Raw genomic sequence first — 58741 nt, 5'->3', positions numbered from 1 at the left:
AATAATTTTCAGGCATTGAACCTGGAATATTTAGTGCAAAACCTAATCCCAGTAGAGACACTACCAAGTTTGTCACTGTATTCAGTCTCATAGCTGTAAGTGGATATATGTGCAAAAGAACATGAAGCAGTACACATGTTTTTTTGCTTAAGCTAAAAAGAGTGTCTCTTAATCCACTGCCCCCCGCATATGCTGGTTAGGTATGTTTTGAAGGAAGAGTAGCTGGTTTAAGATCAAGTGCTGATAGCTCTGCTCAGGACCAGTTTGAGGCCAGATGAAACCAGCTACCAAGCTGCTTCACAACATACCTGTGACGAGTGGGGCGGAGCCGAGGGACGTGGAACGAGGAGTGAGGCCGGTGGAGTGATTGGAGATGAGCTACACCTGCGACCCACCACCGGTCTCGAGTCCCACGTAGGAGATGGAAGGATATTAAACTGGAGCGACGACAGTGAAGGATGAGAGAGGACCAGGCCTGGGCCTTAGTTTACGGATTGCTTTTTATTTGCGTGCATCAGTCGTCCGTGAGGGGCTGATGCGCTGTTTTGTGTTTATTTTGAATTATTAAAAATTATTTTGGATTGTACGCCGGTTCCCGCCTCCTTCCCGATGATTATGGAGATTATATTATTACAATACCTAACCAGCATACACTGTTTTCTTTTTTTCACCAGGGTTTGTGTCCAGTCAACCAGCTAAACCTGACAATTCGTTGGTTATTTCGCCCCGCTGTTTCACAGGTCTGAGGACAGGTGACAGAAGTTGGTCACCTCTTGGTGCAATACCATCTATCAAAGACCTCCATGATTGGGGATGTTTGAGAGCATTTAATCCAAAGTAAGGTTAAATATGTGTCTTTTAACCTCAGTGAGGATGGTTTATGAATAAAAATGAAAAAGTTAGCAACTCTTCCACTTAACTTAAAGATGATATTGCCCACAGTGCTCTTAGTCTTATGGGAAAAATAGAGAGAGAAGTGGATGAGTAGATTTATGTATGTGTTATCTCCGTATGTCTATGACACATACCCAAGAGAGCCAGAAGGAGATTGCTGCTTATGCAAGACAGTGATTCAGTCTCATGCGGATCTCGTCTCATTACGTTATATTCATACATTGTCATGTAAAAAATGTGTTTGTGCTGTATAGCCACAGCTGTTTCGCCGTGTAATCAGATGAGGCTTGGTTGACAAGTAACAATGAGATGCTGAGATCTTTATAGCGTCGTATCTGTGATCCTGAGCTTCCTCTGCTGGTGTCTGCCAGACGAGGCACATCTGCTGCTGAGAGCTGCGAGATGCAGACATCTGTCTGCAATCAAGAGCTGAAACAGCCAGCCATATCGTGTGTGTGTGTGTGTCCTGACTGGAGAAGTGATGCTAGAGTCTGAAAACTGTATTTTATAAATGTCATCAGATGTCAAAGGATTTGTTTATTATGGTCCAGTCACATGTGTGAAGTTTCTGCTTCATATTAGGCCATAAACATTAAATTCTGAAGTAAAAATGCATGGCAAGTGTGCAGTCCTGTTGTATTGTCAATACTCCAGCACTTAAGGGGGTGATATAGTTGCTACTTAACTTATTTATTCAGGTAGCTAGTTAAAACATCTATAGCTAAATGTTTATAGGTAGCATTCTTACCAAAAATCCCTTTAAAATGTTTCTCCACCATGAAGGGGTTGATCTGACAGAGAAAAGTGTCCCTATAAGAAGACATTTTATGGTAAATTTCAACTTTATTGCCCTTTCATGCAACAGTGGAAGTATAATGAATTTTCATTGTTATGAACTGCATTCTGGGACATTTCTGACATGACATACATGTAGCTAGAAGCATTAGCATTTACTTTAATAGAATGCTTTAAGGAATGAATCCTAAAGCTTGGAAACAAGTTAGCATAAGCACTTCTGTTCAGTTTTTGGAATGTGTTTGTTTAAATGCTTATAATATGGTCTGTGGTTGAAAACAAGATCTGCCACATTCCAACTTGTATATTTTTAATAAAGAATGAAAGAGTTGTTCAGAAGCTAAGTTGTGGTAAGTCATGCGACCTAAGTGTAATTCATAAAAGTTATGTTTATTTATGATTATTTTCATGAATGAACCTGTAGAAATTAATTAACTTTTGTTGGCCACATATCTGCAACAATCCAATGGAAATTGGATAATTGGAATTAGCCTATTATTCCAAAGTCAATGGAAATATGTAATTTTAGGATGATGCTAACTTCCAGGTTGGATGATGCTAACTTCCATCACTGCAGTTCTTTATATAGCATCAGATCAGGTAATTAATTTCCCATGATCCCAGCAGTTTCAGTTCATTGTTAATATTTGATTAACAGTTTGTGTTCATAGCAGTTGTTTGTGTTATATTCAGGAAATGGTGTGTTTTTAATTGACCCTTCACAAAGACCCCCACCCCCTTAGTTACTGTTGCTTGTGTCCGACAATGCTCTCACACCACTCACATGTTTTCACACAAGTGAAAAATACTTTGTGGAGCAAAGAGAAAATTGACACACTGACAACACACTGACAGGCGAGACAAAGCAAGGTTACTTTTGGTATGAAACAAAGTATCAGCTTTCAAGTTTTGTCATTTTGTAAGAAACTCAGACAATATATGCCGTTTTTTGTGGCTCTTTAGTATAGTCGTGACAGATTGGTGCTTAGGTTCAAGCAGCATGTGAAGCGTTCATCTCAAAGACTTGCGTCACGCGTAACCTCTTCCCGAGTCCAAACACTGTTAGTCGCCACGAGAAAACAACAAACGGTGCTAATATACACTCACAATGTGATATAATACTACAACAAAAAAAATTTAATTCTACCATTTAACTCCATACCCAAATCCCAAAAAGCCAGACAATGAAAATATAAATAAATGATTATAAAATGATTTGTGTTTGGGATACTAAGAGCACGGAGGCTGTATTGTACACCATAAGTTTGAAAACATTTGGCTTAAATGTTTAGTATGAATGAACAGTGCTCATAAATGGCTGTTGAGATTGAGTGAAATGGGTTGACGAGTCACGTCACTACTTAAAATTGTGATACTAATTATAGCATGAAATAAACATGAATGAAACATCAGAAGGTTCTTGTTCACACCGCCGAAAGATGTCAGTACAGACCATTTTTCAAGTTCAAGTCCACCAAAATTAATCTACTCTCCTGTCTGGTTTGTTAGACCAAAATGGCAGATTTGGGCATTATGATTGGTCAGACTGAATGTCAATCAAACTTCCTGGAAAGGGTCAGTTGACTTGCGTGTTTTTTTGCTTATATTTTATTTGTTGTCATTTTATTTGACACACTTTTAATTACTTTTAATGGATGAGAATCCCATTTGTTTTTATGGCTTAATGGTTGTTTGATTGATTTGATGAAACTGACTCGACACGGAATGTTCTGGGATATGCTGCTATTTAATTCCTTTTTACACCTACATAAACACAAAAAGTGTTTATGTAGAGTGTTCTCGTGAGACAGATTCAGAGCTGTGACTTAATGAAGGACAGTAGACTCTTGATTTATTTTCATTTCTGTTACGTAACGCAATAGATTTGTCAGAGGCGGCGAGAGAAACAATAGAGGACGGAGGAGATTCTTTGGGTGTCCACTTTGATCAGGGGACACCTGTCCGTCTCTTTTTCTCTTTCGTCAGCATTGTTTTTCCCTCTTCAAAGGTTCAGATGTGGACTTCTAAAGAGCTGTTTGTTTATCAAAGATCTGCATTGATGCTCTTCCCTTTGGCTTTGATGAGTCACACAAACAAACCTCATGCTGCTGACAATTAAAGCCATGTTGTTCCTTTGTTTATGCGCAATATGTTTCTCCACGGTCACCAACCTCCAGTCTCATTAGCGGAGGAATATTCAAATAGAGGTGAAAGAGGTTATTTCTGCTTAGACCAGTATAAAGATCTAGGCTTGCTGGTTCTGATTTTAAAATCTCAAGCCAGTGTTTAGTCTAGTTTGCCATTCCCTTACCTGTCGGTCTGCTTTCTTTCTTCCTTAGCATGTGACACTCTGTATGAAGTGAGCCATTAGACATAATAACACAATTACACCTCAGCTGCCTGGAGAAAAAACAGGCCCATTTGGGCTCTTATTGTATAAGCAGACCTTTGATATTTACAGATAAAGTCAGTCTTACATGAACAGCAGTCAGATACAGTGAGATCTATGCTTTTTAAAACAAGGTTTGAGAATGTCAGACCTCACAAATCCAATCTCAAAATACAATACAAACAGAATAGGGTTGCGTCTGTGACATCTGTTTGCACTAATGACAATTTAGTATGGTTAGTGTCATCCCTGTCATGATGTCATTTCCTGCAGCTCTAGAGTGATAAATCACACGACATTTATATCTCTGTCACGACTGTGCAGGGATGAACCCAAGCGCAGACAGAATGCACTACACACAAGGTTTATTGATTGACAAAGAGGGGGAAACAATGACTAGGGAATAGACAAAACCTTAACAAGTCTTTGACTGGACTAAAAACAAACAGTATAACAAAAAAGACTCTTTACTTAGGTAAACACACGAAAGAAATACAATCCACAGGTCTTTCAATGTGTAACAATGAACCACACCAGACAGCGAACACAAGGGGATTGAATTAGGGAGACTAATGATAACATAACAGGTGACACAGGTAAAGCAATAATGACAATACAGGATAACAAGGGGGCGGGGACAAGAGAACGAGACAACACAAGCACATGACCCAAAGACAAGACCATGTGCTTGCACACAAAACACGGGCCTGTCATGATTCTGCCTCAAGACCAGAGAAAATCAAGAACACGAGGGCTGAATCATGACAATCTCAGGCGATTAACTAAAAACCACTGGACTGGACAACAGTGTTATTTTGTAATTTACATTTATATTGTATTTTAAATTAGGTTTTTTCTTTTTTTTTTTTTTTTTTTTGGTGCTCTTTTGTTTTATTAGGCTTATGTTAGTACTTATTTCAGTTTGTTGCAAACATTTCTGATTTTCATTTTTAGTTGTTGTAACAGTGAAATCAGTGTAATTCATTTGTTTATGAAGATTATTTTCATGAATGAAACCTGTAAAGATCATTAACCTTTGTTGGCCACAGAGCGTATTTTCTGCAATAATCCAAAAGTCAACAATAATAATAATAATAATGAAAAATGCAGTTCTCTATTATAGCATCAGATAAGTAAATGTATTTTTTCAGTTTTCATTTTAAATAGTTGAATTTTTTGTAATTTATGGTGTACTTTTATTTTATTAGGCTTTTTAATAATTATTTTAGTACGTTATTTCAGTTAGTTGCCAGCGTTTCTGATTTTCATTTTTAGTTGTGGTAACGCTTAAGTCATGCAACCTCAGTGTAATTCATTAAAGTCATGTTTTTTTATGAAAATGATTAAAAAAATCGTCACAAACTTTTTTTGGTCACAGAGCTTTTTTTATGCAATAATCCAAAAGTCAATGGAAAAACATTTATTTTTTATGTCTGATATTTAGACATTTTAATTCAGCGGAAAAAAAATAAATAAATAATTTTAGTTAACAATAATAAAGGTGGCAGATTTCATTGAGAATATGTCCAGGCTTTTACTGTCATTAAAATGAATGACAATGCTAACAGATCACTTTCTTCAGGTGTTAAAACCTCCTTCTCCAGTCTGAATCTTTAAAATATGTGATACTTATTACTAAGATCTTCTGAATCCCTGAACATGTTGCATATTGACTAAGTGGCAGTATTGACACCTGTTGAGTATGTGCGCCTCTCATGTGAAGTTACACGCCTTTCATCAATTGCCATCTTTTTAGGTGAATTGTAAATAAATCCGAACCAGAAGGGAATCAGCACCTCATTAGCCAGGAAGCTGTGATGCTGTGAAGCTGCATCTCTTTTGCTGGTGTCCTGGTTGCAGACAGAGCTGTGGGACTGCGTCCAGGTCATGTATTGGTGGCCAGCTTCTTTTCTGCTAGATTTTCTTCAATCTGTGGCTCCATCTGCATTCTCAGCTCAAGTATTCCCAAAACCGATTGCTGCTAACAAAGCCACCGAATGGCTGCACTGCCAAATAGCAAATTGTTTTTGGCACAACATTTTTTGATCATGAACATTTTTGAAAAATTTAAGGGCATCTGTAAGACATTGAGGTAATCATCTGTGTTTTCAACTCACATGTTTATCTGGCATCAATCCTGTAAATTAACGTTCCCAAACTCTTATGCAACTTATGGGACTCGGTTGTCCTCAATTGCCTTGGAAACAATCTCCATGGGATAGATTAATTAATAAATGACACTTGGTAAACCCTGATTGGAGGAAAAGCTTGATTAAAAAGAATTAATTAAAAATGTGTTTCTGGAATAAATACCATATGCTGTAATAATGAATATTCTGAAAAGCAACCAAATTATATATTTTTATTTGACAGATTATTCTCTACAATCCTGAGGCCTAAAACCACAAGAAGGGCAGCCAAGTAAAAGGACAGAGATGCCCGCCACCGTACCCAATGCATGTGTTTCTGACACGTAAGTCAGTTCATGTCCAAACATTCACATTGCCTTTAGACAAAAATGTTTGTTTGCATGCTTTTTCTTTCATGTAAAGTGAAAATAGGAATCAGGGTTAATTTCTTCTGCAGTTTAACATTACGAACAAAACCCTTTTCTGGAGGAGAGCAACCCAGTTAGCTAAAACCTGCTTATAGAATCAGCTCTGAGTGTTGATTCAGAGGGGAATAAACTCAGTTGGGGTGACACATGGTGCCCCACATAGATGGCCACTATTGATATTATTTTGGGGAAAGATGTAAAACAAAACTTGGTCATTTAATTTAATGAAGTCAGTATTCCTCAAAGGAAATGGTTCCCAAATGGATCTGCAGTACCTACACCTAAGAGCGAAGCAAGGAAAATTATTAGGCCAATATTAAATATTAACACACAATCGTTAGCTACTGGGACAGAGACAGAGCATAAGGCTGATTTGGCCTGCCAAATGACTATGTTAAAAATTAAAGCAAGACACCAGGTCTAAATATACATGGCGCTTATTATTATCATCATTATCCAGTTCAGGCTGTCGTGCAAGTCCTGTTTATTTTTTCTAGGTCTGCATTTATAATTGATGACTTTCAACAATCTAAACAATGAACTGAAATGTACTGCAGTTACTTTGCCTTGAGGAGATATTTGCAAAACTGACATGTATCACATGAAAGCTATCAGACGGCAAACTTGTCCACTTCTGAAATTCAGAATTAAACTGAGAATGACTTTTACAGTACATTACAGTTCAATTTCAACCAATTTTTCACCAAAAACAAAACTTTGTCAAGTAAAACTTTCATTTGTAGCTTTACAGGTTTAAAAAATATCTGAAATGTATAGGTTTATCTGCTTTACACACAGGGACAAGGATGGAATTAAAGAAACTATTAAAGATTGAATTGTTTTATTTTTAATACAGCCAAAATAATCGACTTTGAATTTGGCCCAATCCTGTAGGTTAGGGGTCTAATATAGTGTAATATGAAGCATATGAATTACTTTCACTTTTATATCATAATCATCCATCTAAAAACATGAAAGTTATGGAGCATTAAGAGTAACCAGAGAGAAAAAAACAAAGCACTTGCTCATATTTTGCTCCATAATCTCTACCTCCCCCAACAGCTGTACCATTTCCAAGTGGCAATAAAACCCACCAGCATCACTCAGTGTAATCCCAACAGAGGGATCCATAACAGCCCCACGCACCCTGATGTCAGTAAATGTACCACAGTGCTCTCTTTGGCATCGCCTGCCAGGTCATTTACTGCAAATTGAGTAGATGTACCTCACTGACAGGGCATGTTACCTTTTTTATTAAAAAGTATTTTCTGCATTCCTCTTCTTCCTTTGTCTGTCTGTGCTTTTCCTTGCTCTTTTTATCTTTTGCTGATTTACTGTCATTCATCTTCTGCCTTTTGAAGAGTGCGTCCTCTTCAGCTACAGAGTTGGGATAACTCGGGTGACTCCCGTGGCTGTGAATAGATAGTGTTGTGTTTCTAGGAGATGACTGAGATCAGGTAATCTGTGGATAGTGTGTACAGCGTTTGCCCTACCTGCCTGCTCTGTAGCTCACATCCTGGGGGATGAACCATGAACTCCTGATGACCCCATATATGCACATCCTGTACAGTGATAGACACCCTGACAATTGTAGAATGCATCATATAGCTGTACCTTATTGGCCACTACAATGCAAACAAATAATTTTTCTCAGTATTTTTGTCTTGTTTTCCAGTACAAATATCTTAACATTCTCAAGTCAAGACAAATTTACTTGAGGGAATAAAAAAAAAAAGGTTTATCATATAGTCTTGTTTCTGGACTATATGTACTTTATGACTGGACTATATGACTAAATGTATCAAAATGAAGTTAGTTTAAGTTTAAACAAGTAAAAAATTGTGGTAGGAAAATAACTTAATTTCCAAGGAAATGCCATTGGCAGATAAGTGTGTTTTAAGCTAAACTCACAAAAATTTTTTTTTAATTTTTTTTTTTACAGAAAACAGACACGTATCCTGGAAAACTAAAGATAAAAATACTAAGTTGTATGATTGATTGATTGCAGTTTAGCGAATTATTAGAGGAGACCTTTTTATGATGGGCTATTTGCTGATTTTTTATATTTAACTGTGCACCCCCCCCCCTTCATTTAATTTTGATTACTTTTAATATTTTCAGTGTTTATTCTTCTCATACTGTGTCACATACAATCATAGTTTAAGACATTAAATGGATATCAGTATTTCATACTATACATTATAATGTTAACATTAGTTAATGCTATATAAACTAATATGAACATTTTTATTGACATCAACAAAGGTGAAAAAATTAGCAATGTTAATAAATGAGACCTTGTTATAAAGTGTTAATAATAACAGCTATTTAGAGATTATCAGTCAAAACATAATAATGTCTGTCTTATCCAGTCACTTTTCTGTATTGGTTGCATTTGTATTGGATGTTGTTTCTTCTTACTAATACCACCTAATCTAACTGAAGCCCTGTAATCCACTTAAAATGAGGTTATGAGTGTGCTGCTGGATCCGTGAGGATGCTTTTATGAGAATGAGTTTCTGGCTTCATGCACTACTGCTACCTATGCATCTAACATTGAGGACCTCACATATTCAAAGTGCTAACACATGCGCACACACCAGCACACACAATCACACAGTTCTTCAAATACGCCCGAGTGTAAATCCTCATATTTGCTGAGATCAAAGTCAGTAAATGCAGCTCACCTCCCCATCCAGACAGCGAACACTGCATATCTTTTCATAACATAGAAATCATAACCTTAGGGAGCAATCTAACCTGCAAAAAAAAACGTACTAAAAATATATTTATATTGTCACGGAAGATTTATTTCCTCTTTGCCATTTGACAATAGACACCTTTTTAAGAACTGAGATATTTGCTTTATAGTGTCAATATTTGAACGTTAAAAAATCTATCTAAACGTAATTCTCTCTCTCTCTCTCTGAGTTATATGGCCTTTACAAATGTTCTCAAAATGTCAGCCCAAAGAGTTATATATAATTGATTATTATATGCCTTTTATTTTTGAAACTTTTTAGTTGGACACATAATTTCCATAATCATAATTTAATAAATGCTATTACTCTCAGTAACATAATGTTCTCATAATTTAACTGTGTGTATATGTTCCTGTCTGTCTCAATGTCTGTCTGTCTGTCTGTCAATCTGTAAACATTTAGCAATAATTGTGCCTGGCTGGGGCTATATACATACAATAAGATGCCAAATTCTACAGAAACCTACAGCTGCTTAATAGGTTGAAGATCATTATCACAAAATGTCAACTTGTTTACAGGGAAGAGTATCTTTATTTTTGAGGCAATAATAGCAGTTTGTTGTATTAAACTAAAACTGTATTTGAAGAGTTCATCTATCTATTGTTCATATATCTATCTATCTGATAAAACTCTAACTTGTCATTCAACGCTATGAGCTCGTGATGCCTAGCAGCGCGTACAGTATCTATTGTGCGGCGCGCGCTCCTTGTATGGAGCCACACGCGTGATGGAGATCGCGCGCAGATGGGTGGGGGGGCGTGTGGAAACTGATCCGCCACAGACTCTCTTAACGTACTGTCAAAGCGGAGAGACACGGAAACGCCCTGTCAGTCTCCACATCTCTGGAGAAACATCTGAACTGATTCAACAGGGCACAGGCTGAAGTAGCTGGAGGGACCAGAAACATCTGAGATTTGATTTTGGAAGTATAGAGGCGCTCATGGCGCCAGCTCGGCTGCTTTAGGAGGGTCACTTCAGTGGATTTTAGTGGGAGAAACTCGTCTGTTGTTGGATGTCAGTCAGAAGAATGGATGCGTTCAGATTGTCCGCTGCTATTCTTCTAGTTCTGTCTTTATTCAGCTGTGGAAGCGCTATACAGTTTCCCGACTCCCATCTGTAAGTAGGCAGTGCAAAACTTGCTATTATTGTTATGATTTCTGAGTTGTTTCACTTCTTACTATCAGCATTTTTGTTGGCTATAATTGCAAAAGCCTTTTACGTTTTTGTATTCCAAGAGCGGAAGATAGACCAGTACTTTTCAAGCCAGAAGTTGTGTTTACACAGGGACGTTACGCGCGTTCCGTGTCCGCTTTTTTGGAGACAGTTGTTTGGAGATGCACATGCGTCAGAGCGATGGTTTTCAGCGTTGCATCGCGTTTCAGTGGCGGTTTGTTAAGTTCTTTTTTTTTATCGATTTGACACTTTTCTCCAATGCAATATAGCCTACTTGTTCTAAAAACAGTTAGCACAGCCATACAGACTTTGTTTTTGGTTTTTTTAAGCTGGTGAAAGTAACAGTGTTCTAATAATTTTGGGCACCACTGAATGTGTGTTGTTACATTAATTATCCTGAATTATGTATCTTGCTTTTCATTTACATCTGGAAGTGAATTTCATTGCATTTTATCTAGACTACATATTTGCTGCACTTGCATAGGAGGTTTGAATCCATGCTTAATAATCTCCCGTCTCAACATGTCCACAGGCCTCTTTCTTAGAGGCTGGTGATGCTGTTCTGGACCACTATGTCAACATTGCTGCTGTTCAATTTGAAAATAATCTTGATTTTCCACCTGAATGATCTCAAACTTAAATTCTGAAGCAGTTGTGGTAAATGTCTAAATGCTTAGGAAAAAGCTTTTTTTGTGTGTGTGTGTGTCGAGTGTATGATTAACCAAATAAGTTGTCAGTTTAGAGCCAATCAAAAATACACTATGATCATTTGATAGAATGAAAAATTACAGAGTTTTGTTTGTTGCGTTTGGACAAATGGTGCATAAAAGTTTTGAATTTGTGTAAAAGTATTTATCCTCCCCCATACATTTTAAGTATTAGTTGGTTGTATTACAGTATTTTACTGTAAAGTATAAATGTGGTATTGCAATGTAGGTTTGTACAGTACAGTGCTGCTAAAACTACTAAAGACATTTAGTGGAGATAAAATACAGGCAATATGTGATGAACATGTGACCTATTTCTTTTTGGCATGTTTCGTCTCTGACATCCTATTCGTGAATAAATAATTTATTTGAGTCAGATCTTTTAAATGAATCACGTTGATCCAACCAACCCCTCCAATAGATAAATAAATAATAATTACTTTAAGTATATGACTGATCCAATTCTCAAATCAAACTCAAGGACAAATGGAATAGCCTATATATATATATATATCTCAAAACTTTTACCAACTTGATATTTTTCTGTACTGCAGAAGAAAGTCATACAAGTTTAAAAAGACATGTGGGTAATAAAGTAATGCCGGAATTTGTGAGCTGTCCCTTTAAATCTTTCATATTATTTTTGTTATAAACTGTAAACTATGTAATCTTTTAACAAATTAATTCACAACATGTTATGTGGTTTTATAACACCAGCCAGGCTGCTAGTGCAGACAAGTGGTCATCAAAACCAGATGTGCCACCTGTGTCCTGTGAGTTATTTTTAGTTGAGCAGAGCCTCTTACAGGTGTAGAGTTGCTCGACCGTGCTCTCCATCCTGTCGCTGGCGTTAAACTACTGTACACTTGTTGGGTTTTAGTGTGTTTCACAACATCTTTAAACTGATATAGTTCCTCTCTATGACAGATTGGACACAAGAACAGCTCAAGGCATAGAAACAATCATCTGTCAAACGCGAGCAATCAGATTCCACTCTTTGCTTGAGATTGTTTGGGGTTGAGACAGAATTTGGTAATATGTAAATCACAGTCTGATGTCCTTAGGCCTTTGTCTACTCTGTGTTGTGAGTTTGTACCTGATCTAACAAGTTAAAATTGACTTGAAATCAAAATCTGGTCTATTTACTTGGTCTTGTTGAATGATTTGTTGGTTTACATTGTTCTAAATAGACAAAATAGTCATATTAATAGTCTTTAGTTAAAATGTAATAACTTGTTTTGTTTCTAAAATGACTTTCCTTTTTAGCAGGCATCACAAATTCTGGCGCATTCTTGTATTTAACACCCATTTGCTTTCATGCAACAACCAAAACCCAACAGATAAACAGATGTTCCTTCCTGCTTATATCATATTTCTCTGAGAAATGTCACATTACATAAGTGATTTTTTCTTCCCTTTTCCTCCTGATCTGAATGACTACATCTTTGTGCCCAAACTCTAACCTCCTAATGCCAGAGCCTGTCTGCTTCTGACTGCACTCTCCTCCCCAATCTCCCTCGTCCCTTCTTAGTGTCTTGTGGCTTTTGCTGTGCTGTGAGGCAAATGATTAATGTCCTCAGATCTGAGGCTGATGTCACCCGTTCCATCCGGAAAGCTTCTCGAGAGAAGCACAAAGCAGGTAGCGCCTCTATGCACTTTTGCCATTATTTAGATGTTATGAACTGTCATCTTTGCTTCTGTAATGGTTAGGGACCTGTCGTCCTCCTTTTAATGAGCTCTCATGGCTTTCATGATAATAAACAGACTTTTAGCTGTGAACTTATACACTTTGCATGGCTTATTTTGAACTGAATTCATCTGCTTAATATTTTTATGCCAAAAAAATGGCATTATTTACACTTCCCTTCAAAAGTTTGGAGTTAGTGAGATGTTTTAATATTTCTAAAATAAGTCTTTTATGCTCATCAAAGTAGGGCTGCAACTAACGATTATTTTGATAATCGATTAATCTGTCGATTATTTTTACGATTAATCGATTAATCGGTTTATGTACTTATATTTTAGTTTTTTCCATTTTTTCCCCAAGTAAATTATTAATAAAGGGTCTTTATCATTCAGCATAGATTTTTAAGAGATTTTAACCATTCTGCATTGTCATATCCTCATCAAAAATATACCTGGAGTTGTTTTATTATGTTAGTAATCCTTTGTCGAACTCTTCTGCAATCAAAACACTGATCCATACTCTAGCAAAATCACAAGGAGATTTCAAATATTGTTTTCACCATGGCAGTCCTTAGAGCTCCTAAAGTAGTTTAACATCCCAAACAAAGCTTAAGGAATCTTTGAGAACATATTTTTCACGAAGTATAAGGATAAAACAGAATAAAATTGCAGTGCATTGTATTTAATTATTTACTGGGAAAAAGCTTTATAGCTTATGCTGTGAAATTGTAAACAATCCTTCGAAAAAAAAGTGCCAATGGCATGAAACCTGAATGGAACTCACAATTTAAAGTAAAATCCATCAGAAGGTTGTCCAGAAAAAAAAAATTGGGACACACACAAAAAACCTGCTGTGTGAAAAAGAGCAGTGAATACTTAGAGAAGAAGTGCATTTTAAATATACTCAAACATTTACCTCTCTCATTCAGTCATAATTAGGCTGCAAGTCTGAATTATGAACTGGTAAACGACAAACTGATCACATAACATGATTGTAAAGCTTTAAATGTTAACTGTTAAAAAGCAATGTTATCAGCTTTTACGACTAAACATTTGCAAACAACCTTGTACTGGAGAATCTGCACAAATAAAATTCTTAGGGGCCGTTCACATATCGCACCTAAAAACGCGTGGAAAACGCTAGTCGCGCCGCTTTCTCCTTCTTTCCAAAGCGCTCGGGCAGAAGCGCCCCTGAGGCGTCTGCCTTTGCTAAGCAACCATGACGTGCTCTCTCCATGACGTGCCCTCTCCATGAAGACCCGGAAATTTCAGCAAAGGATAAATGGATGCGGTGTGGACGCGCCTGGAAAAACGGGGGCATCGCACCGCGTGCGTGTCGCGACCGCGTCGCTTCCATTATGAGAGTGCATACTGCGCGCCTACATAGGAAATAACGAACTTGAGCACGCAAAAGACACGATATGTAAACGGCCCCTTAACAATTCAGTAGTGCAGAGTTTACAGGTTACTCTTCATTTTAAAGGCTCAAAGTTAAAGTACTCCCACTTCCCGCTGAATGCTGCAGAGACGCTGTTCGGGAAGCACGTGACAAAACGAGGCCAGCTATTGGCTATTCGCTACTTCACCTGCTGTACTGGCTGAGTAAAACCTCCGGTGGCTCATTACTGCCACACTTTGGTCACCGCAGATTTGAAATATGCACTAAATGAGCCGCTTATGGCAAATAAAATTTATTTAGCGACGAATCGATTATTAAATTAGTTGACAACTATTTTAATAATCGATTTTAATCGATTAAATCGATTCGTTGTTTCAGCTCTACATCAAAGCTGCATTATCTGCTCCAAAATATTGTAAAATCAGCATCATTGTGAAATACCATTACAACTGAAAAAGAACTGTTTTCTATATTCATATATTTTCCCATAAAATTAACATTTCTGATGGCAAAGCTGAATTTTCAACATTATTTATCCAGTCTTCAGTGTCACATGATTCTTTAGAAATGATTCTAATATGCTAGTTTGATGCTCAAAAAACATTACTTGTTATCAATGTAAAAAAGAAAAGTTCAGAATACAAAAAATATAATTGCATTTACAGTAATGTTTGATCAAGATAATGCAGGAGACAGGGTGAAGTAAACATCAGAGATGCTTTGCCACAAGCTGCAACCGTAGGAACTATACTAACTATGGTGATGTAGATCTTCTGAGATGTTATTCCTCGGAGCATCCACGTTGTTGGAACCCTTGCGCATCATCAGCAGGGATCTCAGGGTCTCAGGTATTTCTGAACTCTGAACCCCTTAACCTGAACACCTCGCCTGAGTGGGGCAGCGAAGACTGGCTAGCCTTCACCTGCAGAAGGGTTCCAACTGTGGGCTCTCTTCAGTCACAGCCATCTTGAGCTGGACTCAACTGCTGCAGCTATATCCCTGGTGGCTTTTTTCAGCGGTTTAGACTCCAGGCCAATTCGCTAGAGGAAATAGCGCACCGATTTTGCAGGGAACCCACGGCAACCGACTTCGATAGGGTAGCTGGTTGTATCCCACCCTTTTACAGCAGCTTCGTCAACCAGATCCTGGTACTTTGCTTTTTTCAGTTGGTAGGATGTGGCTTACCTCTCTTCCCAGGACACCGTAAGCTCAGCAATTATGATGGTTTTTGTGCTCCTGGATTGCAGGACCATATCTGGTCGGAGGGAGGTTGCTGCCACGTTCCTGTGGGAAGACAAGTTTCCTCTTCAGGTCCACTCTCAAATCCCAGTCAGAGGCTCGTTGCAAGGAAGAGGGTGGGTTCTTGGCCACCTTGCCGGTCTTATGAGCTTTGTCTCCTTCCCTCACAAAGGTTATGGTATCGGGCGGATGGGCCTGCTTGTTATTGGCTTTGACTCGCTGGTGTTACTCCCATTTTGCGATTTTATTGAGGACCTTGTCATGCCTCCATCTGTACCGCCCTTCTGCCAATGCTTTTGGACAACCAGTCAGGATGTGGTTCAGTGTACAGGAGACCGCTCCACATTGGTTGCATGATGGGTCTTCCTCTCCACCCCAGATCTTTATGTTTTTTGGTGTTGGCAACAGATCAGTCACAGAGTGCTGGAGAAAGCTCAGCCTTCCTTGGTCGATCTGCCATCTTCCCGCTGTAATGTCCAAGGCCCAGGCGTCCCTGGCATACCACACCCACGATTTCCTAGTTTGATGCTCAAGAAACATTACTTATTATCAATGTAAAAAAGAAAAGAAAAAAGGTTATTTAATTGATTCTTTAATGAGTAGAAAGTTCAAAATACAAAAAAATATAATTGTATTTACAGTAATGTTTGATCAAGATAATGCAGGAGACACAAAGTACTTAACACAGGAGAGCAAAGTACTTATTAAAACTGATAATTTGTACTACAAATGACACAAATAAACAATCACTGGGTAATTCAAACTGTCAAATGGTCAAAATTCAATCAAACTTATTTATGCCTCAGTGCATGCTGGGAAAAGAGGGTGTTTTGGACTGTACAAAAGCATTTTCCTTGTTTGACTTAAAAATTTGTTTTATTTTTTTGTCTTGTGGGCTTAATGTAAACATCTATCTATATCTACACACATATATATAAAAAAAAACGTACTGCATCCCAAACCTTTGCATGCCACTGTATGTATGAAAACCAAGAATAATTATTTTTTTACTGCCTTGACTTTGGATCCGGACACTGAGGTGATTTCTCAGCACGTGATGGATTCTTTGTTCATCAAACTAGATTGATGGTTCCCTCATGGCTCAGGTTTCTGGGATGACAGTACTGGATCGGTTAGCCTCTCTTCATCTTGGAATCACACTTGTACAACATTTGCGTCAGAGTCCTTGCCATGTTGTACATTTGACTTCAAGCATAATCAAATTTCATGCTTAAGCAGTTCGATACATGGGCCTTTCCTGTTTCTAGCCTTATTCCTCCCATCTCAGAGTGCAAAATGAGCATTATTTGCCCTTTGGAAATCAGCCGGCTCACAGTCTTTGTGGTGTGGGTTTAACTTTGAACTGCGGCTCCAGAGTTTTAGATCTTTCCAGAAAAAAAAGATTTTGCTAGTACATTATGTGTTTGTGCTGTGCTTATGTGTTTATGGGCAGTTTTTTTTAACACCTTAGTTCAGCAGGAAGCCTTTTTGTAGGTATTTGCTGAGCCCTCTGAAAACAGCTGGGAGCAATTTTTGTCACTCAGACACTCGGGCAAAGTTAAAGCTCTGTCAGATTCAGGGTGAATGGCAGAAGACCAGAATGTCCCTTGTGTCTTACCAATTAATAGTCTTGTGCAAACTGCATAGAAGTTTTTACTTTCTTTCCACACAAATAGGCTACATTTACATAGATATGTCAGTGAAAACATTATTTTTTTTCATTTCTTTCAGTTGATTTGTAAAAAGCTAATTATGTTTTTTAATCTATTTTTTAATCAATGATGAATTTTGAATTGAACGAAACTGTGATTGTGACAAAACTCAAATTTGTTAAATGTATTTACTTATAACTTTTTTTACACTTTAATTTCATTTAAATGTATATTTATTTTATCATGTTTTATTTCATTTTATTTCTCAAATTGGAAAATTTGAAATCCCTCGATTTCGACCGGTTTAGACAAAGTTGTCCCCAGAGTAAAGCTAAAGTAAACCCACTCAGCAGAAGTCCTCCAATTCCCATGCCCACATATAATATGTTGAGTCTTATTTTGTTTTCATTAGTGTCATAATTGTATGGTTTCAGATGATTTTAGTAGCCCCACAAAATGTTGCCTTAACATTAAATAATGCTTGATGTTTTAAAGAACTGCAAAGATACATACATACATTCTGAGAGTATGTAAACTTGTCTACAGGCTCATATCTCACAATCCTTCCTCATTTGTGCTAAAGATACTCTAAATAACTGATTAGTGGATTCTTTAGGCTATTTGTGAGAGCTTGTGGCTTTAAAAACAGACAGTAAGATAACTTATTGATCTTCTGCAGCTCATAAGTATTGCATTAGAAATATCAGTGTTATTCTGTATTTACACTACTGTTCACAAGTTTTGTTAAATTAATACTTTTATTCAGCAAGGATGCATTGATCAAATATGCATTGTTGCAAAAAAATCTTTTTCAAACAAATATGTTGTTATTTCCGCTTTTTGTTTTCCACAAAAATCTTATGCATTTTTTATAGGATCACGTGACACAGCAAACTAGTTTTTTACAGCATCTGTACAAAAAAAGCAGCCTTGGTGAGACCCATTTCAAAAACAGTTTATGTTATATATTATATCATATAAGATTCACCAGTGACTATTTATTTATTTATTGTAGGTTCTCAGTCTTTCTAGTTTAGAATTAGAGTTGGAATATAAGAAGTTATCAGTCACATGGCATTTATGGCTCAGGTGATTGGCTCAAAAATGTTTTTTTAAAATGAGACCCAAACCATAAAGATCCTGTTCTTCAGGGCCAAAAAAACTGCCTTTGAAATTATTATAATTTTTTTGGCAGAATGATTAACATTTGTATAACATCAGTCTTACTTTAAATACAAATTTGAGCTACAGTATATTAACCCATTGCTGTTGTTGTTGTTGTTGTTGTTGTTTTTGGTAGTTTTAGCAAAATCTTGGTTCATTTTTATACGTGAGGTGGACAGATTGATATCAATTTGACATTTTCCCCCACAAGGCCAATTTCACTGTTTATGACACTGACGCAGGAGAAGCTGTACAAAGTCCAGAATGAACAGTGAAGGACAGATGTGTGTGTGTGTGTGTGTGTGTGTCTGTGTGTGTGTGTGTGAATTTAGCTATTGGAGGGAAACAAGCATGTGTTGCCATGGTTGTTGTATAGGGTTGAGATTAAGCTTAGTTAAGGTTAGTATATGATATGCTAACTTGCATTGGTGTACTTGAGATACCCTGGGCTTAACATACATGTGCATCTTAACATCTGTTTATAAGACGTGTGCTATAGTGAGACAGACAGATGTCCTGACCATGAGTGAAGGAAGGAGAAAAAGAGGGACAGAAAGGAGGAGAGATGTATTTGTGGAGACAGCCACAGTTGCCAGAGGAGATTACTAATGTGTAAAGAAACCCTACACTCTCCTTGATGGACTCACTCACGCACATACTCACTCTCTGCCAGCTATCGCAGGATGCAGAAAGAGCATATTTAGATTTCAGCCTCACATTTAGGAATTCATTCTGACATTAAATCAGTTTTAATCAGAAATTTCAATATCAGGACCTAAGGGAAACTCAGTCCCGGGGGAGAGAGATCCATATTTTACATGCTCCACAAGACAGGCGTAGACAAAAATGTTACATCCAAAAAATATGTATACTGTATATAAAGTATATTTTTATTGTAGTTTAATTCATTCCTTCTCCTTGTCACAAAATCTGACCTTAAAAAGATTTTTTTATTTATTCAAAAATGTATATATTGTCATTAATTACTCGCCCTCAGTCGTTTCAACCGCAGAAGTCTTATCTTATCTTTGAAATACAAATACATTTTTTTTTTTATAAAGCCATTTCTGTCATGGTAAGAAATTTCTGTCTTACCATGCAAATCAATTCAACCCAAATTTTTAAGCATCAAGACATTATAAAAGTAATCCATATGAATTAAGAAGGTTTATCCAAGTTTTCTGTAGAGATAGATTTATAACAGATTTATTTTAGGCTTTTAGTCACATATTGTTACATTTGTTTTTATGAACTTTTTATAGCTTTAAAGGTTTGGTTCAATGACTTCCAATCGCTCACCCTTTATTAATAATATCTTAATCTGTTTCAAAAATGATGATAGAATTGTTTTCTCAAAATTGATGTTTTATCATCATATCATCACCCTAATTTTGTTCCTGAACCTAATTTCCAAAGAATGTCCAAGCTGCTCTTCATCATGAATTGAAAGTTGAAGGTGAACTTTGACAGCTTAAATTTCCATCTATTCATTACAGATATATAAAATACAATCCCTTCAGAAGACTTGGAATATAGTGCATGGCTCATATGGGCCATTTTTATGATACATGTATGCTATTTTTATTTATTTTTTTGGAGCTTTACCTCACTACAATTACAACGCGTGGAAACATTCAGTGATGTTTGTTAAGGAAATGCATTAAGAGTCGGGTGTAAACTTTTTGGACAGGATGACGATGTGTTGTATTTACTTTAAATATCTTATATTTTTATTTCATTTTGTACTGTCCTTCAGAATCTACATAGAAGGCCTTGCAGGAAGTATTCATACCCCTTCACTTTTTCACGTTTTTTTTGTTGTTGTTGTTGCCTTACTACTTTATTACTTTTTTTTCCCATATCTACACTATATACATCATAACGGTAAAGCGAAAAACAGGTTTTTAACATCTTTGCAAATTTAAAAGTAAAACGTAAAGTGTGCTGGTAGCAGCAACATAACAAAACATAAAAAAAGGGGTATGAATACTTTCGCAAGACACTGTGTATATATATATATCTCCCCTTTCTAGGCACCCCCCTTTTTTGGCATGGAGACAGAAATGACATACCCAAAATAAAAAGGTTTCTGCTCATGATCATCAACATATGTTCACAAAGCTGACACTTCAAAGTTTACTGTTCAGGAATCAGAATCACTCAGACTGTTATGATAATAGAGATATATAAGCTCAAACATAAAAACAAAAATAAAAATATTAAAAACATATTTTTTAAATGTATTTAAAAATGTGCTGATGTAAGATATGAGTTTAGAAATAGTGTAGCTAAAGCCACAAGTCTTTCAAAACTTCATTAGAAATTTCATAATCTAATCTGTAAAACTGTGAATTTTATTAAATATTTTCTAAGGCCATGTCATGTGTGTTTTTTAGAGAAGGCTAATCAGATTGATTTATGGCACTTGTCATTTCTGTGAGATCTCACATGTAAACACTGCTGTGTATTTTGTATGTGTGTTTTGAAAACTGCCCGATTCTATTGTTCTCACCAAACGAGTCTTTCACACCTCCGCCAGGTATGACACATTATCCGCATTATTCTTTTATCATTATTCTTTTGTTTTAATTCCACCTTTATCAACCTTTGTTGTGGTTTTTCAATGTTAACAAAGCAGCGATCTTACTTCAGTCTCTGTATGCATTTAGTCCTTATTTATCAAAAGTCTTACAATAAAAATACAAAACATTTTCTTATGACCTTACGTGAATTATTGTGACAGAAATGCATTATGAAGAAGAAATGCACCTGCTATTAGTAGCATTGGAGCTAACGTTAGCATCAAGCTACATCAGACAATTTATGAAATTATTAGTACACTTTTACTCAAAACTCACTTTGAACCCCGATCGAGTGTTTGTAATAACATCCTTTTGTGATCACGGGTGGAATTTGGTCGTTTAACGTTACTATTGTAAAAATATGCTATTTGTAGCCTTTTTCATAGCTGCACAAGTTAGCATTTCCGATGTACATTTTTTTTTATATTTTATAAAATGCCCCAGATCTCAAGAAAATCTCATACCAAGCTTTTCTATCGTAATCGTGGGTTTATTATTCGGATATTTCGTGTATACAGAGGTGTTTCAGTGTTGTTGTGAGCAGATATGAACCAGGAACTGTTCACGAAGCATGTGACACGATCTGACGCTGTCTGGTTTTGGGACTGTCAGATTGACAAGCCGAAGGTCCAATCAGAGTCTGTCTGGGTCACAGCTCGAGTACACGGAAGCAAACACACAGAGACGGCACTGGGAGAGGCTATTTATCATCAGATCGTGTAAATCAGTGGAAAATGAAGAGGAATGATGATTCTGTCTGAAGAAATATGAAGTAAACATCAGTAAATATATCCACATATCTCCGCAGATATGCATCTTTGGTCTATAAATCCTTATTGACGCTGTTCAGTGAGTCTATGTGAACACAAATAAACCGCTGCAGACTTGACTGAATATTAATGAGTGGTGAATTTCTATTCAAAATGGGGCATAATACGGATTTATTATTTTGCACTCCTGACATAAATTACTAAATAACTGTCACTGCAACAATATTTTATCAAAATATTGGTCAAATATCGAAGCTAGAGTCTTTAAACTTTCAATTGATGCACAGTTTGTCCAGATCAAGTAAGAGAGTGATGTTTAATGTGCTGTGAAAGTGAAACAATAATAAACTGGGGCCTCGGCGATGTTTGCACGTAAAGGGGATATATATATATATATACTCTTATCAACCTGTTCAAAAAGTGGGATATGTTCAATGTTGTGTTGTTAAATTAAGTTTGCCAATACTTGTGACATTGAAAATCAGAAGACATTTTATGACCAATTAATGTAGAAAACCAATGTATTCCAGTGGCCTCACATTCTTTTTCTTGGCACTATATCTCTTTGGTGTGCATGAAATTAGTGCCTGAAAGCACAGCTATGCGGGTTGGCTCCGTTTCAACAGTTTCTAATAATACAACAGTCTGTATTAGGAGAACATCCCTGGTCGTTCACAATGTCACTGTGACTTTGTCTGGCTCCAGCCCCTCCTACCTTGGCACAGCGGGAACTAGAGCTGCACAAGTTGTGCTGACGGTACTGTGCTGAATGTAGTGGGCACACAGAATTTGGGTTGCAGGAGGGTCACAGCGACAGCCCCATTGAACATTCTTCAGTGTTCTTTTATCTTGGGTGTCATTGGTTAACAGAGCATGCAAATGCAGCACACTGAGTTACCTCAGATTAATGTGAGTTCCTAATAACATGATCTTATAATAGTCCTGCTCATATCAGTTGCTGGTAATGAATGAGTTAATATGAAATATTCATATGCAGCGTTAATTAAATTTTAGAAAATTGTGAAAATTCAAAATGATTACCTTTGTCATTGCAATTCTTCAGAGAGTTTACCTGACTCCCTTTCTCTCTGTCTTTAACACATTTCTCACGTAGAAAGAGATGGAACATGATTTACAGTTCTTGTATCTTAGTGGGATTGAATCAAACCACTTCTGTTCAAGAATCTTTGCCACTGACAGGGACAAAAAGCATATTCAAAGAATGAACTGAAAATGCTTTTAACATTGTTTGGTTGCATCTGTTGTCTGTATTAATTCAGTACTTGATTCATTAAAAAAAAAAAAAAAAAAAAAACCCATTGAGATTTATAAGTGCTAAGATGCAGTGGACCAGGTGTTTCCAAACTGAAGTTTTGCAATGTCCAGGAAATCCTATATATCCAAAAATAATTTCAATGTTTTCTTTCTCTTTCTCAAGCTCTTGGTGCATAAAGAAGATCTGTAAAGTTGCAAAGAATAAAGTCTCAAATCCAAAGCGATATTCTTTATCAAAGTTAAGACTCTGTCACGCCCCCCTAAAATGTCTCATTCAAACACCCCCCACATGTCAACTTAACTATGTGGAAATATTTTGGTAATGCCGTCCAAATGTACAGGCAAAGAAATAAGGCATGGTTTCAGTAACCGCAGTTAGTGTTGAAGCAGCCATGTCAGGGAGATGCTGTGTGTATCTAGGTGAATGCAAAAGCACTTTATTTGGTCTTCTGAAAGATGCATTTAGTAATCTTTAAGATTACTTACAACAGAACAGCAACGCATTTTATGGACGACCGTTTCGTGAACCTAGGAGAGGAGGTCATTCTGATTTTGCTACAACAATTAGGTGCTTCTGAATCAGCTACTGCAAGTATGTTTTGTTTATATGCTACTGAATGTTCAAATGTGGAGTTGTGTGTGTGTGTGTGTGTGTGTGTGTGCGCACTCTTAACTCTCACATATGATCTTCATTACTGTGTCTGTCACACCACTCTGTTCCTCTTTTGGCCTTGAACTGGTGATAAAACTAAGAACATTATTAACTGTCTTCACATTTATTTTGAAAGATGGAGCTTGCGATTATGGAAAGGGGTGTTACATTTCCAATGAGTGCTTGCATTGTTTGGCCAATCACAATGCACTGGGTCAGTTGGCAGACTGAGCTTGTCAAAAGGATTTTGTAGAAAACTATGCGTTTGAGAGAGGCGGGGCATAGAGGACCTACAATAATGTACAGTATTTGAAAAATAATGTGTTTTTTGAACATTAAAGCATGTCCACATATTCTGTTACACCAAATACACAAAATAATGATCTACATTAAATCTAAATTAATGAGAACTTTGAAGAAGAAATCTGTATAAAAATCTGAATTTATCTATTCTGTCATTTAGGCTACTCACTGATTCCAATTAATAAGAAATGGGTTTTTTTTCTCCTGCTGAACACAAAAGAAGATCTTTTCAAGAGTTTGGGCAACCAAACAGTTGACTTCCAAAATTTTATTTCAATATCTGTTTGATTACTGTGATAAGGTGCCACCTTTGCAATAAGTTTGAGAAATTCCATCCTTCCTAGAAATTTCATGGTCAACTTTAAGTATTATAACTGGAAAGTGAAAGCATTTAGGAACAGCAGACCATGTAAAGTCACAAAGATGGATCATAGAGGCGTATGGTGTACAGAAGTCGCCAACGCTCCAGTTGATACAAAATATTTGAAGATTATTGAATATCAGCAGTAATTTCAAGACAAAACTCCCTGCTTTGTGAAATGGATTTCCTTGACCGAGCAGCTTCATGCAATCCTCACATCACAAAGGTGGAAATCACTGATGTCTTCACAGACATCTCACTGAAGCCGTTTCCATCCTGCTTCAATGACTACCAGCCAGTTGCACCTACTCCTATTCTCATGAAGTGCTTTGAATGTCTAGTCATGCACCATATCAGGTCTGCCCTCCCCCACTCCCTGGACCCCTTCCAGTTTGCATATCGGTCCAACCACTCGACCGATGATGCCATTGCCACTGCCCTCCTCTCAGCACTCATACATCTAGACCTCTGGCAGTATGGGTCAGCAGTAGCACATCCAGCACCATCACACTGTACACTGGGCATCCCCAAGGATGTGTGCTGAGCCCCCTCCTCTTCACTCTGCTGACACACTAGTTCACATCATCACACAACTCCAGCTTCTTCATTACGTTTGCAGATGACACAACTGTATTGGGTCTCATTAGCAACAGAGATGAGACAAACTACAGGAGCGAGGTGAGCCGCCTGGCCGGGTGTTGCAGTGAAAACAATCTGTCTCTGAATGTGGAGAAGACGAAGGAGATTTTTGTTGACTTCAGGAGAGTGCACACTGAACACTCTAAACCTCAACAGTGCAACTTTGGAGAGATTGAGCAGCACCAAGTTCCAGGGTGTGCACATCACAGAGGACCTCTCCTGGACTGACAACACCACAGCTCTAGCCAAGAAAGCACAGCAGCATCTCTACTTCCTCCGCAAACTGAGAAGAGGCACCATCGAGGGCATCCTGAAGAGCTGCATCACTGTGTGTATGCTGCTATATGCTGCTTAGTATAGACTACAGGAGCATTGAGCAGAATAAAGCGCCCTCTCGCGGCTGTAGATAGTAATGTTTTCTCTTGGTTCATTTCTCTCGGTTCATGTCAAATTAATTTTGATAATTAAGTCGCACCTGACTATAAGTGGCAAGACCGACTTATAGTCCGGAAAATACGGTAATGTTTTGTACTATTTGCATGATAATTCAGGTTTCGCGGAGCTCACTTGGTAGTGTATTGCATTGTATGATGAAATGTAATCATGCGATCATGGGTTCGATCCCAGAGAAAGCATGTAACCTACACCAGACACTTTGTGAAGTATTGGTCTGCTCACTACCTCATTCAACTACCTCTTCAGTCAGTTTAAATAAAGAACTGCTCTTTGAGCTTTTTGTCACTTTAAATCAGTCTGAATAAGCTCTTTTGCACTACAATTACTTTATAATAATCTTATCTGCACTGTTTGTTTACTTCACTGGTTTACACTCTATCTACCATGTGCCTTGTGCTGCTTTATTTAACTGTATTTTTATTTTTAATTTGAATTTAATTTTTTAACATGCCCTTATTTGTAAAGTTGTATTTTATAATTAATCTGTATCTATCTGTATTTATATGTTCTACTGTTAGTGTTATCTGTATTCACCAAGGGTCTGGGAGTAAAGGAATTTTAATTCTCTGTATGTATGTGCTGTACATGTGGAAGAATTGACAATAAAGCCGACTTGACTTGACTTGACATCGCCACAATACCAAGCACCTGTTTGGCAGTTTGACAGGCAAGTCTGGGTTTGGCAGATGCCAAGAGAATGTTACCCGTCTGACTGCATTGTGCCAACTGTAAAGTTTATTGAGGGAAGACCAATTATATGGGGTTGTTTCTCAAGGTTAGGCAGGGCCTCTTACATCCAATGAAGGGTAATCCTTATGCATCAATCTACCAAGACATTTTGGACAATGCTATGCTTCTAATTTGTGGAGATTCCAGCATGATCAACTCTGTATCAATGTCCATGTATTTAGAATGCATTGGATTTAGAATGTCATTAAAGTTCCTTCTGGTGTAATGGACAGGTGTGTGTCTATTTCACTCATCCTTATTAGATGGATGCAGTGTGGTCATGCAATGACATTGTGGCCTAAAATGGAGCATGTTTATTCTTTCCCGTCTTTGCTAAACTATTTTTACAGACTCTAAATTGTGTTTTTTTTTTTTTTTTTTTTTTTTACAATGAGTAAAATATATATTAAATATATTATTATTATATTATTATTTTTAGTGCTCTAAATATTTAAGTTATAGGCATATAAATTCATATATTTCCAAGGCATTGGAGATATGTAGGTCTGATGTGGCTCTGAACATAGAAACAGCACTCACTTCCTCAGGGAGTATAGTTAAAATAGAGAAAGAGGGCAAGAGAGAGAGAGCTTGTGTTTCACATGGGACAGTCTTAAACTTATGTGTAAACAGTTCCAGCCACTTTAATTCTCTCATCCATCAAAATACATTTTATATTTGTATAACATTCAAAAGTTTGAAAATTGAATTATTTTGAATTTTCTATTCATCAAAGAAAAAAGTATCACTGTTAATGCAAAAATATTAAGCAGAATAATGTTTTTTAGATTGATAATAATTGGATTTTTTTTTAACCAGGATATTATTGTGGGCCAGTTGAGAACTTTGCACAGTTATTTTCATTTACTCTTTCCTTTATTAAAGTAAACTGAATTCCAGCTGAGCAGAGTTCACAGAAACTGATTGTTTCAACTTGTTTCCTAATGTAATTTATGAATACATATTTTTGCTGATTGTGATTATGCAATTTTACAAGGAAATTAAGTCTGAAGTCTTAAATAAGTGAAAGCGTTTCATAAACTATTTACAGTACGTAATGTTTTACAGCTCACTGGGTCGCCCCTGCCCCCAGCTTCCCTTTCCAGAGTACTTGGAGGTGGGAGGGACCAAACATGATCTTATCTCAATTTTCCATTCACTGCTCCAAGTTTCCATCCCTCTTTTTTCATCTATTTTCCCCCAAACCATAGCACTATACTTAACTTGTATGTGCTCTGTTTGTATGGCTACTGTGGTGGTTGTGATCATACTGCTGTTGTAATGTCATGAAGAGAGTTTCAATCGAATTTCATCAGTTAAACCAAGAGGGACTGGCAGCCTTTTCCCGTCTTCATATGCTGTTGAATGAGCTACATTCTGATCCATGACAATGATTAGTTTCGATGAATCATCTCACCAGAAGGACTCGAGAGGAATTGATTTGGCATAAGGCTTGTTAGGGTTTGAGCAGTTTTTTTTGTGTGCATAAATTATTATATAATTTTTTTCCTCTGGAAAGAATAAAATTAAGCTCCTGATACAGATGCAGAAGTTGTTAGCTATGATGTAGAGTCACTTATCAATCAGATAGCAAATACTATCAAAATACTTTCACTGTGATATAATGGATAATTATATAGAATATTATTATATTTCTGTTTTTATTTATCACTTATTTTTTGTTATTCGAACTTTAAAATGCAAATAAAATTAGCCTAATCATTTAATTGATATATTTATTTCACCCTCAGTTGAAAATGTATTAAGAGCTATCGGTGAAACACATCTGGCCAACACATATTTGCATTCTAGAGAAAGTCAGAGGTTTCTTTATACAATGTGTTTTTGCAGCTTTGAGCAATGTAGCCAATCACAGACGTTTAGATTTCTTGAACCAGTCAGACGTGTTTAAGTCAGAATACACTGACCATTCAAAAACCATAGTTTTTGATCAAAGCTTAGTTTTCATTTTAATAAAGTGTTGACACGAAATAAGAGATTCATTGTGTAGTGTAGAGTGCCTGATTATAATGGAACTATGTGAGAAATTTTAACTCTAAATGACACAGGCTGATAGGTCTGTTAGTAATGACATTGATTGGTTCATTACATGAATAGCCAATGCGCTTGGTGCAAAACATTCAAATACTTGACTAATGTGCAATGTTGCAGTTTGCGGCACGCTTTCAGAAACCCTTCACCTGTATAAATCTGCTGTTATATGTGCTGCAGTGGTACACGTTTCATGCTCACAAAAGCATGTCTGTGGATACAATGGGAGTTTTTCACAGCTGCAGCAGCGTGGAAGATCTGTGACCAAGACCAAATACATTAACATTGCCATATGCTGTATATTATCATGCTAATCTTTCCAAGAGTTAAACACAATTAAAACGAGTGACAGATTTATTATTATTATTATTATTATTATTATTATACAGAGAGCACTCTGTGCATTCTATCTAGGTTATATGTAATCCATTTAGACTTTGAATTAAACTCTTGGAATTGCAATGATTGACATGGTATACCATACCACTTACTTCAGAAAGGCTGTGATGCACACTCTACATTGCAAGTAAATCACTTACATATGCGACTAAATCTTCATTTTTGGCGACTAAATGATGTCTAATATTAGCCAATGGCTAATCAATTGTCAGATTTTACTCACCAGTGTGAGTTCAGCTTTTAAGTTACCCATCGTTTTACATGAATAATAATTATGAACATAAATATAATCTAAAGCAGATTGAATGACAGAAAGACCTTATGCAGTAGTGGAGTTATTTGACTGGCCACCCTGAGTGCCACCCCAACATTTAATTCGCTAGCAGCAGTTAAATGACTGAAACTTCATTTGACCTCTCTTGAGAAAGAAGTATTTGTTTCGTCATGCGGCGGCACTGCAGATTTCCATTTAAATACATTATATTTGTTTCACATCATTTTTACCGTATACTGTATATTGACTTCACCATAGGTTGTAAGAGTCTTTTTGTGGACTCAATAAAGTCTATGTTTCATATAAAGAGATAATGTAGATTGCCCTTACTCTTTCAGTTTGTGTTGCTTTTATAGCAAAAATTATTAACGCACATTTTTATCATTCTTGAAGTGAACCTGGTGCCAGTTTGGGGATTAGATTCAGAGATTAGATTTTAGAATGTCAGGAGAATAAGACAATGTGATGTCATGGTACTTGTTATCCAAGTACCTCTATGGTCACCTTGGCAATTTAATCAACATTGGCTAGTACATTTTTTTGTTTACACGCCAGACTGATATATATATATATGTTTGTAAAATGGCACAGATTTTTAAATATCTGATATCTTAACATATAATAATATCTTTACATTAGTCAGTCAAGCATAATATGATATTCAATATTATTTAATGATAGAACTTTAGTAATTAGATTTAAAACTTGATAATCATGTATGCCAAAATACTGATAAGATACTAATGATACGAATTCTACTTATAAGAACAATATGAAATGCACTAAGGATTAGTGAGCTGCTGGATTCATGAATATTAATCAGGTTTTGTGCGTTTGCCCAAAATGATTTGCTGAAATCAAAACAGGGACATTAACAAGTGAGAGACAGCCAATGAGATTGCCATCTGCGCATTAGTTCCGCCCACTACTGGACAAAGTGGCAGTTCTTAACGTAATCCCGGGTTTTCTTTGATAACAGAGTGAGGTGTTTCACTAAAGCGATTCCCATAGTGAAACACCGAGCGAAGTTAGAAAAAGAACTTATATCAAGCATTTAATCATAAGCCTATAGATGGTACTTTTTTGGAGACAAGATGCACACATTCAGTAACATGTGAGTGGTGGTCTATATAAAGTTTAGTGTTTTTTTAATATTCCCACTAAAACGGGCCAAATTCATCACCTTCCAGCAAGAGCAAATTTTAATCAGCCCTTGTTTTGTGTGTGCGGTGGTTTCTGTTTTATGCTGGGGGATACCTTGTGTACATTCAGTGTGCTCTGCAGCCATAGCTTTGAGTCACACTGATAAGATTCATAGTGGTGGTGACAGGATAAGGTCCTCGGTACAGATTCACTAGCATGACACCCATATCCCACCCTTTACACCTCTCTCTCTCCCTCTGCGCCACACTCGTTCTGCTTTGCTTTAACAGGCTTCTGTAGTGCTATATAGTGCCTTTAGATGGAGGCGCAATGCATGTTGTCTGCTCAACAGTTTTAGATTTATGTTGAGTATTTAAAACAGCAGTTGGTTGGTCAGCTTGCTGTGCTAATCTGAGATTGTGGGCGGAGTTAAAAAAAGTATAATCAGTGATTTTATAATATGCATCCCCCCTTCATTTCATAACAAATTAAGAATGACATTCTTTTATGATATTTTTGGTCAGCATAAAATTAAAGTTTTGTTGTTTACTCACCATCATGATGTTCCAAATCCATATAGCATGCCACATAAGCCATGTAATTGAAATAAAATGCTACAAAACCAACAAAAAGCAACTTTGATATGGCAAGTTGTGGCCTAATGGTTAGAGAGTTTGACTCTTAACCCCGAAGGTTGTGGGTTTGAGTCTCGGGCCGGCAATACCACAACTGAGGTACCCTTGAGCAACCCCCATTTTGTTGTTTTTCATTATGCTAAAAAATCAGAAGCTACATGGTGCAAAGCCATCCACAAATAAATATGCAATTCACTCTCAAAATTGCAATGATTGACATGTCAATCATTGTGTGAGTATGTCTTAAAGGGGTCCTATTATGCTTTTTCACTTTTTCAACTTTAGTTAGCCTGTAATGTTGCTGGTTGATCATAAAAAGATCTGGAAAGTTTCAAAGCTCAAAGTCCACTTCAAAAGGAGATATTCTATTTAACAGAAATCACTTTTCAAAAACTACATCGAACCACTCATTTGGACTACAACGCATATTTTCTGGGATTTGTGATATCACAAATACAGATGAATGGGACGAGTCCTGGTTAAGCTGCACTAGAGAAGGCAATGACTGTTATCGCTATGTTGGAGACACGCTAGCTTTCCCAAGGCAGACAAACTTAGAGTCTTTACAATCATCCGGATTTAAATATCACTCAAATTGATTTGATTTTGAAGTTATATTTACACTGAAGCTTGTAGGTGGTTATGGTAAGCGACATGATATTTCTATGATATATGATATGTGAAAAATTATGTGTTTTTTGAACAACCTAGTATGAGCCTGTTCAAGTACACCTCTGAAACAAAACAAAGACTTTGTAAAAGAGCATAATAGGACCCCTTTAAGTGAAGGAAATGTAAACAGAAAGAAATTGGATGTGAATTATTGTATTGGATCCATGCATTCAGTCTTAAAGTGACAGCAGTCTATAAATACCTGTTGCTGTCTTTGTCATTTTTGGAAAATGCGACTATTTTATTTGTAACTTTGTTCTGTTGTATGCAATGCATCTATGTTTGTAATTTGTGCATTTGTTCTTTATTTTACTGACTGTTCACTTGTTTGAACTTTATTAGTTATGTTAGAATTTTTTGCTCTGGTATAGAAGAAGTACTTCAAGTGTTCTTTAAGATGATTGAGATCAGTAATTAATAACTAAATCTGATTGGCTCTTTGTGTTTACAGGACCCGGAAATGGGCGATGCAGATGCAGGAGGAGCTAGTGCAGTTGATCGATGATGAGACCGGCATAAAAGAGCTCCAAAATGTAAGACCACACATTGGTTTCAGTAAACATTTTATTAATAATTTATGCAGTATATTTTGTGTACTTATATGCTTAAAAAAAATACAAGCACGAGTCACATTAGCTTGATAATTAGTATATATCCCACCTTTAGTCTTAAGTTCTGGAAGTATGTTGAAATCCGGACTAAATAATGCAGTTTTAGAAGTTTTCCTTAAAAATCTATTTCCCAGTACAGAAAATGAATGGGTCTTCCTATTGCAGTAGTTTTGAAGTTCTCCATTCATGGATAAAAGAAAGTTGTGATATGAAGGTGAAGAATTTTTATTTTGGGTGAACTGGTACGTCAAAAGGAGCAAAACTGCATTAGCATCGGTGTATCACCCAGTTTGAACAAAACCTTCTGCTGTACGTCACGCAGTTTGCCATTCTGAAAGTGTTTGTGTCCAATGCCAAAGACTATTTACTGTGTGAGAAAGTCGAAGAATTTCATCAACCCACAATGCCTGCTGCCAGCTGTTAAGCTTGGTGGCGATCTTTAATGGTGCATCTTATGGGGGTCATAAGGTCCAGTGTTTTCTCTGAAACAAAGATTCTTCTGTTATACATTTTTGTACAGTACTAGTTAAGTACGCACAGTGATACAATGTATATATACATATCCTCAAACCTATACAGGAGGTTTTATTAAGTATAGCAGAAAGTATATCCCTCAAACTTTTTTAATATGTGGACTTGTTACAACAATATTGATGGAAACAGAAGAAAGACAGAAAGTGATAAATCTTATTTTGGCCTTGATGTTAACATTATATTTATTATATTTTTTATTTGCTATTCTATTCCAGTCTTCTCAGCACATCCTCATTATTAATGTTTTACAGTCGACCTTCTAACCACTAAATAATTGCATGTTTCCTTCAGCAATGTCTGAAACCTACTGTATACATTCTTACCAGCTTTACTGTTTTTACATAGCCGTGTTTTGGATAAATTACAGTAACAAGTAAAAGTTTGGATAGGCTAATTTATCAGTTGGATATGTGTTTTTTAAGCATTGCTTATTTGCCACAACCGTTTTTACATTAGACTAATTTTGCAGGTAAATTTTTCATAAATGCTATGCTGTCTTTCATGGTTATACCCCCCCCACCCCCCCATACACACACACACCCCCGCACATAGGTAATGTCTTTTGAGACAATTTCCAGCAAGTAAACCTAAAACCTTAAACCCCTCTCTTTATCTTTTTCTCTCAGATTTTCCTGCAGTTTCGGCAATATTATAACGTGAAGCAAAACGACGCTAAACAGCTGGTGGAAAACGCTGCACTTGAAATCGAGAAACTTCTTGCCAATCGTTCCACAGCTCTAAAGGTAATTAATAAGCATTATTTCACATTATCATCTCATAATCCAAAACATGTAGCACTTTTATTTACCCAGTGCGACTGAATATACATGTGTGATTTAATGCAGATTAAAATTCATATTTCATCTGTATGCAAATAATAGCCAGATGATCCACTACATTTGCAAAAAATGAGCAGTGTACAGCCAAAATGTACTACATGGAAACATGTATACAGTGACATGTAATAAATACTATATCTATTATCAAAAAAATAGTGTACAATGTAGTGTGTACTAAGCTAGTTTACCAAACATACTCATTGTTTAAACCCTTCCAATATTTTATATTGTTAGAAAATTATTAGATCTTGCAGAAAGATCCAGCTTGGTTAGACCTGGATTGATTTAGCTCTGATAAAACCGGCTCCAGAATGTTGGCAGGGCTGCTTGAAGCTGAAAGTTAATTAGTTTGTCGATACAATCTGGCCTTTTGATTTTCTTTCTTGATAAACTGTGTGCTGTGTGCCCTGAAAGCTACATTTCAAGAGCATTTTCCCCCTTAATGTATGAATAGAAATCATTACATATCATTATGCAGGCTCATTTTCCAAGATAGTGGAGAAATATTGCATGTTGTGTGTGCTTAAGCAGGGTCCGTCATTGTTATAAATGTTTAACTCTTGCTCCTAAAGTGCAGGTGATGTGTATGGCAGACTGTGTGGAGCTGATTTTATTGGTCAGCATTAAACACATCACTGACAGCTCACCTTGATGAAAGTATTGACTTCTCTCTCTCTCTATCTCTCTCTCTCTCTTGTTTTCCACTGCTGGCTCTTGTCTGTCGTGTTTAATTGGTCTGAATTAAGTGCTCTTGTTTTAATGGATATGGACGCACTGGTGTGCCTCATATGATGGAAATAACTGCTCTTATGTCATTGGATCTGTAAGAGCTGACTGTGGTGTTAGGACAGCTTGGCTTTTTGCTTCTCTGTCCATTTGTGTGTGTGTATTTTTGGCAGATTGTCTCTATCTCCGGTCACAATGCCCAAACTGTTTGCTGTTCTCATTTCACTCCATTTAAAGTAGTCTTTATCCAGTGTTTTCCCTCGGCCTTCCACCAGCTCAAACACAGGCTTGCTTGTGTTCTTTGCTCTCTTTATCACATTCCGAACAAAAAAGATTTCAGTGACTCATTGGAGTTTCTTGCGCATCCTGCCTATAATTAGAAGATTCACAGGGATATCCGGTTTGGCATCTCTAGTGAATCAAGAGGAAAATGTAATTGAATGCAGCTAACTCAGTTTTGTCGCTAAGCACTGAAGCATACTTGTTTACACTGTTTACTTTTATGTTAGTGTATAAAGACTTTATAGTTTTATTACAAGAACTGCGAAGCTGAATTTTCAGCACAAGGAACATTTAGGGCTAAGAATAATAATGATTTTGATTGTTGAAAACACTTCTGCTGCCTTTTTGTGAAATTCATCCTATTCATCAAATAATCCTATTTTTTTAAATAATATACTAATATATAATAAATAGGGAGAGAAGTGTAATAAATAAATAAATGAATACTAATAATTATTGACAGACACACAGAAATAACATTTTGAGCACACAGACACTTCTTAAAAAAAAATTTTATTAATATTTTTGTAGAGTACATTGATTTAATAATGCATTTTATTACTATAATTTTTCAGCACAAAAAATGTAAAACTAAGAATACTAATTATTGTACTAATTATTCATAATTAATACAAATTTTTATGTTTTCATTGTCAAACACTTTCATTGTCAAAAACTTGTGCTGCCATTTTGTAAAACATTGTGATATCTTTCTTTATTTGTTTATTTTTGTTTATAGTTTATGGAAACAGTGATCAATTGTTTCAGGATTGCTTGATGAAACAGTTTGCTGAACTGTTGCACGCTGATTAATGGCCTTGCATGCTAAAATAAATCAAACATGCATGCAACATAGTTTCTTTTTCTGTCTCTATAGCACCGCTGAGAGCTAATGAGAACAAAATGCAATCAGTTAATTTGCACTTTTAGCATGCAGTCCTAAAGCTCAGGAACATTATTTATGGAGTCGTTCATATTCCAGTAAAGAGCATAACAGGGTTTGAAGCTTTGGCCAAGGACAGATTTAGACATGTTCATCAGATAATCCCACCCTTGTCTGGACAGTCAGCACACATGACTTCGTACAATCTTGACTTATTTCTGTTAGTCTGTTTGCACAATCCATTTTGCTTTATGTACAGTAAGTCAGTAAGTTATTGTGGAACCTACGGTGGGTGGTGCTTGGTTGAATCACATTATCTTTATAATCATCTACCAAGAAACCTCTTATCAAATGAAACTGCTTTTTCGCGAGAACTCTTATTCCATAACATGAAGCCAGCTGTCACTATGATGATAAGCATATCTTGCCGATCATGTAGTGCTGTTCACGTTCCTGTTGTTCTTTCCTGAGTGACCCCTCGGGTGCAGGATGGCCACAGATCGTGTCTTGTTCTAATCAATATCTGCTGGATGGGTCCTGACTGATCCGGATGCCAAACGTGACGGTGGACCGCTGTGGTTGGATTAGACTGATTGATTGATTGATTGATTGGCAGCTCAGTTAAGTTGATCAGTGGTAGTCTTTAATTTGGAGCCATCCATCAGCAGCTGTCTGCGCGGTCGATGGGAGTTAGCGGAGGTTGCTTGACGTGCGGCCCTGATGCTGTGTCGTCTAACAGGAAACTGAAGGTGCTGCCTGGTAATGGAGCCTGTTTTATCCTAAACGTCAGTCAAATCATGTAAACAGCGAATATGTCTCACTCATGCCCCCCACCCCCGACTTTATTCCAATTACAGCAATTCATCTTATAAACATGAACCTTTCCTTGTCAATCGCTGTTTCTTCAAGCTCTCTCTCTCTCCAGCTGTTTTGTGGACATCGCTTTTTTTATCCTACTGACCTCCCTATACACCATTGAATCTCAACTAATTTAAAGAGTATGCGATATCCTATTATACTGAAAAAGAAGCTATCATCAAATGTGTTTTGGACTGCATTTGTTAACCTCAAGCATTCTATCTCGTCTCCCAAGATATTATGAGATTTAAAAAAAAACATTTTTCTCAAGTGATGCTTATGAGAGGACAGATTTGATTTACTTTACCGAACCTGAGAATAAATTAAAAAAAGTTAGAAATTGTAGGAAATTTATAAGCGTAAAACTATTGTCATGGAACGTTCTGCTACGCCCTCCTCTGGCGGCATCAGATCCCTCTCTCCTGAATATTAGGACTGCATTTCCCAGTGTCCCTCTCCCCAATCATCCCCGTCTAACCCTGCTTAATTATCTTGATTACCTTCTAGTATTTTCATCTGCACCTTGTGTTCTCCCCTATATATTGACTGCTATTCCCTTTTATATTTTGTGAAGTTTTGATTTACCCCTGGTCTGTATTGTTATTATCTCTGATCGTTGTAACCCTATTGAGGAGATTATCTGAGTTCTCTACGAACGTCTGCTTAAGTTCCTTTTCATTACCAGCCTGAGTTTATGTCAGCTGTTCTCTGCTAACTCACCTGTATTAATAAATCTGCTGCAGATGGATCTAACTGACTCCGCCGTTTCATCACAGAAAACTTCACCAACTCAAGATCCAGCAGAGTTTCGTCACCTCGCCAATGAGGTTTCATCCCAGGCTGCAGTGCTCGCTTCACATCAGCGGCAGCTGGTAAAACTAACCTCGCTCACAGAGGAACTTGTCAGGTCTGTTCAGGCACTAACCCCGCAGATTGCAGCGGCTAATCAGGCCGCAGTTCCCACCGCCCCTGTCCCTCCGCTGCCAGTCGTGAGTACGATCTCAAACAATCCAAGATTATCCCTGCCTGAAAAGTATGACGGTTCACCCTCCACTTGCAAGGGATTTTTCTTGCAGTGCGAGCTCTATCTAAGCCAGCAGGCTCCAGAACATCGCACCGATGAGGGCCGCATCTTTCTCATCTGCACCCTGCTTACAGGAAAAGCGCTGGAGTGGGCAACGGCACTATGGTCAGGAGGTCAGCTCACGTCTATTTCCTATGATGCTTTTGTCACCCTATTCAGGGAAGTGTTTGAGCACCCAGCTGGAGGAAAGGATCCAGGGGAACTGTTACTCGCCCTGCGGCAAGGGAATTCCACTGCAGCGGATTACACTCTCTCCTTTCGTACGCTCGCCGCTCAGACCGGCTGGGGGGAGGATCCTCTCAAACTACTGTATCGGAAGGGGTTGAATGCGGAGCTGCAGGGGGAACTTGCTTGTCGTGATGATGGAAAGACTCTCAGTCAGATCATGGAACTTGCCATCCGGCTCGATCATCTCATCCGGGCTCGCCGCACTCCAGTCAGGACCAGCCTGAGTTTCAACCCGGTATGCACCTCAGAGCCCGAGCCCATGCAGATTGGATACACCCAGCTCTCCGAGGCGGAACGTGAGAGGAGAAGGCGCAATCGTTTATGCATGTACTGTGGTCAGGCTGGTCATTTCAGGGCTTCCTGCCCGGTGAAACCCACTTCTCGGAACCCCGCTGCGGTGAGTCCACGTTCACTCTCCATTGTGGAGTTTTCGTTAATTATTAATGGGCAGGTTATAAAATCGAGGGCTTTTATAGACTCGGGAGTTGCTGGAAATTTTATTGACGCAACCTTTGCAAAAACTCATCAAATCTCTCTCCGCTCTTGTGAACCCTCTGTGACAGTGACAGCTTTGGACAGGCGCCCCCTGGGGACAGGGGAGCGCCAGTACATTACACCACCTCTCACCCTCAGCATCGGCTCGCAACATAGGGAGACCATCCAATTCTACACTATTCATTCACCTCTTCATCCTATGATTCTGGGGTTTCCGTGGCTGGAGAGACACAACCCGCAAATTTCCTGGTCTGAGAGGAGGATTACCCAGTGGTCTTCGTCGTGTCTGAATAAATGCATGCCCGCTGTCCAGGGTCCTGAATTGAGTGCCAGCCCCTCCGTAGACGTTAATCTACAGGAAATCCCCGCTGTTTACCATGACCTTGCCCAAGCATTCAGCGAGCGGGAAGCCTCACACTTACCTCCCCATCGTGCTGTTGACTGTGCTATTGAGCTCCTGCCGGGTACCATGCCACCACGCGGTCGTGTATACCCCCTATCTCAGCCAGAGACCGAGGCCATGAGTTTGTATATAGAGGAACAGCTTGCCAAAGGCTTCATTACCCCCTCAACATCTCTTGCTTCTGCCGGTTTCTTTTTTGTCAAGAAGAAGGATGGGGGTCTCCGACCGTGCATAGACTATCGGGGTCTCAATGAGATAACTGTCAAATACCGGTATCCTCTGCCTCTGGTCCCAGCTGCTCTTGAAATGCTCCGCACGGCCCGATATTTCACAAAGCTCGACCTACGAAATGCTTACAACCTTATTCGTATTCGGGAGGGTGATGAGTGGAAGACGGCGTTTTCGACAACCACCGGCCATTATCAATATCGGGTCATGCCGTTCGGCCTTTCCAACAGTCCTTCAGTTTTTCAAGCGTTTGTCAACGAGATCTTCAGAGACCTGCTCAATCAGAGTGTAATTGTGTATATTGACGACATCCTGATTTATTCAGACAACCTTGAAACGCACGTTAAGGATGTGCGAGCTGTTCTCAAACGCCTCATCGAGCACCAGTTGTATGCCAAGATACAGAAGTGCGAATTTCATCAGACGCGGATCTCGTTCTTGGGTTACATCATCAGCGCAGACGGAGTTGTGATGGATGACAAAAAGGTACAAGCTGTGGTTAACTGGCCTCGTCCCACGTCAGTAAAAGAGCTTCAGCGCTTCTTGGGCTTCGCAAACTTTTACCGCCGATTCATTCGAAATTTCAGCATGATTGTGGCTCCACTCACTTCTTTACTCCAAGGAGGAGGAGGACGTTTCCGCTGGTCATCGGAATGCACTGCGGCATTTGAGAGTTTAAAGAAGAGATTCACCACATCACCCATTCTCCATCACCCAGATCCTGAGAGAGAGTTTATTGTGGAAGTGGATGCTTCTAACACGGGCGTGGGTGCCATTCTGTCACAACGTCATGGTAGTCCAGCTAAAATGTACCCCTGTGCATTTTATTCCCGTAAACTCAATGCAGCAGAGCGCAACTATGATGTGGGCAATCGAGAACTTCTGGCGATGAAGGCTGCCTTTGAAGAGTGGAGGCACTGGCTGGAGGGGGCGTGTCATCCTTTCACTGTGCTTACGGACCACAGAAATCTGGAGTATCTCAAATCCGCCAAATGTCTGAATGCTCGCCAGGCGCGCTGGTCTCTCTTCTTCTCCCGATTTAATTTTAGAGTCACTTTCAGACCAGGTTCTAAGAACGGCAAGGCGGATGCTCTCTCACGCCAGTTCGACAGTAAGGACGAGTGTTCTGAACCAGTTCCCATTCTGCCCTCATCTCTCATTGTCGCACCAGTACAGTGGGATATCATCACGGAGGTTTCTACAGCTCAGCAAAAACAGCCCGTACCACTGGAGTGTCCGGGGGACCGCCTCTTTGTTGCTCCCGAGCTCCGCGACCGTGTCCTCCAATGGGTTCATTGCACTCCCAGCGCGGGGCATCCAGGTATCACGGCCACCACTCAGCTAGTCTCCAATCGCTTCTGGTGGCCTTCCCTTCGAGCTGACGTGATCAAGTTTGTTCATCAGTGTTCCACCTGTAACATGGTCAAGTCTTCTCACCTGAAACCAGCTGGTCTTTTACAGCCTCTGCCGGTACCGCAACGCCCTTGGTCCCATATCGCCGTGGATTTTGTCACAGACCTTCCTCAGTCCCAGGGTTTCAACACCATCCTCTCGGTAATAGACCGGTTTTCAAAATCATGCCGTTTCATCCCTTTGTCTGGTCTTCCCACAGCCTTACAGACCGCCGAGGCCCTCCTCAATTATGTGTTTTGGCTTTTTGGCCTTCCTGAGGACATTGTAACTGACCGAGGCCCTCAGTTTACTTCTCGTGTATGGAGGGAACTATGCTCAAAGCTCAATATTAACGTAAGCCTCACCTCGGGCTACCATCCTCAGGCCAACGGGCAGGTTGAGAGGTTGAATCAGGACCTAACTCGTTTCCTACGGACCTATTGCCATCAAAATCAGCAGGAGTGGAGTCGTTTCCTTGTATGGGCTGAATACGCGCAGAATTCGTTAGTTAAGCACGCCACTGGACTGACACCGTTTCAGTGTGTCCTGGATTTCAGCCTCCGCTCTTTCCGTGGGCGGGCGAGCCCTCCGATCTCCCGGCGGTAGATTCCTGGCTTCGGCGCAGCGAGGCCACTTGGGATGCTGCTCATGTGCATTTACAGCGGGCCATTCGCAAATATCAGCACTATGCGGATCGGAGGCGACGCGGGGGTCCCCGGTACTGTCCCGGCCAGTGGGTGTGGCTTTCAGCCCGAGATCTCCATCTCAAACTACCCAGCAAGAAATTATCCCCTCGCTTCATTGGTCCTTTCAAGATTCTGCACCAGATCACCCCGGTCTCATTTAGGTTGGCTCTTCCCTCTCATTACAAAATCTCACCTACCTTTCATGTGTCTCTTTTCAGACCCGCAGTCACCCCCAGGAGAGAGGAGGGTCAGGAGGGGAACACACAGGTGCAGAATCCTCCCATTGAGGTTGGCGGTGCGGAGGCCTACCGGGTGCGAGCAGTACTGGACTCCAGACGACGTGGTGGGGCTTTACATTACCTTATTGACTGGGAGGGGTACGGTCCAGAGGAACCAGAGGTCAGGTCGCAGGACATTCTGGACCCCTCTCTACTTACCAGCTTTCATCGTGACCATCCTGACCGACCTGCTCCCAGACCCCGAGGAAGACCCCACCGACGTTCTGGTCCTCGCTTCCGGAGCCGCTCGCAGGGGAGGGGCTATGTCATGGAATATTCTGCTACGCCCTCCTCTGGCGGCATCAGATCCCTCTCTCCTGAATATTAGGACTGCATTTCCCAGTGTCCCTCTCCCCAATCATCCCCGTCTAACCCTGCTTAATTATCTTGATTACCTTCTAGTATTTTCACCTGCACCTTGTGTTCTCCCCTTCATATTGACTGCTATTCCCTTTTATATTTTGTGAAGTTTTGATTTACCCCTGGTCTGTATTGTTATTATCTCTGATCGTTGTAACCCTATTTAGGAGATTATCTGAGTTCTCTACGAACGTCTGCTTAAGTTCCTTTTCATTGCCAGCCTGAGTTTATGTCAGCTGTTCTCTGCTAACTCACCTGTATTAATAAATCTGCTGCAGATGGATCTAACTGACTCAGCCGTTTCATCACAACTATAGAGAGAGAGAGAGAGATTCAAAAACATTTTATATCTGTATTTTTTCTTTTAGGAAATTTAAGGTTAATCAGTAAATGCAAATTAGCATCCCTGTTTAATTGATTTATTTGTTTTTATTTGTTAATGTTTTAATTTGTTTAGTTTCATTTCTGTAAATTCAAATTTTTTTTTTTTTGATGTTTATTTCTAGACAATTTCTAAATAAATAAACTACATTTAGACATGTCTCAAGATTTGGTTGCAAGATTACAATATTGCAATCTCATTTATAATAAAATATAATATAATATACCTAGATAATATACACCTAATAAAATGTTTGTTTTGTTCCCTTGAAGTTAATTTTTTTTAAGTACTATCTTTCAATGCCTGTTACAATGAAATAATTAATTAAATAAAAATAACAGTGGCATAATGTTTTCTTTGAAATCGCTAGTCAATTTCATAAATTATTACAAAGAAACTGCAAGTAACACAAAACATCCTCCAGTAATCTTTGTTTCATTTAAACCTTTGAAAAGTCATTTTTTACAGTGTATAAAAAAGTTAAAAAGTTCAAATAAATACAATTTTAAGAGCCGCCTAGCCTATTTTGTACCCAATTCATGAAAAGTGTCATATGCAGATGAAACTAAAAGCAAAAAAACCCAGTTAGTTTACCTCGTACTTACATAACCAAACTTAAATGGAAGCTGCTAGTGACTCATATGCAGGAACTATACACAGATAACGCACACTAGAATCAATTTACACTGCTTTTCAGTTGATGTTATTGCTAAGATAAACCCACAAAACTTAACCAAGCATAAAACAAGCACAAGATTTGAGAGTAATCATTTTTAGGTTGATCTTTTTTTGATACTTCTTACTTCAGTACATTAAAATAGTGTATTACACTCAACACCTCTTTTATGTCAGGAAAGTGTGTATTATATCTTAAAGTTCTATGGGCAGCTTAATGTTTTGGAACAGATCCAGTGTGTTCATGTTTAGCAATTCAAAGTATCTGCTTCTTTTTTTAGAAAAAAAGAGTAGCTTACACAGTGATCTGAGAGCCCACCTGCTAAATGCTACATCAGAAGGTAGAAAATTAAAAGCAGCACAGAAATATAGAGAGAGAGAGTCACTTGCATCCATCAAAAGGGAAAGAACAGATGGAAAGGAAGGGTGTTTGTTTGCTCTCTCTTTGATATGGCAGATAAAACAGCAGCAGCCCGGTCTATGCACCGCTCTATGCGCTGATTCTTAGACAGCTAAATATTATTAGAGCTTCTGGAAACTAGATTGCAGATTCTCATGGGCCTGTACGGTTTTCACCAAATTCCCTCTCCTCTCCCCACTCGTTTCTTATACTATCAGTCTTTCTGTCAATGATGTGCAGTGAAGGGCCAAGGAGCTTCAGGAAAACATCAGTAAACAACGCTGGGTTGTTTTATAGGGTTTCACTCCAGTACAGTTAGCTTGTTAACATATACTTCCTTATCTTTCTTGTTGTTTAAGTAATAAACTCTTTGTTTTTTTACTTTCTATTTCTCTTGATTAAGGGGAAAGGGCAGCTATGGTTAACTGGTCCCATAATAATACAAAGACTATACAATACATACAGAGTACATCAGCTTTGAGACATTCTACTGTATCTGTATGCAGTATATGTGATATTTAGGTTTATTTATAATACTTTTAAAAATTTCAATACAATATAAATTTGTTTTTGTATTTGTAAAACTATACAAGACAACAAAAATAAATAACTATAAAATAATCAAGGTCATAAAAATAATAATAATATTAATGAAAAAAATACAATTATTTGTAGCCTATATATTTTTAGATATACATTTTAAAATGTTAAATTGTACAAAATTATTTTTATTATCAGTTAAAAAAAAATTTTTTCATTCATCATGCATTATGTAAAACTATACAGGATCGAGAAAAGTAATGATAATAAAAAAACTGTTAAATATAATTAATTATATATGTATAATTATATATGTATAATATGTATAAATATATATAATTATAATGATTTATATGTGGATTTTTTTTCTTTATCTTTTATAGCTTTACAGTATATATACCAGTAGTTATAAATTATATAAAAATAATACAAATAAAGTAAAAAATAAACAAATTCCTTCTCTCATTAAATGTATAAAAATACAGTGTATAGCCTTACTTTTATTATTATAATTTTTTTCAAAATCATGAAGCATCTAATTTACTCTGTTTTTCTATTCCAACATTGCTTGTACTCTTACTCAGTTTCTATGAATGTCTAGACTGACTTATTAGATTGTAGCAAGGAGAAATGCACCTTGGGAAATGTACTGAATTAGTCACTCATTGTTATGAGAAAGAGTGAGGACTTGAAGGACGGAGGAAGGGTATGACGTCAGATTACAATAGCAATAAGAGTCCAGTGCTTCTCAGAGGACAAACGGCTGTCACAGGCACCACGTGTCAAATATATGACATGTAAAAGAAAAAAGGAAAGAGGCATGGTTTGTCTTGATGTTGTTAGCACACATTGTATTGGAAATATCCTGAGCTATAAAGCATAGTGGTCACTGGCAGCTTCACATGTTACAATCATACTGTGCATTATGTTTGTTTGCTACAGAACTTCTGGCTCCATAGAGGCACTGGTAAACTTAGCCATACTGCCTGTCTCCAAACAACAAATGTTATAAGAAACAAATGATAGAAGGCTCACACTAACTCCCTGCAAACTCCACCAACCTTATATAAGACGTAATGAAGCACTAGTGTGAGAGCTGGCAGTAGTTAAAGTCTCATCTCAAGCAATGCCTGGCTGTATAATTACAGTGCTTTCCACCCACACTGGGACTGTACCGGAAGATATTTTCACTTCTGTTTAAACACCCTGTACTGGGAAATTTTAATGGGATGTTATGAGCTTACAGTTGATTCACTGATGTTTTTAGTGAGATTGAGAGGAGAGAAGTTGAGAGACGCCCTGTTGTTAAGGTTCGGAAATGAGATTAAGCGTATATAGAGTTATGAAGGGAATAAGGAGATTTTAGCCTAAATAGTTTGCTGTTGGAATAAACGCTTGAATTCTTCTTGGAATCTCTGACTTTACATTTCAGATTTGGCAAATTGTTTAGATCTGTTCTGAATTTGTAGATACAGGTGAGATCTTATTGCTTCTCAGTAACAGTACTGCAATCCATTCAGTTATCCATTTCATGATGGTAGAAATGCTTTCTTAAAATCTGGATGGAACTGTTTCAAAACTATAAAATAATTTTATAGTACCCCCTCAAACTTGTTAGCATTATACATATATATATATATATATATATATATATATATATATATATATATATATATATATATATATATATATATATATATATATATATATATATATATATATATATATATATATATAATTAAAAAATAATTATTAAATACATTTTATTGTGTTTTTTAATTGTATAATTTGTCTTATTATGATTTTATTATTATTATTCTAGAAATGTAGATATTTTCAGGTTTTACGATCCTAGTGGGGACATCATTTTTTATTTTATTTAAATTCTTTGCATTGCTTTGTGCTTTGGTTTTGTGTTTTTGTTTTGTTTTTGTTTTTGTTTTTGTTTTTTTGTGTTTAACAATGTAGTTATTTACAGGTTTTGTCATTCCAGTGGTGACGTTGGGTAAAACAAGAATTGATTCGCATATAAATCTATACACAAATAAAACATATAACTCATCTGTTTAGCTGTGCATTCATTGAATGAGCACTGTGCAATGTCCGAACTGATTGCACTATATTCAATGTATAATCATTTTCTATCCTTAACTGTTTTAAATTAATTTTAAGTCTTCAAAATCAATCTTTTTTTATAATTTTCAAAATTTTCAAATTATTTGTTTTATTTTTGTGATTTTTAAAAATTATTGTTATTATTTTCTTTTCTTTTATGTGAAGCACTTTGAATTACCATTGTGTATGAAACGTGCTGTATAAATAAACATGCCTTGTGTTGCCTTGCCAATAAACAGAGGCGTCTGTTTTAAAGCCTCAGGCTGGTCTTCAGTATGTTGAAGTGTAGTGCTTGACACCAGCTTCGTCACGTTGTGCTTGGAACAGTGACAGGTGGTGGATCCCCAATAAGCATCACACTCTACACACCTTGAGCCAAGATGGCTCCTGTTGCACTCTGGCAAACCAGTACAGCTTACTCTGCCACAAGCCAATATGGCTCCAGCTCCCATCAGTCTTTGCCAGGCTGAACATGATGAGCATTAGAAAATGAGTGGATCATAGTTTCTTATTCATAATCTGTGTTTACTCTGTGCTCAGAGGTGTGAAAACTCCTCGATTTCCACAAACATATTTTCCAAGTGCTTGTGTTTGTAGGCGAAGAACTTCAGAGGTTCATTCTCTCCATATTGTTGAGTCGCATTTGAAGGGTTAACATACTGTATGGATGCTTTCAGGCAACTTTAAGAAAGAGGTTTTTTACGCTTTAAGTTGAAAAATAAACAATACATTGAAATACAGGTAATAATGGAGTTAATTCTATATTTTTTAATTCTATACTTCCAGTTCTTGGATGACAAAAGAAAGCAGTTTTTGATACGATAATTACCATTTGGTATAAGGCTAAGTAAGTTGGTATGTATTTATAGGACATGTTTGTGTATATGTGAACTTCAAGTTGATGATGTACCTATTGAGGGTTGTTATTAATTAATGGATCTTTACAGTGATTGGTCATGAATCTGTTTTTAAATGGGGTGTACTCTGTGATGTCATCTTTGAATAACATTCCTGATGAAGGTCATGTGACCGAAACATTGTCATTAAATAAACTTTGTTTTTGTTTTTTTGCTTTTCAGTTTTTGACCTTGTTGGTCTTTGCTTCCTACGCACCTCTCTGTTGCCGTCAGGTGTGCCGAGTTCAATGGTTCGTTTATTATAAATATTATAAATGACTGTTTAATATTTTAGTGTTGTTTTTTAGTGTTGTTTTTACTACTTATTTAATAATGCCGTTAACACAGTGAATACTGTACATTGCATTTAGCAGCTGCTGAAATAAGAAAACAATAAACGAAAAAGAGACAAAAAGAGAAGTCAGATCTTATTAAACTAACTGAACTAAATGACGCACATTAACTACAGCAGGGAGACGTGACGAATCCACCCTGCAGCATTTCACGCCATTTCTTCCATCATCCCTCAACACTGTGGCGGGATTCAAAGGGTAATTGGCTGACTTTTGGAGAGCTTGTCAAGACCCAACCTAATGTGGCTTATTTAATGGTAAATGTCGGGCTGTTACAGAGACACAGAAGTCTGGTAGTTTTCTTTTAATTCACGGTGAATAAATCAACTGGATGTTCTGTTTTACTTTTCTTGAATGATGAAATGCACTCATCAAAGCAGAATCTACATATATATTATTTAATTATCGCTGTAATTAGTCATGTAATTATGCTAGCCAGAGGGCATGTGTAAACCCAGTTTTGTACAATTGTGTGAACATGTGTGTGTGTGTGTGCATTAGTCCTTTGTTGATTCCCTGTAGTTTTATATATATATATATATATATATATATATATATATATATATATATATATATATCTTCTTGTTTTTTGTTTTTTGCTTAGTATTCTGGGAATTAAAGGGTAGATAGACAGGAGCAGCAGATGTTTGTGTTCTCAGCATGTACAGTGATGTTCTGCACATCAGGTGTTTGTACATGAGAGCTGCTGTACAAGACATAATGCGAGTGTGTGCGGTCCTTAAAAGTGCTGTTAAAGATTTTATCTTCTGTGCTTCATTATTCATCAGCTCATTATGGCTGATACAGGTCTGTTCTTTAACCTTACACTGTGCTTAAGTGAATTACTGTAAATATGAATAATAATGATATAAAAAACTTTCAGTTCCTAAAACAGTGAGAAGAGATGGGGTTTGGAAGATGGATTTTATGAACCTACTGTATGTCGGAGGGATGTCTTACTGTTTTTGGGGTGCAGTACTGGGGAAAAAGTGGCTTCATTGACAGTGAAACATAATAGAATTGTTTTAATAACTGTATGTTCCTCAATAAAAATCATTGTTGATGGAAGAAATTTATCCCTCTGAGATCAGTGAACATGCTGGTGCCTTTAGTTGCATTTTTCGTGATAACAGTCAACAGAATAAATATATATATATATATATATATATATATATATATATATATATATATATATATATATATATATATATTAGGGCTGTCAAATGATTAAATTTTTTAATCAAATTAATCAGAATTTTCAGTGGATTAATCATGATTAATCACTATTTGCAATTACACCTGAATCCTAACCATTTTTTTTTTCTGAAATGCGTACCAAAAGATAAATAACAGGACACAGATACATAATTTTCATGTATTGATTCATCAATATGTGGTTCTTTTTTTTCTGAATTTCAAAAGTTTAACATTTAATTAATCAAATTTACCTGAGCACTATATCAAACCATGCCATTTAACTACAGATAGTGTAAGAGTTTTAGGTGAACCAGTGGTTAAATATAGCCACATATCTATGAAATTATGCATAGAGAAACTCGAAAGAATGAACTCAGAAACACAAACATGCGCCCTCTGCACTCTGGGCACTCTTGTTTTTGGGATATGTTCATTTGCTCTGCCACAATACTTTAGGATCGATATTTTCACGTTCTGAAGGCTTCAGGTGCCAGTAAAACCAAGTAAAAATGCATATTTTCCAAACAGCTGTAATTTTCGCTGCGTTGCATGCAGGCGTTCTGCGCATGTGCATGCGCAGTGTGAAACACAGGACGCTATAACAGGAAGAAGCTCCAGCGTATCAACTACCAAAGTCGTCTCTGTTTATCGAGCTTGGCATGAATGTATTTGAGAGTAACTGGGGTAAAACCTTAAGCTTCTTCGGTGTTTTCGTCGCAGCGCTCGCCGCTGTTTTTTATTATCTTGAGAATTCAGAAATCGACTTTCCTGACCTAAATAATTTGTCACACTGCGCATGCGTGAAATGCGTAAAAAAAATTGACGTAATTAACAACAAACAACTAATTAACGTCGTTAATGCGCTATTTTTGACAGCCCTAATATATATATATATATATATATATATATATATATATATATATATATATATATATATATATATATACAGTCAGGTCCATAAATATTGGGACATCGACACAATTCTAATCTTTTTGGCTCTATACACCACCACAATGAATTTGAAATGAAACAAACAAGATGTGCTTTAACTGCAGACTTTCAGCTTTAATTTTAGGGTATTTACATCCAAATCAGGTAACGGTGTAGGAATTACAACAGTTTGTATATGTACATCCCACTTTTTAAGGGACCAAAAGTAATGGGACAGATTAACAATCATAAATCAAACTTTCATTTTTTAATACTTGGTTGCAAATCCTTTGCAGTCAATTACAGCCTGAAGTCTGGAACGCATAGACATCACCAGACGCTGAGTTTCATCCCTGGTGATGCTCTGCCAGACCTCTACTGCAACTGTCTTCAGTTCCTGCTTGTTCTTGGGGCATTTTCCCTTCAGTTTTGTCTTCAGCAAGTGAAATGCATGCTCAATCGGATTTAGGTCAGGTGATTGACTTGGCCATTGCATAACATTCCACTTCTTTCCCTTAAAAATCTCTTAATTAATGCATAATTAGTTGTTATTATAAAATTAAGTACATTTAACATGCGTAACAAGGACACCTTAAAATAAAGTGTATCCAAATATTTTTTAAATACATTTTTTGTTTGCTGAAGCCTCCTGGTGGGTCCTTACAGCTCTATAGTATCACCTTTCTCACGTGGAAGAGGGGCCCACGCACAAAAACATTGTTCCAGACCCTGTGAATTTTAGCGCTGACCCTGATCAGTCTGAGATAAGACATGTTTCTCTGAAGATCAAGGCTCTTGCGATTCAGATTGTGACGTCGTTCTTGGATTGTGTGACAGTAAGGGTCAGCACCAAGACAAACACACAAACACACACCCCAGTCCTCATGCGACTGAGAGAGACCACGCCACTGGGGTTGTTATGGCAACAGCTCATCAGAGTGCATAGACCCTGGGGTCAGTGTTATTATGGGATGTCTGAATCGGATGGAGAGGTTTCATCATCTAGCCATGCGTTACAATTTTTTGTTCATTTCCCCTGGAGGGACTGAGTGATTAAAAATACTGTGTTTTTAGTCTTATTATAATGGGGAGTCTCCAGTGAACCTTTTGTGTGGATTACCATCACAAAACTCTCAAATTCCACTATGTCCCTACAGCATAAAAAAAGCCTTCAATGCCATTTTACCATTATGCAAGATGTGCGTATATTGGCTTTATTTAGCTTTAGTGGTGTTTGTGCTCTTCTGATGTCATTTATTCTGGCAGCGGTGATATCAAGCTGATGTTTTAAATGTTTTATTGCTGCCTTCAAGTCATGTCAGAAAGATCTTACAAAGGTCACATGAATGGCACAACAATGGCAAATTGTAAGAAAAACAACTAAATGTATCATAGTTACAAAATACTGAATAAATGTAAGTATGCTTCTTGCAATAAATATAATGTAAGTGCACCACAAAAAAATAAAAAATAATGTTTGAAACCTAAATTAATCTTGACCTTTAAAAAAAAGTCATATTTTCTGATCATTCTGATCAACTTGGTCTTCTCTCTCTATTATAAAATGTCATGTTTTCCTATGTTTTATGTTGTTTTGTTTGTTGTTGTTTTTTCAGTAAAATTTTTGTAAAGGGAACATTTCTCACCATTAAGTTGCTTATTAGCATGCCTTTTATTAACATATCTGCTGTTCATTAGTATTATAAAGCACATATTCTGGATGACCATGTTCTACATCCCTCCTACCCAATACCTAAACTGAACAACTACCTTACAAACTATTAATAAGCAGAAAATTAGGAGTTTATTGAGGCAAAGTCATAGTTAATGGTTTGTAAATAGCAAAAATTGGAAAGTGTGAAAATTTTTCTATTTTACATTTATGTTTATTAGTCGCAGCGCGATTTCTGCACTAAACCCTTAAACACCATTAAGTTTCAGCCTTTATTTAAAACGTAAAAAGCGTTGAGCATCAAATGAGAATTTCTTCATTTGCTTTTAGTCTCCTGGTTATCAAGATTCACTTGACTTCCTGATCTTCAATCTGATTTCAAAGCCAATAAAAACTAAAAGGAAAAAAGATACATAAAGAAAAAGGCTCCGGGACAAGTTACAGGAATGAGATGTGAAAGTTCCCAAGGGAAATTAGGCGTACAGTGAGTTTCTAGTACAGACCAGATTAAAAAATGATGCCATTATACTGTTATTAACCTAATCAGTTGAGTAGACCTGGACCGGACCTGAGGTGCAGTCTAAGTTTAGTCTGCCGTCACTGTGGGGTTTTCTCATAGGCAGAGAATCTGGAGTAAAGGCTGAATGCAGGTCAGTCTGAGAAAAATGTGTCTCCTTGATGAGGAGGTTTAAAGCAGAGCTTCATTTTCCTTCATTAAAGAATGATAAATAAATTAGCCAATTGTATTGGAACTCTGTCATGTTAATGCATTTATTTGGTGTTATAAAATGTCTGGATGTTAATGTTTGGTTCTGAGGGTTTTTTATTAAATTTTAGAAAATCAATTAAGTTCAACTTTCTTATATAGATGACCACATATTGTTAGAACTAATGGTTTTGTGTTATTTTCTGGTTTAAGATGGTGATTGATATACATTACTATGGAGCCCCGTACATGACATGCAAGAAAAAATAAATAAATTGTGCGCACGATTTACTAATCCATTCCCTCAATGTACTAAAACGTGCACACGATTACTGTTGTATTCCCACGATTTACTATTGTGTTCCCAACATATACAACTTATAAAAAAAAATTAAAAAATGTAAAAATCAATGCATTCTTTAACACTTTCTCGTTCCTTGTGTTTGTAGGCGCTGGCGACGGCAGCGGAAAACCTGCAGATGGAGCACCAGTGGAAGGATGATCTTGAAGTAATGTTACACACATTCACACACACACACACACACACACACACACACACACACACACACACACACACACACACACACACACACACACAGGTAGAAGAAATAAGGCTGTGAAACTTTTGCCAGGGCATGTATTCAATCAGTCGTTTACTGGATAAAAACAGGTACTGGAAACATTTGCACACGTCATCCACTTATTTAGATGTTGAGATAATCAATTGGGTTTTAAAATGTTGGTATCTTGGTCTCAGACGTTGCATCTGTGATACTGTATCTGGTATTGATGCATTTCAGGTTCCCATGGACTGAAATATCAATTCTAATTTGCAGAGAAATGTTTGGTTGTCTGGTTATAGATTTGTCAGTCAAGTATTGTCTGAATGAGTCATCAAAATTTGTATTTGATGAGATTCACTATTTAAAATGCTTTTTAAAAACTTTAACTCAAAAGGTTTTAAAACATGTTTAATCAGTGGTTTTAATCTGAATATTAGAGAGAGATATAGAGATTCAGATGATCACAACCAGAGGTGGTTTGCCACAATAATATATGTATAGACCTCATTTAATGTTCACTTAAATGCATTTTTTTTTTGTAGATCTCAAAATTTATATTTATATATTTTTAAGATTCTGTATATTATATTGTTGTGATCATTGTTATTAAATACATTTCTAGTAATTTCAATTAAAGCTGCAGTAGGTAACTTTTGTAAAAATGTATTTTTTACATATTTGTTAAACCTGTCATTATGTCCTGACAGTAGAATATGAGACAGATAACTGTGAAAAAAATCAAGCTCCTCTGGCTCCTCCCAGTTGTCCTATTGCCATTTGCAGAAATACATCGCTCCCGGTAAGAAACAACCAATCAGAGCTGCGGTCCGTAACTTTGTTTGTATTCAAAATGTAGAAAAATGTATATAATAAGCGAGTACACCATGAATCCATTTTCCAAACCGTGTTTTTAGCTTGTCCTGAATCACTAGGGTGCACCGATAATAAGTGTTTATATTCAGACTATTTTAGATTGCTTCGGGGATACCACGGCGGAGTAACCCAGTACCTTTATGATTCTTCATAGACATAAACAGAGAGAAGTAGTTCCGGCTACGATGTTCTTCCACAAGACGCAAGCAGTTCTGTTTATTAACCGCTAGAGCGTCAAAAGTTACCTACCGCAGCTTTAAGCTGAAATAATTGAAAATATTATTTTGAAAAATATTGAATAAAAATTATATTTTAGTTGAAATAATACATTTCAAAAAGTAAAACTATATATATAAAAAGCTAAATAGAAGAATAATAATCAAAATGACAAAAGTACATAACAAAAAATGTATAAAGCAAACTAAATCTGAAATGAAAACTGAAAATCTAAAAACATAAAAGCTAATTTGAAATTATAAATATTAAAGTAGTATATAGATTAGCATTTAAAACTAATTATGTTGTCATTTTATTTATTTACACAAAATAGCATTGGATATTTATATAGGCCATAATATGAAAATTGTTATTGGATTATAATAACACCTGTTAAAAAATGAGTTCTAGTGTTTTAGTTAAGATGTTACACTCATAGTGTGTACTGTAAATCAAACAAATGTGTGGGCGCCTTTGTGTTCAAAAGTCTGTCCTGCTTGGAGCTGTCACAGCAGGTGCTTCTCTTCAAGCCTTTGTTATGAACACAATTGTTGTGACAGACAGAGATGTTTTCTTTTTAGTTATTGATGGGATGCAGGTAGAATCGTGTTACAGACACAGTCTGCAAGGTCAAGAGTTTTGATCCCATGCAGGGCTGACCTATATGTGCATGTCTCAGCGATTAGTAGTCCATAACCTAAAAAGAGTGTCTGTCACATAATTATCAAGCAAGTAGGACACGTGGCAGCAGCCAGTGATGATCCACTCCTATGTCTCCAAGGCAACTGTATGTCAGATAGTGAGCTTGCTTGTTAACGCCCCACTATTGCTAGTCCTGACAGCGCCCTCACACTGCGAGGAGAACAACCCTGGGAGGAGACACAAACACACACACACACTCACACACACACACACACACACACCTAAAGCATGCACCACTTCTGGGAAAAAGAGAGTACAAAAATTTAAACAACTTCATTTGTGAATGCACAATGATTAGGTACAAACCACACATAGAGAGCTAAGTAAAACACTTGGAAATACACAGTCACTATCAGATTCACTCACTGTTCACACTGAAGTCTTGTTCACTCTTTGTCAACAGGTTGATGATACCATCTACTACAATGCCAAGGACAAGGTAAGGTTTCTTTTTAAAAATGCATGCTTGGATATGAACTAAACAACAAAGCAATGAAAATTAACCAGGTGTTTGTTGTTGTTGTTGTTTGAGAGGTTTATGGTTATTTTTATGTTCCTAGTTTGACATCAATGACAATGAAACGCGCCAGAACCGCCTCAAGCTAGAATTCAAAGAGGATCCTGATTTCAGACGCCCTGTTTCATACAACACAACAGCAGTGCACATTCCCACTGATATCTACGAGGGCTGTGAGTACTCCACACACACACGCATCTTTGCATGTGTTCTTTTTTTACGACTTTACATGGTAGCTAAATAGCAGTTTATAAAATCAATCTTTCAGTGACAGCTCGGCTTTATTGCTGGGTGTCAGGTGTGGACAGCCAGAGGTTTGTGGGTAAAAACTGGAGACTAAATTTAGAGAGCAGTCCAGCTCAAACGCAGCTCTCCTGGCCCCTGAGTGACCCCACAAGCCTCAATATCCTCCAGCAAGAGAATAGCTCTCACTCTGTCTCTTGCAAGAAATTTAGCATTACTTCACTTTGCAGTGGATTGGTGCTGTCAGAATGAGAATCCAAACATCTAATAAAATCATCATAATAATCCATACGAAGTCGAATAAATGACGTCTTGTGAAATGAAAAGCTGAGTGTTTATTAAGAAAAAAATCCAACAAGACAGTAAACCATTGCATCTTGTCAAAATAAGATTTGATACACAAGGTGACTTTTTCTTTGGAGAAAAAAGTATGATTAGAGGACTTGGTTTGAAGTTAAAAATGACATTTTTTTTTTTTTTTTTTTTTAGAAAAACTGCTTTTTGCTTCACAAAACATTTAGTCTGTTTTATTGTGATGTTTTTATCAACTGTTTGGAATCTCATTCTGACGGCACCCATTCACTGCAGAGGATCCACTGGTGATCAAGTGGTGCAATTTATCCAAATCATTTTTTTCAATAAAGAAACAAACTCATCTACATTTTGGATGGCCTGAGAGTGAGTAATTTATTTGCAATTTTAAATTTCGGGTTACATTTTGTTTAGTAACTCCGCTCTCCAAAATCTCATTGGTCCCTCAAGCATTATGTTAAACATCACATGTATATGTTGGCTGTGATTTTATTACAAGTTGGTCAAAATCAGCTAGCCACTGTGTATCATACTCTATGTTGGCAGAAATCTGATCTCCTCAGTGATGGGCTCACAGTGGCCTTGAGTTTGTGTGAGTGTTTCACAGGCAAATGAGTCTGATGTGATATTTGTGTTCTAGATGAGTACTGAAGCAGCCACATTCAATCATATGACTCATCTCTTCTTGACTCCCGCTGTCTCTCTTTGTCTACTTTTACTCACTTCAAATTACTCTAAGTACCTTTTGCTTTCCGCCTGATTTTCTTGGTCCTGAAGCATTGCTTAGTGCAACTTAACAACAGCCACTGGGTGAAGCTTTCGAGCAATATTCTGTTTTTCCATTCAAACTGTGTTTTTTTTTGTAACTCTATATTTAATAATAATTATTATGTAATAATGTGGGTGATTGTTCAAGTGTTCGTGTATTTGTATATGTGTGTGTGTTATTGGGGGCTCTAGGCCGCCAGTATGTTTGTGTCTTATTAAGATATGAATCTGTGCTTTTTTGCCTCAACCGCAGTGTGTCATCTGTCATCACAATCTTAAGATGGGACACAGACATGCTCAGAGAGTGTGTGTGAGTGCGATGACTTGTCTGTCACATGGATCCCTCTGGCTGTGCTTTGTGGTGCTCCGATTGGTTTTCTGTTGACTGTTTGCCCCGGATTCGTTTAAACCAGTGAAAGTTTTTTTTTTTTTTTTTTTACCACACATTTGGTACTTGGCGAGTGTTCATTTTGGACCCTAAGTGCTGTTGTACAGCCATACACTTCCAGTATCTATTTTGTAATTGGACTTTGATCTTGTTATTTCCATTAATTTTCCAGACAGAAGCAAATAGAGATATGACTCACAGAGATAGATAGATAGATAGAGAGAGAGAGAGAGAGAGATTTGGTTGTATGGGTGTTGGCTAATAAGGATGTGTGTGGTGTCTAACCCTGCAGACTGACAGCCTGACGAATGAACAACAGGAAGGGGTGTGAAACCACATCTAATCTGACTGAAAACACACAAATACACACACACACACACACACACACACACACATAGATGATCATAGATGATTATAAACAGCTCTCATTCACCAATGCACTTCCTTTAGGATCAGTAAATTATGCCTTCATGGACTAGTCTTGTATAGATATATGTGACAGCCTTTTTTTGCAGTATTGACTTCTGACCTATAGAGTCTGCATGTATTTAAAGAGATGATATGTATAGTAAGTGTGTGTGTGTGTGTGTGTGTGTGTGTGTGTGTGTGTGTGTGTGTGTGTGTGTGTGTGTGTGTGTGTGTGAAAAGGTGATGTTGCTCTACTGACTGTAAGTGTCATAAAAGTGCATGAAATGGCAATTTATAGCAATTTCCTTTTATTTGAAACACTACACTGTTTAAGCCAATCAGAAGGTGTTGAATTTATGTGCAATTTTGAGGGACAGGATTTTAGACCAATGAGATTTTACCTTGGGCGGGACTTTCTAAAACAAAACAAAACTCTGATTTAAATCGCAGATTGTGTATACAGTAGGTAAAACATGCTGGCTGTTAGGCTACAAACTGTTTATGATTAACTAATTTGCGCATATTTTTTTTCTCACTTTAAAATCCTTTTTCCATACATATTCTTTACTATAGGCAATGAATGAGTATACCAGAAATGACTGGAAGGAAGTGGTTGAAAAACGAGGAAGATGAGATGTAGCTTTGGGCTTCTGATGGACCCTGCTTTTGAGTGATGGAGAAGGCGTGCATTGAGGGGTAGTAAATTGTGTCCCATAGGAACAAACAGAGTCAGTCAAGGTGGATTCTAATTAAATTTAGTATCATAATACTTGAACTAAAGCCACAGAAGAAAGAGATATCAACAACTTTTTTGGGAATGAGTCATGTGGCATCATGGGCTAGATGTGTCAATCTCTGCCAGTGCTCTTTAAAATGTCAGCATCACTCTCACTTATAGAAGGCATTGTGTCCATTTATTAACGTTCTCTGGAAAAGGGCCCGATTTTCCATTTAATTCCATTAGAAGTGCATTAGCTAATAGTTCACTTTGTTGTTTCCTTTACCGCAGTGGTTTATCACTTCGGGTTTCGCATAACATGATGAGATCTGAAGTTTGGAGAGCCAGTTTATTGATTTATCCCTGATTTAGGGGTTCATTTTAGTGTTTGTTAGAACAGAGCTCTCAGAAAACATGTCAGCTTGAGTTCAGTCCCATAAAACCTGTGGGGATGCTGGGATTTATCTTCTATATTTGTGTTTGTAACAGCCACTATAATCCTGAATGAGCTTAACTGGACTGCGGGTCTGGATGACATCTTTAAGAAGAACAAGGCGGATGACCCTTCCCTTCTCTGGCAGGTGTTTGGCAGTGCCTCTGGCCTGGCTCGATACTTCCCAGGTAAAGCACTGGAATGAACAGGACCTCCAAAATATCAAGAAGTTTCGATATTTACAGATATTTACCATATCTTGGAGTGCACACAAACACTGCAGCCATATGTACATAGTTTACCAAAGCAATTTTTTTATTAAATACAATTGAACATTTAGAATTAAATAGTGTGATTATTTATTATTTGTTCATATTTTGTTAATGTATCACAGCTTCCCCATGGGTTGACACGAGGAACACACCGAACAAGATTGACTGTATGATGTACGCCGAAGGCCCTGGTGAGCAGACCTTTGCTGCTTGAGTTTACATTTGTCTGGTAATGAGAAGAGGTACCAAGTGCTGATGGTTACACCTGATGGTTTTCTCCTTTGTGTTTGCAGGTATATTCAAGGTGCAGCTTCACCTAAAGACATGTTGATCCTGGTGGACGCGTGAGTGAAGTCTCGTCGATTGACTGTTACAGCCCATACACTCTCTGACACAAACCTACCATGCCGCTCAAGCAGTCTTTCTCATCACTGATCCCATTTCCATTTTGCACTTTGAGCAACTGGTTGATCAGCAGAATGTAATTTTTCAGTGCGTGTGACACATCCCACATTCTCTACTTAAAGAGCTCATGCTAGTTTTGCTTTAGAGTCATTCATCAACGTTAGAGAGAGAGATGTTGATTAAAGACGTGCAAATGAGATGTGAGAGTAATAAACATGAAAAATTAATTTTTGCTTTTTTAGATTGGAAATCTTCGGCATGCATTTAAATAGCAAATAGTTGTGTTAAATGAAGCAATTTACGCATTTTAAACATTGTAAGCAAAAAAATAATAACAATAATGTTCCTTAATTCCCCACTTATTCATCATTAAATATTTGCATTCAAAATAAAGAAGCACATTACAGTCATGCTTGGCATGTGAATACATTTATAATGCAAATGTAACTGCGAAGTCAGTTACAGATATGACCCAGAAATATACAACCTCCATCAAAATCCACATGAATGTGTCATTATTTGGTATATTTTTCATGCTTATGGATCATCTTTTGGTTACAAGTGAACTTAGCCTTGTAATATTAGAAATGATGGCCTTGAAGAGTTGAGTCTGTTATTGCCCAGCTGTAATGATGAGCCCATTAGTGTTGATCAGCTTCAGCCAATCAATGTAGTTTAGCTTTATGACTAAACACTAAAGCCACATACCTCCCGCTGGAATCACAGAGTGATTATTAACCCATAAAAACCTGATGCAGCAGTCAGTTCTGGAGACATTAAAAAGCCTAAATGCGGTTTAGTCTTCTCCGGT

At 37.3% G+C, this 58741-nt stretch overlaps 1 protein-coding gene across 1 annotated transcript; it reads left to right on the top strand.

Moving 5' to 3' along the window:
* Positions 1–10136: 10136 nt before the first annotated feature.
* LOC113073349 (voltage-dependent calcium channel subunit alpha-2/delta-1-like) lies at positions 10137–57869 on the top strand (the record flags this gene model as incomplete). Its single annotated transcript, XM_026246273.1, has 9 exons — positions 10137–10513; positions 31811–31892; positions 33131–33247; positions 51562–51621; positions 53870–53905; positions 54027–54156; positions 57310–57441; positions 57648–57699; positions 57819–57869. Coding segments are annotated over exons 1-9 (764 nt in total), but the record flags the coding sequence as incomplete, so codon positions are not given.
* Between the last annotated feature and the right edge of the window lie 872 nt (positions 57870–58741).

The sequence above is a fragment of the Carassius auratus genome, unplaced genomic scaffold (genome assembly GCF_003368295.1).
Source record: "Carassius auratus strain Wakin unplaced genomic scaffold, ASM336829v1 scaf_tig00012061, whole genome shotgun sequence".
Classification (NCBI taxonomy): domain Eukaryota; kingdom Metazoa; phylum Chordata; class Actinopteri; order Cypriniformes; family Cyprinidae; genus Carassius; species Carassius auratus.
The sequence above is the reverse complement of the archived record's forward strand: the minus strand, read 5'-3'. Positions and strand labels throughout refer to the sequence as shown.